General features: G+C 31.5%; 5 protein-coding genes across 5 annotated transcripts; all 5 read right to left on the bottom strand.

Moving 5' to 3' along the window:
- Positions 1-3,743: 3,743 nt before the first annotated feature.
- Positions 3,744-5,093, bottom strand: LOC110648265 (disease resistance protein RFL1-like). The gene has a single exon (XM_021802438.2). It carries the CDS (start codon positions 5,091-5,093, stop codon positions 3,744-3,746), a length of 1,350 nt encoding a protein of 449 aa, XP_021658130.2.
- Positions 5,094-20,950: 15,857 nt separating this feature from the next.
- On the bottom strand, positions 20,951-24,732 carry LOC110648271 (disease resistance protein SUMM2-like). Its single transcript, XM_058148538.1, has 2 exons — positions 21,887-24,732; positions 20,951-21,469 (listed from the first exon to the last, which is right to left on the bottom strand). The coding sequence occupies exon 1, from the start codon at positions 23,131-23,133 to the stop codon at positions 22,114-22,116; it is 1,020 nt and encodes a 339-aa protein (XP_058004521.1). The 5' UTR covers positions 23,134-24,732; the 3' UTR covers positions 20,951-21,469; positions 21,887-22,113.
- LOC131168969 (probable disease resistance protein At5g43730) lies at positions 23,279-24,347 on the bottom strand. Its single transcript, XM_058154244.1, has 2 exons — positions 24,166-24,347; positions 23,279-24,119 (listed from the first exon to the last, which is right to left on the bottom strand). The coding sequence occupies exons 1-2, from the start codon at positions 24,345-24,347 to the stop codon at positions 23,279-23,281; spliced, it is 1,023 nt and encodes a 340-aa protein (XP_058010227.1).
- Positions 24,733-28,333: 3,601 nt separating the features above from the next.
- On the bottom strand, positions 28,334-31,120 carry LOC110648267 (uncharacterized). The gene is made up of 3 exons (XM_021802439.2): positions 30,864-31,120; positions 28,954-29,012; positions 28,334-28,857 (listed from the first exon to the last, which is right to left on the bottom strand). Exons 1-3 carry the CDS (start codon positions 30,987-30,989, stop codon positions 28,512-28,514), a joined length of 531 nt encoding a protein of 176 aa, XP_021658131.2. The 5' UTR covers positions 30,990-31,120; the 3' UTR covers positions 28,334-28,511.
- A 6,783-nt stretch (positions 31,121-37,903) lies between these two features.
- LOC110648270 (uncharacterized) lies at positions 37,904-43,618 on the bottom strand. Its single transcript, XM_058148526.1, has 10 exons — positions 43,216-43,618; positions 42,845-42,910; positions 42,435-42,615; positions 42,049-42,245; positions 41,324-41,374; positions 41,138-41,227; positions 40,669-40,789; positions 40,051-40,145; positions 39,277-39,381; positions 37,904-38,419 (listed from the first exon to the last, which is right to left on the bottom strand). Exons 1-10 carry the CDS (start codon positions 43,546-43,548, stop codon positions 38,282-38,284), a joined length of 1,377 nt encoding a protein of 458 aa, XP_058004509.1. The 5' UTR covers positions 43,549-43,618; the 3' UTR covers positions 37,904-38,281.
- Between the last annotated feature and the right edge of the window lie 15,693 nt (positions 43,619-59,311).

Below are 59,311 nucleotides of genomic sequence, written 5' to 3'. Positions count from 1 at the left end.
TAAAATTTTTCTCACTGATTGATCAAAAATTGCTGCGGTGGCTGAGGAGAAAATGATGAATGACCTTGATCACCTAGATAACTATGTTATAAATTTATTAATGCTAACCCAAATCAAAATTTTAAAGAAATAAGGATACCCTAATTTATGCCGGAAATCCGGCAGAGCCTCCCCTATATCTAAGACCTACCCTACCTGCAAAATAGTTCAAATTACACTTCTAAAGCCACACATCATCTAAACAACAATATATGGCCCCTTCTGGGCCCTCCAACTCAAGCAAATCTCATATAATCTGAAAATTCAATTATAAAGCTTAAAACGTATATTTTGCAAAAGTCATTCTAGCTAGCTCTAAAAATTATAAAATTTTGTCCCGTGGTTCTTAACAATATTACAGAGCTAACGCAAAAGAAATTATAATTTTCTAGCTACCCATGAATATTTTATGAAATTTTATTCTAAACCCAGCAATATAAAATTGAAGAAACTCGGAGTTCAGATTTACCTATGCCAATTCTGACTCTTGGAATGCATCCGGGGCGTTTGAAAATGGTGGGGTAGCCTATAACTTTGACCCAGTTCCGAAGTGATTCCGGTAACTTATCTGCTTAGCCTGAAATTGTAGATCCGTGCGACGGTCGAATTGTCACGAAACGAAAGTATCTACGCAAAGCCCACAAAACTAGAGATTAGACTAAAATATTTATATTTATATATAAAATAATTATTTGAAAATTAGGGGTATTACGTGTTACATATGTTATCATTTTATAATGAAGAAAATGGCTATTAAAAAAAAAAATCTCTCAAGGGTAAAGAGGTGTTGCTTAAGGCTGTGGTCCAGTCCATTGCAACCTATACCATGAGCTGTTTTTTGTTGCCAATGGAGGTTTGTAATTAGACTAGTTCTATGATGGCTTGTTTCTTGTGGGGTCAGAAACAAGATGAGAGACTGTTACATTGGACTTCATGGCAGAATCTGTGCTGGTCGAAGAAGTTTGGAGGGATAGGATATTGCTATGTTGGCGAAACAAAGTTGGCGTTTAATGGAAGATATAGATTCCTTGTTGGCTCGTGCTCTTAAAGCTAGATATTTTCCAAAGTGTTCTTTTATGAATGCAAGAGTTGGTTATATATCAACCTAGTTTTGCCTGGCAAGCATTATTCAGTCTCGGTGGTTATTGGAAAAAGGTTGTAGATGGTTGATAGGTAATGGAAGTAATATTCGTATATGGAGGGATAATTTCTTACCGAAGCAGAATGGTTTTTGGATATGGTCTTCACCTTCAATCCTTGATGCGGAATCTACGGTAGATAAATTAATTAACCATGAGACTATGAGCTGGAATATCCCTCTTATTGACGCTATTTTTCTTCTGTCGTTTGAGGCTTCACAAATTGCAGAAATTTCACTCAGCTTACGAAGAGGTTTTGACCTTACACTATGGCATTTCTCAAAGAATGGATTATTTGCTGTGTGTTTTGCATATCATTTGGCGTTGCCGCAAGTATTGCTCTCGGATTCAACTGGTTCATCGACTTAGTAGGAGATGCTTCATGGGGTAAGTTGTGGAAACAAGCAGTACCACCGGAAGTTAAAACATTTTATCTATGGGGCATGTTGTGACTAGTTATAGCAAAGTCAGCTCTAATTAGTAGGGGTGTCTCCATTGATTCAATCTGTTAGAGATGTAAGGAAGAGAATGAAACCATTAATCATGCTTTACGTGATTGTCCTTTTCTTCTCGGGTACTGCTCCTATCTCCACTTCTGCTTATGTTGCATGGGAATGAGGGTTTGAATGGATTAAGAATCTTGCTTAAGGTTTTTATGATGATCATCTGATTTGTTGTTTATGGTTCTTTGGTCCATTTGGAGGGCTAGGAACGTCTTAACTTTTCAATATTCTATGAAAAATGAGCCTCTTAAAGTTCAGCCACATGTGAAGTAGAACTCATGGAAACCAATGTTTAACAAGCAAGGAATTCTTGCATGCCACAGTCGACGAATCTGGTTAATATTTTTAAAACTCAAATTCATCTCAAATTCAATTAAAATTTATTTACAATTATCCAATTCTGCACCAAACCCAATTATTATTATTTGGTAAATGTGTACCCATTTAATTTTATATATTTTAATTAATAATCTATATAAAAAATAATTTTTATTAATAATTTATATTTTAAAAATTTAATAATTTCAGAAAATATTTTAATTTTATTTTATATAAAATAAAATATATAAAAATTTATAAATATTATTATAAAAAATACATGTTTTAAATTTAATTAAATATAACAGGTTTAGGTAACGGATACTTAACATATAAAATCCGAATCAGACTCGAATCCACTATGGATATTAAATTTTAAATCTGAATCAATCTTAAACTCAATTATATACTATTCAAACCTATCTTATTAGAATTCGATCGAATTGGATATTCGCAAAACCCGACCTGTTGCTATCCCTAGTTAACAAACCTCAAGCCCATCATAGTCAAGATATAAGAAATCTCCATTAAAGTGAAATGTTATCACTTACTAAGTAGACAATTGCCCCTTCTAATCTCAAAACAAAAGACTCCATACTGCCTGCTCCCTGAAGTTTATCATCTTTTCAAAATCGAAGGCCTTCCCCTGCATTGATCAATGATAAATATCATTTAAATATTGAACCATATTCCAAAGCATTAAGATCAAATAATAAATTATTACATTGATAACAAAAATCAACTCAACTCAATTCAACTAAGCCTTTATCTCAAAAATTTAGGGTCGGTTATATGAATTCGCTTTCTTCACTCTAAACTAATTTTGGGTTAAATCCTCAGAAACGTGTAATGCTTCTAGATCATATTTTACTACTCTACTCCAAGTCAATTTAAGTCCACCTCTTTTTTTCTTTCTATCCTCTAGCCTAATATGCTTTACTTGTCTAACTGAAGTCTCCGTATATCTACGTAAGCTACATCAAAATGCCCAGATGAAAATTTAGTTTAATATTGATAAAAATTAAAGACCCAATTCTAATAATTGTATTCCTATATTTATCATTCTAAAATAACAAAACAATAAAATACAATTAAAGAACAGATTTTAGAAAGCACTAAAAAAATTCTCTAGCTTCGATTCTTAAACTCCGAAGTCTCCCAATATTCCCAGATAGCCTTCTCCTTGATCTTTCAAGACTGGCGGCTGCGATGAAGAAATTGGCCTCAGATAACCCTTGATGAAAATGCAGTTGGGCCTCAAAAGACGTCACATGGCTCGGATTAAAGTTAGTGGCCATAAGCTTTCCTCTCTGCATGAAGAGTGGTCCTCATGGCCCAGACAGGTGATATTTTCTATTAAAAGACAAAAAGAAGGCTAGAAGCCAAAACATGAGTCAAAGGGTCAAAATTCATTTTTAATCAAGACATGGCCGAATCATCCCATCTCCTGTAACATATAATCCTAACTTAAAATTTATATATTTCACCAAAATTCACTTTAGAACTAAAATAATAAAAATTAGACAATTCAAAATAAAATCAATAATAAACCAATAAAAATATGCATAAATCAGTAAAAATAGAAATAAAATGTCCTTAATATTTTCTACAAATTAACACTTCAACAAGAAGCCTCACATGTAGGGGGCATTAAGAAAAGCTCCATAACCTAGCTTTACTGATGATCTAGTGGAGAACTAATCAAATACTCTCCTACAAGCCTGCAATAATGAAAGACTAGAGATCACGCCCATTGGTATAGAAGCTGGAGCAGTGTGCCATCCAATATCAAAGACTGCAACTTCTTCAAATTCTGAACCTCCACTGGCAATATTTCTATGCAAGTCCCTGACAAATTAAGATACCGCAAGTTCCTCAAATTCCCAATGCCCACAGGTAGCTCAATTAAGCCTTTGTTATATGACAAGTCCAGAACTCTTAAAGCAGGCATAGATTGAAAGAATTCACTTGGCAGTATCTTCAAATTATTAGCCCTGAGAAGCAATGTTGTAAGATGATGGCAAGAAGGTGTCTTGGGGAGGAATTCGATGCTGGGACCCCACAATGATATCCTCTCTGCTTTAATGCATATTGAAAGCTGTAGTGTTTTTACCTGTACCAACACTTTGTCCTCTTCCTTTCCCTCCTCGCGAGCTAGCCACAAGGTCATTGCTTGAATCACGCCATGCTTTTTAACAAAATCTCCTGATTTACCACTCTCCAACAAACTCGCACTCTTTAGACTTTCTAAAGTGTCTTCTTCTTCTTCCCTGGCATCATACATGCTGTTAAATTTATGTTGAAACCCTTCTGCGATCCAGAGTTCAATTAGTTCCTTTTTCTTAATATTATCAACTCCTGGGAACAACGAAAAGTACAGAAAGCAATTCCTGGGGGCATCTGTGCTCAAGCTGTCATAGCTTATCTTGAGAACAGAAAAGACACTAACTTCAACATCTGGAAATGCTGATGGCTGAGTCTTCAATTTTTCAATTGCAAGCTTCCAATTGCCGAGTTTGGTCTTACTAGCCATGGCTCGACCAATAGTGGTGAGCGAAAGCGGCAAACCCTTGCACACATCAGCAACTTCCTCAGCCAGCATTGAGATCTCCCAATGAGCATTTAGAGTCTCCCCTCCCACTGAGAACTGAAACAATTGCAGAGCAAGTTCTGGTGGCAAACACTCTACTTCAATCTTATTGTAGATCTCTTTGAGGAGGGCGGTCTTAGCCGCACCTTCCATTCCATATGACCCAATAATTCCCACACTTGGATCTTCAATCCTTCTCCATATTTCTTCGAGTTTGGAATCCAACCCCAGAGTTTCAGGTACAGGCATCTGGATCACTAAATCACCAGGCTTTATCTTGACAACAGCATCAAATTCACCATCCTTTGTAAGTTCAGTCACTTCTTTGCGCTTTTCACTTACCCTCTTTCCAACCCCATTGTAGGAGCAGCAGTTCTTGGGACAGAACCGTCTGAGAGCTTTGTTACGAATTTCTTCTTCAGCTTCTTTAATTATCTCCTTTGCATCCTCCTGCAAGCAATCTACTCTGTTGAGCCAGTCGGTTACTTCGTAGAGCTGCTGCATCTGTGGGTTGTTTTTTTTTTCTGAACTCTCTCTACTGCATGAAGTCCGCCAATTTCATATTTTTGGGACTATGAGATTGGCTTCCAAATCATCAAAAGCGATCTGCAGAAATGCAGAAAAAAAAAAAGGAGCCTTTGATAGCTTCCCAGGCGGGGCTAATAGCTGCCGCCTCTTGCCTGACATGGCTATAACATGATCGCAGAAACAGAAGGAAGAGTCCAGCTAAATAATAGTAAGTGAGAGACTAAGCGGATATTGGCATGAAGATTCTTCAACCTTCAGAGTTAAATCATTTAAATTTTTGAAAAAAGAGAGTGTCTGCCCGACTTGCAGTGGAAGACAACAATGTGAGACGATATTTGTGGGAAATTTTTGTTTTCAGCATGCGGAGGAAAAGCTGTTATGTGATAAATTATTTTTTAGGAATTTCAAGGGATTTAAAAAATCAAAATTTAAAAATACTTTATAAAATTATATAAATATGATACATTTCATAAAAATATAATGTTTATTGTGTAGAAATATAAATTATATTGTAAAATATATCATTATATTTTAATTTTTTATTATTCATACTTTAAAACAATATATAAATTTAAAATACAAAAATATAAAATTTATATGTCTAGTAGGTACATTTCATTGTGCATAAGAAAATTCTTTGTTGAAAGAGTCAACGAGCCGTAGCCATTTGGTTAGCCAATTTTGGTGGCATTGTTTTGACAATGAAAATTTCCCAGCAATTGCCCAACTTCTACGTTCACACTACAAAAGAAATTCTTGTTTAGATTCATTTTGTTATTTAAGTTATATATATATATATATATATATATATATATATATATATATATATATATGAATATTATTTTTTTTATATTTACTATGTTAATATAATTAATAAAAAAATTATATAAAAATATATTTAATTTAATTTTATAATAATATAAAATATTATACATATATTTTATAAATAAAATTATTATCTATTGATAATTAATAAAATTATTTAGTTAATTCCATTAAAATAAAATTTTAATCATTCACTATATTGTATATTAGTTATATATAAATATAATTTAGTTTAAGACTAATTTAATATTAATAACATGATATTTATTATTCGATAAAGTTAAATTTGATAAAAAAAATATTTAATTGTTGAGTTTAATTTTTTTTTCCCAAACTTTTGAGCTTAGTTATAAAAGAAGATGTTAGTAATACTTATTAAAATAATAAATTAAATAACCCATCTAAAAAAAAAACCTAATATTATTCTCATGGTAATAGGTTTAGTATATAAAAAAAATATGCAAATAAATATTGTTTCTAAAATGTTTTTTAATTTTTAACAAATAAATTAAATATATTTAAAATTAAATGTAAGAGTAAATCAAATTTAATTATTTACTACTTATAAACTAAATTTACACATATGATAGACTAACAACTCTAAATAAATATTATGAAAAACTCTATATATATAGTTTTTAATATTTTTTTAGATGATGATGAAACAATAGTAATACTAATTAAATCTTACTATTTTAAGGTAGTGCTTATAGGAAAAAAAATGGTGCAAGAAATATTGTTAAAATAGATCAGTAATTTTTTGTTATTATATATATTTTTTAATAATGAGATGAGATTTTGATATCTTATTAATATAATATTAGTGTATAAAGTAAAATTCATTTTGTTGTAAGATAAAGCCATCTTAAAATAAATTTAATAAAGATAATAATGATTAATGTGAATTTAATAATTAAATAGTGAAATAATTAAAAAATAATAAAAATGACATAATGGGAAAATAAAATAGTAAAAAATAATTTGAATTCATATAGTTTAAAATTAAACAAAAAATAAATAAAAATTTTAAAATATAATTAATAAAATAAACACTTAAATAAAAATTTGAATTGGGTTCAAACATTCCTTTTAGACGGTTGAACTAATTAAAAAAAAAGTAAAGTAACATGTTAAAAGCTATAATATAAATTAAAAAACAAATAAATAATTTTTTATAATAAATTAAAGAATTTTAAAAATAAATAAAATGGATAAAAATAAAAATAAAAACTCTAATAGAATAAGTTATTTTAATGAAAATAAATAAAAATAATTGAAATTAAAATAAAAAATTGAAATGTACAAATTATATGTATATATAACAGATCCATAGCAAATACACCAACTATATACATATATTCATAGAACCGACTTGTAAGACCAATGGTTGAGGCCTTGGGGTGCAATTTCCGTCTTAGGACTTGCCCAAGTGAGTTGTTGTAGCTAGGGGGCTAGTCACAATAGAAAGAAAGAGTCGGTAAAATAGAAATTAAAAAAAATTAAGAATAAGAAAATAATTTTACTGTTCTTAAAAACAATAAAAAAAATTGTCTTGTATTAGTATATAGCAATAAAATTAGAAAGAATAAAATTGATATTTTAACCGTTCCTAAAAACAGTAAAAAAAATTGCCTTGTATTAGTATATAGTATTTTACCGTTCCTTAGGAACACTAAAATTATTGTGTTTTAGTGTGTGTATATATATATATATATATATATATATATATATATATATATATATATATATGTTACACATTTTCGTTATATATACTTATATTTTAATTTAAGAAAAAATAAGTTTGATTTATTAATATTATATTTTTTATTTTAAATAATATTAATTTGCAAAACGAAGTTATATAATTATATTAATGTAAAAAAATTATTTATAAAATAGAAAATAGGATAATTTTTAAAAGTTATTTTATAATTTATTGCATTATCATTGCAAATTTTCATTTTCATTATTTTGATATCTTGAAATTTTATATTGTCATATTATTTGATACCACTCTCTCAGAAAAAAATCAAGAAATCAAAAGACATTTCCAATGCGATAGCCAAAGGAAGAAATATTGAAATTCATATGGTTGTATGTTGGTTTTCGAAACAATACATAATATATTCATATAGTAATTATGATTGAATATTATTAAATTTCGTAGCTCATATAAAAACTACAAATTATCACGTGTAATTAATTTAATAAAAGCCAAGAGCATAAAATATTTACAATTCTGTTTGATTATGTATTTATTAATTATGATAATATTATGTGTTTATTAATAGTTGTTAGTTTTGTCAGACTAATTATATTCAGGCATATTGAGAGCATATTCATGAGTAGCAACATTATTACTATATTTATGATTATGGTAAACACTTTTATGATTATGAGCTCACCTATCATGGGACTAGTCATAAAATTATTTTGTTAGTTTGTTTGAAAATTTATTCCATAGATTTTAAGAGTTATTTGGATTATATTAATAGTGAATATACCCATCGGTATAACACTATTAATATAATATGTTATTATTGATTATAATATTATTTGTTGATTATCTTTAATATTTTTTAATACCTCATCGATATAAAAGTGTTAAAAATGTTGGTTTATATATATATATATATATGTTCAATGAGTTTTCTTGATTTTATTGTAGTCTGGGACCCTTAAGCGGGATTATAATAAACAATAGTTTTATACATAATTGCTTTCTTAGCTGGATTTGAAAGGAAACTTTAGTTTTGTGATTATGTTATATACATTCACATTTCCTCTATTGTTTTATTCAGCTATTATTTCTATGCAATTATCTGTTGTGAAAACTCTGAATGGCTCAAATTTTGATGATTGAAAAGAGCCTCTGAGCATATACCTAGCAATAGCCCAACTGGATTTAGCCTTATGGGTTGATGCACCTGCTGAACTTACTAATGATTCCACTATTGCTGAAAAGACTTATCATGAGAAGTGGCAAAATTCTAATAGGTTTGCTTAATGGTGATAAAGTATGCTATAGATAAGTCCATAAGATAGGGTATTCCTGATAAGGAGACTGCTAAGGAATTTATGTAGGCTATTGCTGAAAAGTTTAAAAAGTTCGACAAGGCTCAAAAGAGTCATTATCTTTCTTTGCTGGAGCACACCCAATATGATAGTGTTAGTGGTGTACAGGAACATATCATGACACTTATAAGTTATTTCAACAAGCTCAAGTCTTTTGATCTTGATTTGGGAGAGAGTTTTTTGGTTTGGTGCATTATTGAATATCTTCCATCTCAATTCAAAATTCTCAAGACTTCTTACAACTCCCAACAAGGGGAGTGGACAGTTAATCAATTGATAGCTATTGTGTGTCAAGAAGAGGAATCTATGAGGAAAGGGAATACTCCTTTTTTTAATTATGTTTTTCAAGGGTCTAGTAGCAAGACTAATGAGAAATTTCAGAAGGATAAGAAGTCTAAAGCTAAATTTGAGAACAAGAATGGTGGTAAGCATGGTCATAATTTAACAATTAAGAAGACGCCCTTCAAAGGCAAGTGCAACTATTGTAAGAAGCTTGGCCATAAGTTAGAGGACTATTTTAAGCTTAAGAAGAAGCATGAGAAGGAAGGTAATAGTCTAGAACTTACCTCTCTAGCTCTAGTATTGTAATGCCCTCACTGTAGGTAGTCCGTACGTTTTACTGTTTCGACGACTAATATCGACGACTGATATTTGTTCGGATAGCTAGAATGTCTGAAACTACACTTAAACTAGGGTGAGGAAACATAAATTGATGAAATAAAGACAAAAAAAATTAAGAGAAAATAAAAGAAATGAAATGTAACTAGGTTAAAGGAGCCGGAACCACAACGATAGGTACCGTACCGGGAAGTCACTGCGTAGACAGTTGATGACTCTAGACCCACAAGAAACCCTAGGAAATAATTTCCGGGACGTAATTAAAGGTCTACTGAGGTATGAATGGCATTGAAAATGTCAAAGAAAATTTAGTTAATTAGTACAGATAAAAATAAAAATGAAATAGATAATATAAAATTAAAGGAACTATCGGATCGGAGATTTACTCGGTATAACTGAAAAAGTTTGACTATAACCCGAAGAGGGGGATTTTGGTCATTTGGCACCTAGAGTCAACTTTTGACCTAAATGTCCATTAAAATGAGTGATATTTAAATTTTGAAAATCCCATAAAAATATGAAATTATATGCAATGTAATTAAAGGAAACATAAGGGGGACTTATTAGAATTATTAAAACTTTAGAGATTGAAATTAATAAACAAAACTTAGTGGAATATATATAGGCATAATGACAAAATCTAATCCACTAACTTCATCTTCTTCCTCATTTCTCTCAAGTGGCCGAATCCTTCTCCCATTGTTCCTCCATGAATATTCTTCATGCAAGCTCTAAATCCCTCCCATTCTCACCATAAACCTCACAAGTTTCTTCACAAAAATTAATCACCACACCTTGGAAAGACTATAGGCAGCCAAGAAAGAAAGGATTGGTGAAGTTTTAATAACTTGAAGAATTGTCCATTTAAGGTTTGTGCAAGTTTTCTTCTTCTTTCCTTGTTAAACCTTGAATTGAGGTTGAAATGAGTGAGTTTGACATGAAATTGGAAGAAAATGATTAGTAATTTAGAACCCTAGATTTCAACAGCTTTGAGATATATGGGAGTTTAATGTTTTCATGCATGTAAATGGTGTTTAGTGATGTTAATGGATATGTATATGAAGTTATATGTGTAAGAAAATGATTGCATGTGTATGTTGTGGTTGATAAATTGGAGTTAGGGTTTTGGTTTAGCTATTGGAGACTTTGTGTTGTTGCTAGAATTTAATAGTGTTGAGATGAATTGATGATATTAGAAGTGCCATAAATATTGAATTGTACTTTGGGAGTTGGAGGAAATGAAATTTGGAAGTGTAAATTTCTTTGCAGGTTGAGAATTGTTGAATCCAGTATGTGTTTTGAGCCATAACCAAAATTGTGTTACTCCAATTGCTATGAGGCTAATTGGAGATGAAACTAGACCTAAAATGTTTCATTTTTCATGGAGAGACCATGCTAAAATTTTGCCCAGAAATTGACCAAATTATTGTCCCAATCCGGATGACCAAATGATGAACCCAGAAAATTGACCAAATGAACAGTACACATTCATTTGGCTATAACTCCCACTAGATGGGTCCAAATGACCTAAATTTTATACCATTGGAAAGCTTAGATATAGGACTACAACTTTCATGAAGATCACAGAGACCAGAAATGCCTTAAACCAATTCAAATTGTTGGCCCAATTTAGGTAACAAAACTGTCCAGAACCACATTGCCCAAAAATTGCTAGAAATAGGCTTACTTGACCAGTTTTGGCAAAGAGGCCATAACATGGTCTACAGAAATCCAAGTGCAATGAAACCAGTGGCAAAATATCCACAAGACATCAATCTACAATATTGGTATTTTGACCAAAACCTAAAAATCAAGGAAACTAAGTCAATTGGTTAGATCAAGTTAGTATGCAAATTCTGGAAATTGTCTAAGTGACCATTTGACTCAAGAACAGTCTTTTGGTCATATCTCTTACTAGGAAACTCCAATTGGAATGAGCCATATTGTTCTAGAAACCTGAGAAATAGAGCTCCAACATTTTTTTTTATACACTTTCCTCAAATTATAAATGTAAGAATCACAAAAGTTGAGTCAAAGCTACTGACCTGAACTAGGATCCTGTTGGCATAGGGTACTTGAGTCCAGGCCAGTGATTTAGCTATAAGTAATTCTACAAAACTTAAAAAATTGGAATCCAAAATTCTAAATGACCGTAAGACATAGAGCAACAAACTCTATGAAGCACTAAGCCTAAAAGTGACTGCAACATGTTCAATTAAATTGGTAAAATGTAACTTCAAAATCTACCTAGTTAAGAATCCAGAATTAGGAAATGAACCAGTTATGGTTAATTGACCATAACTTGAGTTCTAGCAACCCAAATGACATGATTCAAAAAGGAAAAACAGATACAATACATAGAGAAACAACTTCCATGAAGGAAGTATGGCCAAACAGTGGCCCCAAATTGATTAAATTGATAGATAAAGTTAAGACATTAAAACTAAACCTAAAGAAAGGTTCACAAGACAAACTATTTTATGGTAGGGTTTTAACCCTAATATGTTGCTAAACACTGAATTACATGAAATAAATATGTGATACCCACTTTCCCACTACAAAGTGACATGAAATTTCTAATAAGTAATTAATAATGCTTAATTGCTCAAAGTAAACCTAGGCTTATGTATATAGTTTGGATCGATTGGTATACTAATTAGGGATTACAGATAACAGTACTGCCTACATGAATAATCATTGACCGATAAAATATGTCTGATATGATTGTTCTATAGGCTATATATCTGCACGTTGGCCATTGTGCTTAATTTTATTTCTGGCTTTGATATCCTGCCCACTGGCCTTGTGCCTGACATGACAGTTGTATACAAGGTAGACATATGGAGGTCTAACCAGTATGCTCCCATGTATCCAGCTTTATAGTCTGTTATAGGTTACTTGGGCACTGTTATAAATTAATTAAGACTGAAACCATAAGAAATGAACAGAAAATATACTGATAAATTTAATTATTTCCAAAGTGCAGAAAATTCATTATTGACTTAGAATTTATGAAATTAGCCTATAATTGTTATTTTTAATTACTTAGTTATTTTACTTTAAAGTTATGCACCATTAAGCAATTCGCTTAGCGTCAGATCGTGCTATTTATTTTGAGGATGAGATGGATAGTGGGAGTCAAATACCTCGTGTTTTCGATCTTAGAGATGAAACTGTTGTCTTTCCTATGCCTTTGTTGCCTTCCTCAGTAGATTTTAATCCTCCTAAGGACAATGATGAAGTTCAGAATCCTATTGATGTCAATTTAGAACCACCAATTGTAGATGCTGAGGGGCCTGATACAGTTGATGAAGTTGTAACTTTAAGGAGATCTCAAAGGATTCATAGACCTGCAATATCAAATGATTATATGGTCTATTTACAGGAACACAAGTTTGATAGTGCTGATATTTCTGATCCTATTTCTTATCAGGAGGCTATATGTAGTCCTAATTCTTCAGAATGGATGAGAGCCATGCAGGATGAACTATCTTCTATGTATCACAATCAAGTCTGGGATCTTGTTGAATTACCAAATGGTTGTAAAGCTGTGGGTTGTAAATGGGCCTTTAAGACTAAACATGGAGTCAAAGATGAAATAGAAAGGTATAAGACCAGACTAGTAGCAAAAGGTTATAATCAGAGGGAAGGTATAGATTATACAGAAACATTTTTCCCACTGTCCACTAAAGATGCCTTTCGTGTGGTTATGGCTTAAGTTGCTCATTATGACTTAGAAATCCACCAGATGGATGTTAAAATAGCTTTCTTAAATGGAGACTTATATGAAGATGTGTATATGGTTCAACCTAATGATTTCATAGAAGCTGGTAAAGAACACTTAGTGTGCAAGTTAAAAAGATCCATTTATGGGTTGAAATAGGCTTCTAGATAATGGCATCTGAAGTTTTATCAAGTTTTGACTTCTCTTGGTTTTGAGGAGAATGCTTCAGATCAATGCATCTTTCAAAAGGTTAGTGGGAGCCATTTCATTATTCTAGTGTTGTATGTTGATGACATTCTTCTTGCCAGTAATAGCATCAATCTCTTGAACGAAACAAAATATATGCTTTCTAGTCACTTTGACATGAAAGATCTTGGTCAGGCCACATATGTTCTAGGTATTCAGATTCACCATGACAAGTCTCGAGGCATAATGGGTTTGTCTCAAGGAACTTATATTGATCGAGTTCTTAGATTTAACATGCACACTTGCTCATCTTCTGTTGCACTTATTCTTTCAGGTGAGAAACTGTCTAAAGCTCAGTGTCCTCAGGATGACAAGGAAAGGATTGAAATGGAAAAGATTTCATATAGTTGTGCTGTTGGGAGCTTGATGTATGCTCAAGTATGCACTCGTCCTGATATAGCATTTGTTATTAGTGTCCTTGGTAGATACTTGAGTAAACCTGGATGGAGTCACTGGAATGCTGCAAAGAAAGTTATGAGATATTTATAGGGTACTAAAAATTATATGTTGACTTACAAAAAATCTGGCAATCCAGAAGTCATTGGGTACCTTGGTTCTGACTTTGTTGGCTGTGTAGATGATAGAAAATCTACTTCAGGTTACATCTTTATGATGTCTGGAGGAGCTGTTTCTTGGAAGAGTGCCAAACAGATACTTACCACTACCTCCACTATGGAAGCAGAGTATGTTGCTTGTTATGAGGCCACTTGTCAAGCTATTTAGTTAAAGAAATTGATTTCTGGTATGCTTGTTGTTGAGAGCATCTTAAGGCCCTTGATCATTTATTGTGACAATGCTCCTGTTGTTTGCTTCTCTCAAAATCATAGGATTTCTAGTCGAACTAAGCATTTTGATGTCAAATTCTTGTTAGTTCGAGAGAAGATTCGTGAATCAAAGACTCAAATTGAACATATTACTATGGACCGAATGATTGCGGATTCGTTAACCAAAGCTTTGCCCATTAGTGTTTTTCAGAAGCATGTTGCGCATATGGGTGTAGTGAAAACTTTTGATGATACTTTGGTCTAGTGGGAGTCTGTTTTATATTACATTTGTGTTAACATTTGTATAGAATGCTTAGACCATTGTTTTTGGACATATCTTGTCACATTTTCCATTTAAATTCAGTTTTTTTGCTTTTGAGATTTTATTGGCACATATATATAATATTATTTTTCCTATCGGATTCAATATTATTTTGTTTGTCGTTTCATTAACTGGATTTTATAAGTTAAATTGCTTACTTATTATTGGATATTATTTTGTATTTTATTAATCTGTTCTTTTAGTTTAATAAATTGATTACTGCTATCCAAGTGGGAGATTGTTCGATTATTTATTTGTATTAGGTTGTGAATTATCAATAATAAATTATTAGGCTTATTAACATATTAAATAATGATATCAAATAATAAGTTTAATAATTGACAATATCTAAATGGATTGAGTGATGTGATTGGATAAATATGTAATAAGTCAGGTTATCCAAGCTTACTAAGAAAAAAGTTCTAACACTAAGCTCTCTCTCTCTCTCTCTCTCTCTCTCTCTCTCTCTCTCTCTCTCTATATATAATAATATATATAATAATCCCATTTAATATTAAATAAAATTCAAAAACCGTGAATATTAAGAACCGTAAACTTACCTTTTCATTTTTTTTTTCTATTCTTTATTATTTATAAAAAGATTACAGATATAAATATATTTTTAAATATACATGATCTTTAATAATACAATCTATAACGATTTAATTTTAATATATAACATATTGGCGCGAAGATTCTTCAACGTTCAGAGTTAAATCATTTAACTTTTTGGAAAAAGGGAGAGAGAGAATTTAGAGGAAAAGCAACAGAATGAATCTGCAGAGAAATCTGCGTCTCTGCCCGACCTGCGGTGGAAGACAATAATGTGAGACGATATTTGTGGGAAATTTTTGTTTTCAGCATGCAGAGGAAAAGCTGTTATGTGATAAATTATTTTTTAGAGATTTCGAGGGATTTAAAAAATCAAAATTTAAAAATATTTTATAAAATTATATAAATATAATACATTTCATAAAATTATAATGTTTATTGTGTAGAAATATAAATTACATTGTAACATATACTATAATATTTAAATTTTTTATTATTCATATTTTAAAAAAAATTATAAATTTAAAGTATAAAAATATAAAATTTATATATAAATTCTATCATACATTTCAATGCATGCATAAGAAAATTCTTTGTTGAAAGAGTCAACGAGCGGTAGCCGTTTGGTTAGTCAATTTTGGTGGCATTGTTTTGACACTACAATTGCCCAACTTCTACGTTCACACTCAAAGGAAATTCTGGTTTAGATTCATTTTTTTATTTAAGTTATATATATATATATATATATATATATATATATATATATATATATATATATATATATGTTACACATTTTATATACTTGTATTTTAATTATTTTATACAATTTTTATATATATAATATAATATTATTATAGTATTATAATATTTAAATTTTATTATTTTACTTTTTTTTAAGAAAAAATAAGTTTGATTTATTAATATTATATTTTTTTATATTTTAAATAATATTAATTTACATAACGAAGTTATATAATTAGATTAATGTAAAAGAAATTATTTATAAAATAGAAAGTAGGATAATTTTTAAATGATATTTTATAATTTATTGCATTATCATTATAAATTTTCATTTTCATTTTCATTATTTTGATATTTTGAAATTTTATATTGTCATATTATTTGATACTGTTCTCCAAGAAAAAGTCAAGAAGTCAAAAGACATTTCTAACGTGAATAGTCAAAAGAAGAAATATTTTTAATGTGGCAAACCTAAGCAAAGACTTAACGAGCAAAATATAAAGAAAGACCGAACAATAGTTTAGTTCGTTCAAAACGGCAAACTAAACCCTTGCGAGCAAACACCGAGTATTGGATTCAGCCCAGATTCCATGGACAGAGCGATAATCTCACACATAATCCAATAAAAAGCATATATCACGGAGACCAATGAATATTCGACCAAAATCACCATCTTAAATAGAGTAACGACTATTTCCTTAAAAAAACCTCTAAATATCAGCCAAAAGAAAGACTCAGGTACGTTACTATATCCATTATTCTTTGTTATAAAAGAATTCTTTATCTCTCTCTAAAAAAATCAAGACTACTGACTTGAGTGTCAGAGTGATCCACCAAAAGACCATCCACTTTATCACTTTTTCTCAGTGCAGGTCTACATTGTCATCTAGGTCAAGATAAAAAAAAAAAAAAAAAAAAAAAAAACTACTAGCAACATCATTATTTAATATAAATAATTTTAAAACTTATTTAATATTTACGTGTTTTTATTTTTTAAAATTATAAATTATATTATATATTTTTTAAACACATTATATATATATATATATATATATATATATATATATATATATATATATATATATATATAATCATGCATTTTTAATTAATTCATATTAATTATATAATTAATACTCTCAAGTAATCAAATGACTTTTTTTCTTCTTTTTCTTTTCATATCTTTCTCTAGTTTTTATTATTTTAAAAAAATATCTAAAACATAACAACTTAAAAATAATATTGGGAGAAGCATAACTTTCACATAATTATATATGCAAAAATATAATTATGTTTTCTCATAACTTTATGATCAAAATCAACAATCTAACTAAGATTGACTAATAAATCTAAAATAATATATATATGTTTAAACACATAAAGATATTAACAAATTATAATTAATCTACATTTAAACTAAATAGACCTAAAAAATTTAAAATCTCATACAAATACATATAAAATGTATTTTTCTTATATAAAAATGATATTAATCATCCTAAATATTATAGGATGCATCAATATTAAACATAAAAAAAGAAAATCTATTTATCTTAGGCTATATAACTATTATTGAATTTGTAAGAATATTAGTTTTATTTGATATTAGCAATAATAATAAAATCCTACTGATCACATTAATGTGAAACTGCTCTTATAGGAATGATTCCTGTGATACATAGAAATTCAAAAAATTTAAAGATTTATAATTAGATTTTCCCTTCGGAGAAAAAAAGATACACAAAGAAAGAAAAATAAATCAAATTATAAATAAAAATTAATTAAACTTAAGTTTTAGCGCATGAAAATAGAGTATGTAAATATAAAAGTTACATGTTACTAATATTTAAAATAAAATAACCATAAATATATAACAAATCAAATATTTCTCATTGAATAGAAGATTATTTAAAATTTTATATTTATTGATATAATTACAAAATTTTTATTTAATTAAATAGTTCAATTTTAGCAATAATTTTATAATTTATTATTATAAGTTTGTAATTATTTAGAATAATTTAAAATTTTAATTATTATAAGTGAGATTCGGCATTTAATATTGTTTATTAATTTTATCTCTATTAAACTAAATAATTTTTAATCTTGGTATAAAAAACTAAATAATATTTAATGAATTAACGATACTTATAGAATTATGAATATAGATTATAATAAGATTTTTAGTATAAATACAATTACTATTAAAATAATATTACAAATAATTTATATCAATTATGATAATATTATAAATTAAAATTATTTATAAATTTAGTAACAGATAAATCATCACTAAAAGTTATTGGTGATAAATTTGCATTGAATAACTTCTCATTAAAAAAAAAATTAGCAATGGATAACTTGTCGCTAAAAATTATTAGCGACGAATTTGTATAAAATAATTTCTCTTTATTGACAGTACTATCGGTCACTAAAAGTTATTAGTGACAACATTATATAGAATAGCTTCTCCTTATTATTAGGGGTGTGCAAACTATTAGTTCAGTTTCAAACCGAACCAATAAAATCGAAAATCTAAAATATAATCGATTATTAAGAGAAAATCAAACTAAACTAAACCGATAAATATCGGTTCAATTCAGTTTTAAACTAATCAAATCGAATTTTGTAAAATTTCATATTTTCAATATTAAATCTCAATAATAAAAACATAAAAAAATTAAAAATTAAAACTAAAAAATCTTAGGTTTCCTCTCTCTCTCTCTCTCTCTCTCTCTCTCTCTCTCTCTCTCTCTCTCTCTCTATATATATATATATATATATATATATATATATATATATATATATATATATATATATATATATATAATTTTGATTCGGTTCGATTTTTTTTAATGAAAATAACTAAACTAAACCGATTGAATCTTAAAACAAAACGATTGAACAGAATTAACTTAGTTCGATTTGATTTTTTGATTTAAACCGAAATATGCTCTCCCCTACTTATTATCTCTAAAGGTAATTAGTGAAGGATTTTGGTCTCTAATTTATGTTATTAATAATAAATATATACAATTGTCATCCCAAATATATTTTTATTGGTATTTTTATAAATAATATAAATAATGACGGGCATTATTTACAAAATCAATGTCATCTTGTGTGTGTGTGTGTGTGTGTGTGTGTGTGTGTGTGTGTGTGTGTGTGTGTGTGTGGGAGAGAGAGACCTTAGATAATAGATATTATATCATTAGAAAGAATTATTACGGCCTTGGGCTTAGAACAAAGACTCAGTAAAAGTCCAAAGATCTCATAAATAACAAAAAAAGAGGAGGCCTAAGAGAAGCTATATACATTACAACTCTAGCCCAAGGCCCAAACCACAAACCCTAGAGCTACTGAAGGAGGAAGGTAAGAACAAGTGCAGCGCCGTTGCTCATCCCACACTCCACCTACTACTTGGAGAGGACCGGCCAATAGACACATGGAAACACCACCGAAAAGTCTTTCCCTCTAGATACAACTTTCAAAGGCAACAGAATAGGCCCCCAAAAGTCAAGATCCACCATTTTCGATGATCTACAAAAGAGTCGACAGCCGTAAGTCCTACAACTTTTGAGCTTTCAAGGGTCAAGTGGCCAAACAAAGTAGCCAAGTGCTCTTTAGGGATATTACTAAGAAAATATTAAATTATTTTTTGTGTCTGAATTATAATAAAATTAATACATTTATTTTTTAACTTTTAAAAATAATAATTTAATTCATGTATTTTGATTTTGTTAAATTGAAAGTTCATCCATCTACATTATAAGAACTAAATCGTTAATTAGAGGATATATGTGTTAATTTTTACATAATCTAAGGATTAAAATATAATTTATGTTTAGAGATATTTCAATCATTTCTTCAACAATTAATGACGAAAAATTGAACAAAAAGACCTTTAAATTGAGAAAATCAAAATACAGAATTAAACTATTAATTTATAAAAATCAAGGAATACATGTATTAATTTTAATATAACTCCAAGGCGAAAAAGTAAATTATTGAAAAAGGGGCTTATAATAAGATTTACAAGAACTAAAAATAATAAAATAGCTAATCAAGTCAACCGGTTGCTTTTCTTTTATACGCCAACCGGGTGGCCATTTACCCCTGCAATGTCATTTATTAATGCATTGTATAGTATAATATTATATCATATGGTATAATTTTTACTGTTAATATATTGAAAAAGATAGCATATTACATGATAATTTAATAGTATTTATAAAAATTACTAAATTAAATAGTATTTGTTATTATTTTAAATATATAAATGATTAAAAAATATTTATTTAAATAAAATATTAATTTATAAATAATATATCGTAATAATAATTAAAAAAATATTTATTTTTTTTAATTAATAGCTAAATATAGATTATAAATATACAACATTTTCATAAGAGAATAAATTTAGTGGTTTGAAAAACTATTGTAAAATGATGATTAACCCAAAATTATTATTTTTTAGTAATAATCTTTTTAAATATATAGAGTAATCATACTACAGAATATAATGTGAAATCATCTCAGACTATGATACAAACATGGTGTACAGTGGCAAGTATTTACGAGAAAAGGACTATTACTAGTTGAAAATTAGCATGCCCATACCATAGACTTACTAATGTGCTATTATCTTACTTGCTTTAACTCTATACACAAGTGACTGGTCTTGTTTGTGAATCTCAAGTCTCGACCAATGGGACTCATCTTCATATCTTTAAATGAGTCCACTCCCCTTCATCACCCACTCCACAAAATTAACATGGAGATCACAAACAATCCAGATGGAAAGGAAGAAAAAGGAAAAGAAAATGAAAAGGTAATTAAAAAATGCATCTTGCAATAATGAACCCATATTTGTAACTATAGAAGTATTAAAGACTATAAACCAAAATATGCTATAATCATAATGCCAATGATGGCCTAAAATTAAGAAGATTCAGAAAGTTCGAGAAAACAGATAAAGGTCACAACATTTTTTTTTCCTGAATTGCAAGAAAATGTATTACGAGGCCATGTGAGCATGAAAAATACAAATAGAAGACAGGGAATCAGGACAAACAAGAAGTCAATTACATGGAAGTTGATTAAGAAAACCAAGTTTTGCAAGATGATGAGTAGCTGCGTTAGCCTTTTAACATGAGAGAAGGTAACTTGGCTGAAGATGAGCAGCTGCACAATTGCCTGAATTTCCCAAACTATATGTACAGGAGGCTCTTTCAAAACTGATGAAGTAATTGCCTGCACAAGCACAACCCATTGTTTTTGCTAATTTAATAGCCGCAGAATCGCCTGAGCTTCACCCACAAAAAAGAGGAGATGAACACCGAACCTTCACATTCTAATATATATTTTCTTTGAGATCTAATAAGTACCGGAAAACACAAGCTTTCGGGTCTTCTTCCATATTATAGTAATAGTAATATGGAGTCACGTGAGGACTGTAAGCCTTGTAAGACTTTACAAGCTCCGCAACCTGTTACAAAAAGCCGCATATAAAAGGAAACGTTAAGAGAAGAATGATACTTCAATCAGAAAACCACATTGAGTTTGAACATATAAAAGAAAGTTTGGGAAAACTTGAGTTCACGTAATGAAAAACTTAATAAACATTAGATTAAATATTTATATTTAAATTTATATATTAATTATATATTTTTTAATTAATTTTATAGAAATTTTAATATAAATATTTGATCTAATTATTATTAAATTTATTATCATATAAGGTCCAATTTATGTTAGATACACAAAGCTTAATCTCAAATTTCAATATCATAATAAACTCGGCTCAAATCATAACACACAGATGAGACTCACATATTGAGTTCATAATAGATAAATTTAAATAAATTTTTCTCATAATATTAATAAAATAAAGAGTTGGACTTACATCATCTTTATCCCTGAATTTTCTGGAGAAAGCACGTTTAGTGCCTAGCGGTTCCCACAGCAAATCGTTCCACCAGCTTCCGCTTCCTTTAACTTGTCTTAATTATGTTGCGCTTTTGCAATCAAGTGGAAGGCTTCGTAGGTTTAAGCAATCAAACACAACTAGTTTCGCAAGGGAGGGAAATTGTAGGGGTCGGCAGTAGATGGACTTGAGCTTTGGTAAGCGTTTCAATGATAATTTCTCCAGATTTCTGTATACATCTTGCCCATGATCTTCACTTCAGCAATTTCATTGCAGCAACTTAATTTCAGAGATTGAAGGCTCCGGACATTTATGAGGCACGTTACGTTCTTTATTGGACAGTCGCAGATCCTCACAAGACAGAGGTTGGGAAAAGATTCCTGCATTTTTCTCCAGCTGTGGACTGGGAAAACATTGATCTCAGAACCCTGAGGCTCTTGCTGATTATTTTCTTTGACAATTTCAAGCTCTGTCAAGGACGAGCACTTCAATAATTCAAGTGTCTCCAAATGCTCCATTCCTCTTAGAGAGAGCTTTGGTAGACGATCTGTGCCCTGTACTAGTTGCAGCTGTTTTATGCGTCTTCGCAACTTGTGGGTGTCAATGTCCAATACTTTTTGCACGAAACTTGCATATGATAAAAATATACCAATCTCATCTATGTGTTCCAGGGATTCCAACTCCTTTAGAAGCTCTACTTCATCATCTAGTGGAGAATTAAGAAGCAAAATCTGATCAAATATCCTCCTAAAAGCCTGCAATGATGAAAGACTAGAGAACACGCCCATTGGGACAGTTAGCAGGAGCGGTGTCCCATCCAATATCAAAGACTGCAACTTCTTCAAATTCTGAAACTTCATTGGCAATATTTCTATACAAGTCCCTGACAGATTAAGATAACGCAAGGTCCTCAAATTTCCAATGCCCACAGGTAGCTGAATTAAGCCTTTATTATCTGACAAGTCCAAAACTTTTAAAGCAGGCATAGATTGAAAGAATTCACTTGGCAGTATCTTCAAATTAGTAACCCTGAGAAGCAATGTTGTAAGTTGATGGCAAGAAGGTGCCTCAGGGAGAGATTCGATGCTGGGACCCCACAATGATATCCTCTCTGCGTTAATCCATTTTGAAAGCTGTGGTGTTTTTTCCTGTACGAACACTTTGTCCTCTGCCTTCCCCTCCTCACGAGCTAGCCGCAAGGTCATTGCTTGAATCACATCATGCATTTTGACAAAATCTTCTGATTTACCACTCTCCAACAAACTCGCACTCTTTAGGCTTTCTAAAGTATCTTCTCCTTCCCTGGCATCATACGTTTTATATTTATCTAGAAACCCTTCTGCGATCCAGAGTCAGTTAGTTCCATTTTCTTTATATTATCAACTCCTGGGAACAACGAAAAGCACAGAAGCAATTCCTGAGGGAATCTGTATTCAAGCTGTCATAGCTTATCTTGAGAACAGAGAAGACACTAGCTTCAACATCTGGAAATGTTGATGGCTGAGTCCTCAATTTTTCAATTGCACGCTTCCAATTGCCGGGTTTCGTCTTACTAGCCATCGCTCGACCGATAGTGGTGAGCAGAAGCGGCAAACCATTGCACACATCAGCAAGTTCCTTAGCCAGCATTGGGATCTCCCAATTAGCATTTAGAGCGTCCTCTCCCACACAGAACTCAAACAATTGTAGAGCAGTTTCTGGTGGCAAACACTCTACTTCAATTGTTTTTGCTTTCATCCTGTCACATACCTCTTTTGACCGAGTGGTAAAAATGACTTTGGACCCATTCCCATTGCCGTTCAGATGAACTCCGATTTCTTCCAAGAGTAGATGTTGCCATTGCCCTCCTACACCATCCAACATCAAAGCAAATTTCTCCTTTCTCAAAGTGTTCCAAATCGCCTTATTGATTGCCTCACCTTTATTTATCCAGTCCTCTCTAGGGATTTCAATTTTTTTGCAAATCGCTTCTTTGGCTGCTTTCACTGGGTCTTGTTCAGACCTCTCAACAAAAATCACCACATAATCACTCTTTTCGCAGATCTTATTGTAGATCTTTCTGAGGAGGGTGGTTTTACCCACGCCTCCCATTCCATATAACCCAATAATTTCCACACTTGGGTCTTCAATCCATCTCCAGATATCTTCAAGTTTGGAATCCAACCCAAAAGTTTTCGGTACAGGCATCTGGATCACTAAATCAGCAGGCTTTCTCTCGACAACAGCATCAAATTCACCAATCTTTATAGTTCAGTCACCTCTTTGCGCTTTCACTTATCCTCTCTCCAACCCTGTTAGAGGAGCAGCATTTCTTGGGATAGAAACATCTGAGAGCTTTATTATGAATTTCTTCTTCAGCCTCTTTAATCATCTCCTTTGCATCCTCCTGCAAGCGATCTACTCTGTCGAGCCAGTCGGTTACTTTGTAGAGCTGCTGCATCTATGGTTTCATTTCTTTCCGAACCCTCTCCACTACATGCTTCTTCATTTTCTTCAGTCGGACAATTTCATCTCTTAAGACTGAGAGATTGGCTTCCAAATCATCAAAGTAAACTGCACGAGCGCAACCAAAACAGAAGGCGCTTTTGATAGTTTCCCAGAAGGTGCTAATAGCTCCCGCCCCCCATGCCTGCCATGGCTGATGGCTATAATATAATCCCAGAAATAGAAGGAAGAGTTCAGCTAAATAACAAGTGAGATGCTGATATTGACATGTAGACTCATCAATCTTTACAGCTGAAAGATTTCAGAAGGGCAGCGGGATTGAAGTTTTGAATAAAAGAGAGAATTTACCCTTTGTTTGTTTGGATGGAGGGAATGGAGAGAAAAGATTTTTTTTTTTAACCAATAAAAGAGAAATTTAATTTTTCAAAGAGAAATTTTTGTTTTTGCTCAAACAGAAAATAGATAAGAAATGGGGTAAAATTATATTTTTTTATTTTTTTTATTAAGTTAAAACATTTTCTTTCCAATTTTGGGCGAAACGAGGAGAATAAAAAATTAAATATCATTCATATTAAAATTAGATAAAATCACTTTTTAAGCCTTTCACAATAATTCTTAAAATTAAATAAAATTTTATTAATTTAATTGATTAATTTAAGTATTTAATAATTATTTTTATAGTTAAATAAATTTCTATCAAATTAATTAATTCATTCAAATATCTAGCAATTATAAAATAACAATTATAAAACGTTTAAAATTTAAGTTTAAAAAGTCTAATCTCTGTTATGTGATTTATGCTTGATAGACGACATAGTTAAATTGTCTACTGCTCTCTTACTTTCTATTTTTGTAACTTAATTCTATCGATAGAAGATAAATGATTAAAAATATGAATATTAAGTTCTAGAGTGGAGCATTCAATTCAAATCAAATCAAATTATTAAAATTAAATTAATCAGATTATTATATTTTAGAAATCAAACCGAATCAAAATGAATGAAAAATCAAATCGAACTGAACTGTCCTATTTCGATTTGATTCAATTCGAATAGATCAGTTTTAAATTTTGATAGATTTTTTAATTTAGACTTGATTTTCAAGTTATTTGATATGATTTTGATCTTGATTTGAACCTAATAACCATTAATTAATGAAATTAAATAATTTATATATATATAATTACATATAATTCATAAATTCTTTATAAAAATAAATTAATTTAAAAATTAATAAAAATAACTCGGTTTGGTTTGATTCAATTGATTTTTTTCTTTTCAAAACCAACTGAATTGAAATAATCGAAAATTTTAGAATGTAAAACTAAATCGAGCTAAATTATATTAAAAATTAGACCGAATTACCTAATTAAAGTAGTTTAATTCAATTTATTCAATTTAAATAAAACAGTACTAACCCCTGTTAAGCACTGTTATTACTATTCAATATCGATACTGAATTCAATATTTTTAAGGATTGCCCCTTGTTGAATGCAAAAAAGAAATTTTAGGCATTTTACGATCCACTGAGACTAGGTGTACCGGATTCACATTTAACAAAACACACATAATGTTAAATAAAGGCTTGTAAAAATGAATTTTCAATTCATTATTACTTAAATGGATCAATTCAATTGATAAGAATTTATTTAACTTTTAAGAGTAATTGTTAAGAGTTTAAAAGGATAAACTAGATTTATAAGAGCTTATTTAACTCTAAAAATAATTATTAAAAGTTTAAATTAATTAATTAAATTGATAAGAATTTGTTTAATTTTAAAAATAATTGTTAAAGGCTTAAAAAAAAATTACCTTAAAATTACTTATGTACCTTTAACAGAATAAAAATTACCACTCATGACAATTAAATAATTTTATAAAAAAATTATTTTTATCTAATTTAATAGAGTATTCAAATAATAGAAAAAATTTTAATTTCTTTTTTTTTAATTTTTCCTCTTTAATTTCCTCCACACAATTAAAGAGAAAAAAGCAACATGACAAAACTGCAGAGATTCTAGGGTTTAAAGTATCAAAATTTTATAAAATTATATAAATATAATATATTTTATAAAAAAATAATATTTACTTTAAGCAATTATAATTATAAATTATATTATAATATAAAACCTGAATTAAAAAATAAAGTCATACATACAATATATCTTATAGAAATAAAATATTAATTATGTACATCACAATATAAAATTATGAATTAAAAAGTTATAATGTAAAGGGGTGGTGGAGATGATTAATGGGTTAGTTAGCCCTCTGGCCAGCCGTTCTGCTGCGTTGGTAAATTCTACGAAGCACATGTTGCTTCAATTTTAGAGAGTTTGGTAGCCGTCCCGTTTGGTTGGTCAATTTTGGTGCCATTATTTTGACAGAAAATTCAGCAGCCAACTTCAATATTCATACATATGAATCGAACTTATATGAGAATGGGTGTATAATCGCTGAATTAAATTTTATATATAAATTTATATATTATATATATTATAATATAAATTTAATTTAATTATTATTAAATTTATTTTCATATGAAATCAAGTTTACAGCAAATGTATTTAATTATAATTTATAAAGAAAAAAAGAATTTTGATTTTATCGTCTGATTTAAAATAGTTTGTAATTCAATAATTCAAATGTTATAATTATGCTATGTTTGGATGGGTAGATTTAATCTAATAGATTGGATTTAAACTAAATATTTTGTTTAGGTATACTAAATAAATATAAATTTAAATTTGTGTGAAATTTTAAATACATATGAAAAATTTAAAATTTAAAATAATTAATCTTAATTTAATCGGTCTATTAAAAGTGAAGCGCTCTCAATAAATATTATCTCCTCACCTCACTCAAGAGATTCTTAAAACGCTATAACTTTGGATGCATAATAATTAAAACAAAGATTTTCAGATTGAATGGAAAGAGCAGAATGGTTTGGGCTATTGCCCATGAACAAAATCAATAATCTTTTTCATTTCATCTCCATCTTAAATAATTTAGCTTAGCTTAATCTTCTAATTTTAATCATTTCATTATTAGGCATAGGATGACTTAATTAATGGAAAAAAATAATTTTTTTGTTAAAAGTTTTAATTAATTAAAATCTCATGTTAATTTTAAAAAATATATAATTTAATTTTTTAAATTTCAGTAATTACATTAAATTTATCATAAATTCAAATACATTAACCATTCAAACAATAAATTTTAAATTTCAAGATTTGAAAAAAAATTTTATTAGCTAAAAAAGAGTTTTTTAAATTTATAAATTTCATGGACTGAGGGAATCACAAATTATAAAATTTTGAGAAATTTTACGAAATTTAAAATTATGAATTTTCATTCTGAGTTTTTATATTTTATAGTAAAAGAATGATTAAAAAAATTTTTGATTAAATGAATGTCCTCACCAAATCCAAGCTCTCAGTAAAAGATTATGATGGATGATAAATTTAAAAAAAAAAATAAAAATTTTGTATTAACCAAGTCTTCAAATTTAAATTTTATCATTTAAATGCAAAAAGATAAATTTAAATAAAACGGAAATGTTAAAAATAATAATTTACTAATTTTCTATTGATCGGGTGTATATATAACAGTGCGTACAAGGATTTTCCAGGGATAAGACCATTAAAAATTTGCCACAGCTTGTTCTGTTAAAGTTTAGCTAAATGTGAAGTAGCAGTTAGAACTCATAGAAACCGATGTTTAACAAGCAAGGAGTTCCTGTATGCAAGAGTTGACAAACCTCAACCCCATTAGAGTCAGGATACAAGAAATCTCCATTAAAGTGAAATGCTATCACTTACTACGTAGACAATTGGCCCCTTCTAATCTCAAAAGAAGGAAAGAAAGATTTCTAAGTCCATATTGCCTGCTCCACAGTAATATCATCAAAAGAATAAAATAAGAGACTCCATGTTGCCTGCTCCACGGTAATATCATCAAAAGAATAAAATAAGAGACCACATAACTAGAAAAAATTCAGGTAAATAAGATATCATGAGGGTTCACATTATCAAGAAGAAATAGTTTTTCAAGCTCTATGAAAACTAATGGTTTGAACCTTTTGACTCAGTCAATGAGATTCCTTCAATTCAATCCAGCTTAAAGAAGAAAAAGGGGGGAATAATGTTTTTCTTATTTCTTCATTTCTTCCTCTTAGAAGGTGGCTGGGTTTCTTCATCATCGTCGTTGTCATCATCACCATCATCATCTACATCTTCATCTTCATCTTCGTCGTCATCGTCGTCGTCGTCGTCGTCGTCATCATCATCATCGTCGTCATTGTCATTGTCATTGCTCTCTCCATCACCTTTAGCTTCACCTTCAGAATCCTCCTCTTCATCATCACTCCCTTCTTCTCCAGATGAATCATCACCATCATCATCCTGATCATCATCACCATTATCACTATCATCCTCCTCATTTTCACCAGCATCCTTGCATTCAGCAGAAGGCTTTTCCAATCTATTTAGTTCAGACAAAGGAAATCTGCAAAGCATTTCCACTATCAGATCACTTTTTCACTCCTTAGTAACAAATAATTAATGCTGAATTAAAAACAAAAAAGAATAAATTTTTATCTACCTCACATCTGCTGCAGCCAAATCTGTTACCATATCAACATCACCTGCTTGGGATCTCATCTAAAAATAAAAACATAAAATAAGCAGTGGCAGCAAATAAGGCACATAAGAGCAGCTAAAATACCAAATAAAGATTCTTGAAAACTTCAAAAAAAGCTAAGACTTTCAGAACATAAAAAAGAAATCTTAGCCTTTTCTATAAGAAAAAATGGTGTCCCAGTGCATGAGAATCCCACATTGCAGACCCTGAGAAAAGGTTAAAAGTCCAAAGTCCTTCCCTTGCCATTGCAAGAAGGTTGTTTCCATGGTTTTAGGCCCTTATTTCATAGAGCCAAAATCTAAGGTAACAAAGTAAAATAAAAGATAACCCACATATATCGAGCAAATGAAACACTAACAGATAACGGATAATCCCACAGTTAGTACACTTGTTAAAGTAAACAAGAAAGAACAAGGCTCAATCATTATCAAATAGATGATTCTGGCAGCAATAACGGAAATACTTAGCAACTGCAAACATATTTATAAAACCAGGTTGGGTGCCAAAAACCATATTGAATAAATCAAAAGTGGAAACCAAACTCATTAGATAGAAAAAGATGTTGCAAAAACAAAATGGCATGTATATACATGATCCAAAACATACCTTACAAAGTACAAAAGTGTTTTCATGCAAAATGAAAATAGATCCAACCTTGTACATGCCAAGAAAACTAGTAAAAACCTCTTAAATCATTCCTTAAGTTCGTCAAAGCTCACAGTTTTGTCAACTGTCTGGTTTTCATAAAAATAAGAAATTTGAAATGACTGCTATAAACGTAAAGAATAGCATTCCTTGATTTCAGAAAACTCTTACAGGAGAGTTTGAGCGATAAACCAATTAGTCAGAATTCAGAACATGTTCCAAAACCAAATGATAAATAAAAGTAATTACAAAACCACAATTAAAGATTGGCTTTAGTTTTTTGTTGTCCACAATAGAAAGAAATGCAAGGGAAAAGATTTTAGAAAAAATTACTATTTAGTTCCTATATTTCAACAAAACTAACTATTTGATCCTATATTTTGAAAAATATACTATTTAGTCTTTGCATTTTGCTTTCCTTAAACTATTTAATCCATCCGTTAAAATTTTTTGTTAGTCAATACCGGTTAAACTATTATTTGGTCCTTCGATTTTAGTAAAAATAACTAATTTGTCCTTGTATTTTGAACAATATTACTATTTAGTCTCCTATTTAGTAAAACTAATTAGTTAGTTCCTATATTTTGAAAAATATAATCATAGATGAAAAATAGAAATTTTGTTATATAGAAGGACTAAATAGTTAGTTTCTTTAAATTGCAGGGACTAATTCATAGTATAAACATGCCAAACCAACAGTGATCAAATAGAAACCACCCAAGAAGGCTAATTATAACCAAAATACAATCAAATCGAAACAGCTCACTCCAATTCATAACACCCAACGTAGAAAGAATAGTGCCCCCGTAATGGTTCATACACTGAAGGGAAAAAATAAAAAACAGAGAACATGGATCTCCTATCAAATCTAGCAGCATTTGACCAAAACGACATTATTAGAGAAGATGGTAACACCAAAAAGAAGGGGGAAAAAAAAGAGGCCCCTTTCTTGGAAGCGTCCCACTTCTTTAAAAAGATAACCTCACAATCTTCATAATCCTGTCTATGGAACTGTATTAACTAGCATGCGCATCTTATTAATCACAAAATCGCTTTCCATTAAGCAAAAGAGATCCTTATACAAAGTAACCTTTTCCAAGAAGAACTACTTATCAAAGAAAACATCCTTCAAAGTCAAAATAAGCATCATATCAATTCCTAATATTGTAACAAAAGATACAATATACACATATTAGAGAGCAGCATTTAGAGACAAAGCAATGTACCAAAAAGAGGAGACAAAGCAGAGACTTCTGAGCAAGCAGAGCAGTCTCCACCACCACAGATTGCACCATGAAGCAAAGGATCCTCTCCAAAGTCGAAACATTTCTGCTGTGTGAAAGAATATCCATATGTATTTGTCTGAATATGAATTTTGAGATTTTACCCAGAAGACAGAGAGACAGAGAAACTGAGAAATAGGAAGAGAGAGAGAGAATTGGCCCTTCTTCAGAGCTAAGAGGTTTTGCTGGTATATAAGTAGGGTTGAACGAGGTGCAGGTAAAATCATTAGGGTTTTGACCCTTTTGATGGTATCTTCTTTTGGTGGGTCCAGTGGCCACCACTGTGTTACTAATTAACACGTGGCTTCACCTAATTTTTTTATCTTTTAATTTTTAAATAATACTTATAAATATACATTCAATTTATAGAAATTTCATAAATTATAGTTTTAAATAGATTTTTTCATAATTTTTAGTAAAATTTATCATAATTTTGCATAATATGATTTTAATGGGTTGGTTCGGTGTATACACGTAAGTATAGATAAGAAAAATTGTTGTACCAGATAATATCTTCGCTGGCTATATCATAAGTATCTAAATGTATATTGATTACATATACAAAATATGATTTTAATGGGTCGATTGGATGTATACACGTAAGTATAGATAAGAAGAATTGCTGTGCCAGATAATATCTTCGCTGGCCATATCATAAGTATCTAAATGTATATTGATTACATAATATACATTCAATTTATAGAAATTTCATAAATTATAGTTTTAAATAGATTTTTTCATAATTTTTAGTAAAATTTATCATAATTTTGCATAATATGATTTTAATGGGTTGGTTCGGTGTATACACGTAAGTATAGATAAGAAAAATTGCTGTACCAGATAATATCTTCGCTGGCTATATCATAAGTATCTAAATGTATATTGATTACATATACAAAATATGATTTTAATGGGTCGATTGGATGTATACACGTAAGTATAGATAAGAAGAATTGCTGTGCCAGATAATATCTTCGCTGGCCATATCATAAGTATCTAAATGTATATTGATTACATATGGCAATACGTCATTAAATTTTGAATATCCAATTTGGTTAAACCCTAATGAGATAAGTTAGATATTTAGATTTATAGTTTAGATGAGGTACGACAACACGTAATAAAATTTTAAATATCCAATTCGATTAAATCCTAATAGAATAAGTTAGGTATCATGAAATTTTGAGTATTCAATTTAGTCAAACCCTAATAAAATAAGTATGGGTAGTATATAGAGATTATTTGGTTTAGCTAATTATTTTTTAACTTTTAACTTTTAACTTAAAACATATTTTTTAACCTATAATTTAATTTATCTGATAAAATTATTTAAAAATAATTTTTATGTAGTTTAAATATATAGTTAAAAAGTATCTAAAAGTAATTTAATTTATCAAAATGATAAAAAAAATATATATAATTGAGTATTATGATCGTTAAAATGGAGATAATATTGATGTTTTTAAAACTTATTAGAATAATATAATAGGATTTGAATTTGGATTTAAGAAATAATATCTATTTTGGGTTTGAGTTGAACACAGATTTTATATATTGATACCCATTACTCGAATTTCAAAAAATAATACTCATTACTTACGACTTATTTAAATGGTTTTTTTTTTAAACTTTTAAGTTAAATTAAATACTAATTTATTTATGATTTTTTACTTATGAGTTATTTTGAGTGACTTTTAAGCCAAACCAAATACCTTTATAATCAAGTTTGAAATGACTTTGAATTCGAGAAATAATACCCATTTTGAGTTTGAGTTGAACTCGGATTTTACATACTGATATTCATTACTAAATATGCAACACTATAAATTTTTAAATAATTATTTTATATATAAATTATAATATTTTACTTTATTAAATATTATGAAAATTAAATTTGAATTTTCTAGATTTTTAAAATCGGGTTTGATTTTCTTAAAATAATAAATTTAATCTATTTTTAAAAATTAATTTAAAAACTATGTGGCAAATTTAAAAATATATTTGTACTCCATAAATTTTTTTATTTTTTGATAATTTTTTTAGAATTTTTGGGCCTCGTTTTGGATTCTAAGGCAGAGTAAAAAATTTAATTTTGAATATCCTGAATCAAACCAACCGAATCGAATTAGATCAAATCGGACCGGTCTTCTTTTCCTCTCCTCCCTCTTCTTCCCGTGCTCAGACCCTCTCCCCTTTCCTCTTCGATTTCTCTCTCCTCTCTCTTTTCCACTGCTGACCATCGCCACCCCTTCTTCCCAAACTCGCAGGCGCACCACCAGGGTGCCTCTCTGCTGCCGGCCGACACCCCAGCTGGCCAGAAAAATTGCACCAAAATTCTTCTACACGTGCTCGACTTTCTATCTTCCCGGCCAAAATCCGGCCGATCCGGCTACCAATTGAACCGAGTCCAATCCCAAAAGTGTTATACTCCTCGAGAGCTTTCTAAAAACACCAAGAATATAAATTTTCATTAAGCGAATTGTCTGATTTAGGCTCAGGAAATTTTAGCTCATTTCAATTTTTGGGCTAAATTTCTCCCAAACTGGGAACCCGACGGAGAGTTCGAGAGTCCCGACATGTTCTACTCGACAAGAGCTTTGCGGCAATATAAATTTCAAAATTTTTTGATACCAAAATTTCGGTAGGTCCCATGGACTTCGTAGTGATTTTTCGAGCTTAAAATGAGCTTATTTAATTTCATAAAAATTTTATTCTAACTCCTAGTGTTATGGGCTTCGTGTAGGTACCTTCGTTTCACGAAAATTTTACCGATGCCTGGATTTGCATTTTCAAGCCGAGCAAATGAGCTACCATAGCCGCTTCGGAAATGGGTCAGAATTATAGTCCTCACCACCATTTTCAGATACCCTGAACGCGTTCCAAGCGTCAGAATCGACGTTGGTAAACCCAAACCCTAAGTTTTCTTATTTACCTAATACCCAGTTTAGAATAAAAATCTATAAAATATTCGTGGGTGCATAGAAAATTATAATTCCTTTTGCAATAGCCTTAAAGCATTGTTAAGGACCGCGGGAAAAAAATTTAGAATTTTTAGAATTAGTTTGATTGGTTTTGAAAAATGTTAGTTTTAAACCTTATAGCTAAATTTTCCGATTTGCTTGAGTTTGCCTAGTTTAGTAGGCCTAGAAGGGGTCATATGATGTTGTTGAGATGTGGATTTAAGATGTGTGATTTTAAAAGTATTATTTGAATCACTTTACAGATTAGGTAGGTCCTAAGTACAGAGAAAACTCTACCAGATTTTCGGCATAAATTGGGTGCGTTTGATTCTTTAAAGTCTTGTTTTGAGTTGATTATGATAAATTTGTAATATAATTGTTTAGATGAGCTGGGTCAGTCTTCCTCCTCCGCCCAACCACTACAATAGCTTCTGGTATACTGTGAGTAGATATTAATTTTATTTATAATTTCAATATTATTTTATGATTCAAGGCATACCCATGCTTTACTTATACATATATGTATATAGTTAAATATTAGGCACGTCTTGTGTTGTATTTTAATTGATAAAATTATTGTGAATATCGCCTTAGGGTAATTTGGAGTTTTGTGTGTGTGTCGGCCTACGTGTGATGTAATGGTATTGGATATGGGTAAACAGGCAGATCAGCTTGAGTTAGCGTTGCTTGGGGCTCGGTTCTTTTTGTGATAAGTTGGGGTGAGTACGACTTTGAGTTGATCTTGCAGACCCCTGCATTTGGATTATTAAGAGAAAGTTCGGCTCGAGTTGATATCACTAGAAGGCATTCGATTAAGAGAGTTATATAGGGGATCAGCTCCCATATGTATATATTCTGATGTGATATTCAGGTGTGTGAGTGCTCCAAATTATTATTTATGCGATTATTATTTGAGTTGGGTTGAATATGTTGATCTGTGTTGCATTTCATCCTTAGGAATGCATTAGCGCTAGATAGTTATAGAAATTGTATTTAAAATCAATATCTTACTCAATGAGCCGAACGCTCACTCCTATTCACTCCATTTTTTCAGGTTACAGGATGACTTTTTCCTTTGTGATTAACCTGCTTTCTTTCTCGCAAGTCTATAGTTGCAGTATCCACATTTTATGTTGTTAATTTGAAATCTAGAACTCCACATGTGTTAGGGTGGATTGTAAACTTATTAATTATGCATATGTAAATGTATGGGATGGATGTTTATTTTGGATGAGGAAGCCGAGCTCCCATTTGATTAAATTGATTGACTGAGGATTGTGAGGGTGAGCTGAGCTTCCCAAATAGATACATTTTGTGATTACAAGTAGGGTGAGTTAAGCACTCTCCGTTGGATGGCTCAGGTTATAGTCGGACTCTGTCCGGTTGTTTTCTTGAAAATGAGCTCAAAACATGGGCTTTATGGTTGGGTTAGAAAATAGTTAGCCTTACTACAGGCTTTAAGATCCTTATGCTGACCTAAATCTTAGTGCCAGTCCAGCCTATAGTTTGAGTTATGAAAAAATCTATTTATATAAATAATTAGTTATAAAATTATTAATAAAAATATTTTTTATATAAATTATTAATTAAAATATATAAAATTAAATAAATTTGAGTATTATTCGAATAATAATAATCGAGCTTTGAATGGATTTGGATAGTTAAGAATAATTGGACTTTGGACTAATTGAGATGTTAATAATATTAAAGGAAATTTACAATTTAATCTTTAAATTTTACCACTAATTATTATTTGATTCTTATATTTTAAAAATTAAATAATTTAGTCCTTCAATTTTGCTTTCGTTAAAATTGAGGTGCTTCCATCTATTTTAATTCAAGTTGTCGTTAATAAAATAAAGTGATAAAAATACCCTTTATTAAAATAATGTTACTAATTAATTTACTAAGTTAACCAAAAAAACAGGCACTACACAAACTACCTCTCCCAAATTTTGATCAAACACCAGACCCACGCTTCTTATAAATTTTCTCTCATCAAATTCCTAAATCCATTTTCCATTCTAATCTTACACCACCCAAAAACCCATCCCATTACCCATCACCATCGGTGACTAAGAAAGAAAGGACCATCAAAATTGATGGCAAGGGAGGAGAGGAAAGGCAGCGCACAATAGAAAAGAAGATTGATAGCAAGGAGGAGAAGGAAAGGAGAACGATTCTGGATGTTGTTTATACTGATGTTTTGATGGGTTCTGCAGTCTCTTTTCCTTCTTCACTGCAACCCACAAGAGTTCATTTCTTATAATCATTCTTGGTGGATTATAGTTTAGGTTTGTAGTTTTGGAAATCAATCTAGGGGATACAATTACATGGATTTTGTCGAGATTGCTTTTCTTTTTATAAATGGAGTGTATTTGGAACTTGAGATTTAAGCATATTTGATTGTTTCGAAGTAATTCCAATGATTTTTGTTGCGGATTTTAGTGATCTTAGTCACTTATTGTCTTCCTCTGCTTTCTTGGTTTGGACTTTGGATAAGGTCAAGAGTCACTGGGTAAGGGAATTAAGCTTCCCTGTTGGAGTAATCTTGCTAGAATTCAAAATTGTTGTTCTACCATTGATTATTATTTGTTTATCATGATTTTCTTTTGCATTTTAAATTAGTAAATAGTGAAATTGTAATTGTATAATTGATGAATTGGGTAATTGTGGTTATCGACATGGATTAGAGAAGTAGAAAATTATCAACAAAATAGGTTGTTTAATTGCTACAGGCTATAGTTATAGTAGTAGGAGTGGTGGAGATAGTGACAATTGGAGGGGAGGGGGACGGGGTGTAATATATGAGCGAGGTGAGAGTTTGAGTGTGTATGTGAATAAAGTGATGAATATTGTAGGTTTCAGGTGAAAGAAGCAATTTGCAATCCCAATTGCTTGAAGAGGATTTGAGAACAGTGAATTTTTATACTTACAAGTTTGATTTGATTCAATAAAAATGTTTTCATGGTCAAGTTCCGATAAGGAGAAATAGGAAAGAGGAGAGAGAAAAAAAAAAGAAAAAAAATATAATAAAACAGTATTATATAGTCATTTAAAATTTTTTTAGACTCGCGGTAGAATGAAATAAAAATTAAAATTAAAATATTTAATTTTTAAAATTTAAGGATCAAATTATTATTTGTGGTAAAATATTTAATTTTCAAAATTTAAGGGTCAAATTATTATTTGTGGTAAAAGTTAGAAATTAAGTAATAAATTCTCTTGGTATTAATAGGATTTGAATTGAATTACCATGATTTTCGCAAATATTTTATCCAGTAATACTATGTCAATTTGTGGGCCCACCAAATTGTGATCATATTTATAATTTACTTGTTGATAAACAAATTTAATTCCAGAATTTTGATATTATGGATGGTCTGATTGCATCTATGACGGCAATGAGATTTATAATGAGAATTGTTTCTCATAAATTTAATTATAACACCATCAAAATTATGTGAAACAATTATAAGAACTGAAATTAAGAATTTTATTTATTGATGTTAAGAGTATTTATAATTAATCTATTAGAGTGAAAGTCAGAATTTAAATTTCATCAATATAGTACTTTCAAAAAAATTGTCTCATCAATATAATTTTCATCTTAATACTAAAAAAATAATTAACCCGTTAATCTTTTGTAATTCAGAATATAAATTATATAATAAATTAACAAACATGCTAAACTTTTGGGGGTCTTTTTTTTTTTTTTTTTTTCATCTGATCAATAATCTGGCCAAATCTGAAAATACTCACCAGGGAAACAATAAAATTCTATGAACATCAGATCATGGATAATCCGTGTGGCTCATTTTCCACTCTCAAGCTAAAGAGAAACTTCCTGGAACACTGAAATAATCGACCCACCCCTTCATTTTTTTCCCCATCTTACTGTTGGGCTTTTATTCATTTTTTTCCATTCTCTAACCCTATGAACGATTTTTGCTTTCCACCAGCTAATCCATAATATCTTTTTAAGTATTTTCTTGAATTGGAGTTGCAGAAACCCATGAAGCCTCCTCTGCAACATTTCCATGTTCTTAATTATTACCATGCCTTCTTAAGTTTTAGAGGTGAAGGCAATCGCAATAACTTCACTGTTAACCTCTATACAACTTTGGTTCAACAAGGAATTCATACACTTAATTTCAAAAAAAAAAAAAAACAAAGGAATCCACACATTTCGAGACAACAATTAAATCCAGAGAGGAGAAAACCATTTGAATTCAATAGACAGCTAATAACTCATTTTATAATCTTAATATCTAAAGTATATCGTTCCTTGTGAAAACCATTTGCATATCCATGATCATTTGATTAGTTGTCATTTGTCAGACCCTCCATATGGTGAGCAATCGATGAAAGCTGAAACATAATGAAGCCTTTTGTAAGCAATCATAGCAAACAGGCTTTGAAGCCTTTTTCTAGTTCCTGTGCGTCCAAGTTCTTCCCTATGAACACAATCTTGTTGATTCTAGTTTCATCTGGGCCCCACAGCCTATCCGGTGAGCCTTGGAATATGTCATGAACACCCTGTTACCCAAAACACCAGAGTAAATGGAACTGGTATAACCTTAATATAAAATATAAGCCATAACGCTTGCAGCACTATTTTTATTCTTTCACTAAATAAATAAAGAAAATAATACCAGAATGGCTTTTATTGATTCTCAAATAAAAAAAAACCCAATGGATTTTGTTAACTCAAAGCAACCAACAACTTTGTTACTATTTTTTCTCCTTTTTTATCCTTCCCAAGAAGCATACATGGCTTTCGAATCAAATTGATCACTTCACATAAAATTTACACTGCAAATACGCTATAAGAATTGAATCCATAGCATAAAAGCTCTTTCTCAAAACAATAACGGAAATTCATTAATATTTCCCTCACCATTTGAAATCCTAAAATTTCCGAAATCCACACATCTGCATATTGATAATATATCCGGAGACTAGCCATCAGGCAAAACTAAAAGGCTGAAGGCATCACAGCAAAATTGGACTAAATCATTTAATAAAATGATGGCTTGTAGTTTAAAACATGACAAATTTTAAGGGGGTTGTTGTTATCTTCATGAAAATTTGTTACCCTAGGGTTGCTTCTGAAATTTTAAGAAGACTTACGGTGGCCCTGGCCCTTACAATTACAAAGCATAACAAGGTCTGCCCGTGGCCATCATGTTAAAGTGACTACAAGGCGAAAGCACAAGGCTCACACAACATGCATTTGGATATAAGGGCAACGAAAGGGTGAAATTTCATTGCTTTCGAGATTGAGAAGAAGCATTTAGACAAATCCTTTAACAGAATCAATTTAAGCAGCAAGGTTGAATACTTACCAACCAACTATTAGTCAAATGTAGGCACTTCTAGAATTTCTAGCTTACCTGAAACACAAATCTCTCATCCATGCCTTGAACAGATAAAAGACCTTTCATCCGGTATATGTCCTCACTATGCTCCAGCAACAAAGTACCAAGCCACATGTTAGCCTGAAGACATAGGGTGACAGCCATCATTCCAATATTGTCAGGTTTTTAACTTCCAGAGGAATAAATAAAATTAATGTTAGAAATCCCACATTGAAAAAATATGAAATGAAATAGCAATATATAAATGATTAGGTTACAATACTAAATTGACTAGTTATTTGATGTGTAAAGCAACTCAATCACTCATATAAATCCAAATTAAAATGAATTAATAGGTAATTTTTCTAACACTTACTCCAAATTTAACATGGTATCATAGCCCAGACTGGATTATGAATTTCAGTCACCTATAAGGTTGTATAATTGGGCCCGTATTGGATTAAATACTAATTAATTGTCAAGTAACAAACATGTGATTGCACGTAAGAGAGAGTATTAAGAATATCACATTAAAAAAATATGAAATGAAATAATAATATATAAATGATTAGATTGCAACATTAAATTGACTAGTTATTTTGATGCGTAAAGCAACTCAATCACTCATATAAATCTATATTAATTATCTAGCATTCTCTCTGAATTTAACAATTAAAAAGACCACGTCATACACACAACCATAGAAAACTAGAAATTCTCATGACATTTGGAAGGGTTAGCACAAATGTCTACAGTTTCACTAAGCATATTTGTATCATGAAATTCTAACAGAACACATGTAAAACCAACCTTCTCTAAATCTAAAATCCCTTCACAAACTATACTGACAGAAGAAACACCAGGATCATGAACGTGATCGTGGGAATGGTGATCATCATGATGTTCTGCACAACAGCATCCACAAGCACTATAGTTAGTTCATAAAATTACACAAAAAAAAAATAAAAAAAGTGACTGAGCTACTTCAAAATTTTCCAAAATTAGCAAGCATGCAACATCAATACAATCCAAATTATGAACAAGCTGATGCATCCAAATAACAACTCATAGATATAATTCATATTTGTACCCATAGATTTGTGAATCTATTTGAAATTTTCTAGACCAAAGAATATTGGTTCCTCATGACTTTGCACTTCAAACAAAAAGTGCAAGTTCTACTGTTAAGAGTTTAGCCACACAACCATAAACTTACAAAGGCAGGGAGGAAAAGTGCTAGATTAGATAATAGATATGTTCCCAAAGCTACAATTGCAGGTTGGCAGAAACAGATCATCGTGGATGTTATGTTATATAACTGGATGCATTCTCCATCCATTAGAAAACAGCCTTAATAGTTCTTCTCATGGTTTTAGTTAACCAGTGAATCAAGTACTATGCATAGCTGCTGAGCATTAAGAGAATTACCATGATGGTCATGTTCATCATGATGGTGGTGGTGGTTGTGTTCGTGGTGATGGTCATGATGATGGTCATGACTGGCATGATCTTCCTTTTCACCATCAGCATCGACAGCACTCTCAATCCTGAGAAGACATAAGCAAATGTTAAACATCTCCATCCATAGCAGTCTAACAGGCACACAGTGCTTCTAAGACATTAAACATCTGCTTTATAAAAATAATACAAATATGTGAAAGTAAAGAAAAGGCAGAATGGAATGTCAGGTCAACAGGAAGTTCATTAAATGACACTGCTATGTTGCAAGGGAGATCAACACAGCCTCAAGAATAGGGTGAAATCCATAATGATACCAATTCCCCCCAAAAAAAGGACGAAAGACAAAGGAAAACTGTAAACAGACATAGAAATCCAATGTCTTCTTCAAGAAAAATTTTTAGTTGCAGATACAAGGTAATGGCGTAGAAAATAAACTCTCCAAATCAAAGCCTCCAATACCAAGGACATAATCCAGGTCAACTTTTCCAAACTGTGTCCGCTTCAAATGAGCCATGTTGTTGATGTTCTGCATTAGGGGATACATGTAAACTTCAATAGAGAAACAAAAAATATGGAAATAAAGAAAAGAAGGCAGCTTAATGAAAAATTGAAGTATACCCACCCTTATCCGCTGCACCAAAGAAGAAACTTCTTTATCACCGACAAGATCAGTCTGGTAAAGAAAATATAATTATATCAGACAAATAGATCAACATGTTTAATAAATGAATTAGAAGATTTTCAGTAACAAAGTTACCATGAGCAGTGGCTATAAGATGCAATAGGGCTACACAATTCATTTTTATGGCATTGAGCTCCTTGACAAGAGGCAAAATGTCCCTAAAGTGTTAATGGTCTGAGACGTTTCGTATTATTGGGGCGGTTATGTCAATCCTATTTGTATTAGAAATCCTGTGTGTATAAGGATTAGGTCAATATAAATAGGGCTGTAATATTCTCATTCTCAATAATGGAAATAGCAGGTGACAGTCTGTAGATATAGGCGCACCTGTCGAACCACATAAAATTCTTGTGTTCATTTTTTCTCTCTCTATCTTCTCATATGCTTATGCATGTGTTCAAGGAAGATTTCAGCTAACAACATGAACTTACTAGCATGTGGACTTTGAAGAGATGGGGTCAACATGGCACATTACCATCCTAGCTGAGCTAGTACCAACAAGCACTCTAAAAAATCCAAAAATAATGGCCAAACATTTTTCACAAGGCCAGTGATTTTAACAGAGTGAAATCTACTAATGCTAAAAATTGTGCAATTTTTACTGTCTCAAGTCTAACTAATTCCATTGAAAACCAGGATTGTAAAAATTGTAGACTCATAGTTACTTTATTCACTATGATCCGGTCAGCATAAGCAATTTGCTCCACAGCCTCATTGACAACTCCCTTGGGCTTAACCTCATCCAGATGAAAAGCAACATGTTTAGCATCAACCAAAGTGACAACACCATCCAACTTGACATCATTAAAAACAGTATCCTCAGCATAAAAAGTCTGAATGATTGGTGCCGGATTTGCAAGCCCTGCAAAGTTGCACATAAAATTTGCATTAAACAAATGTTACCAGCAAGTCATCATATTCAGCAAACAAAAGCGAAAAAGAAATCCACATACCACATGACCTACAGATCTCACAACATAAACATTCATATAGCAGGCTACACTACATATATATGTTACTTTGCTAGTGTACAATTTGACTGGTTTCCAACCTGTAGTCTCTATTACAATATGATCAAATTTCCCTTTCTTCTTAGCAACTAGTTCTGAGATCATCCTTACAAGATCACCCCTCACTGTACAGCACAAACAACCATTATTCAACATAATAATGTCCTCAGCTCCAGTAGTTTTTGCTGCAACTAGAGAACCATCAATGTCGACTTCACCATACTGCAATTCAACATTAGCAAAGAAAATTAGTTGTCAACACATAATAAACTTCAATATATCTCAAAAGCTGAGTGGCAAATAATAACGTACCTTAAAACAACAATAGTTGTCCAAACGTACTATAGCTATGATTACAATTTAAAAAAAAAAAATCCTTTAACAGTACAATAATTACAAGAAAGACGCTACTCTAATTTATTAACAAACAGCGAAAAATGAAACTCCATACCTCATTCTCAATAACTGCAATGCGCTTCCCATGGTCCGCAGTCAATATATGGTTAAGTAATGTTGTCTGCTTATCACCACAAACAAGTATATCAATCCAAATAACTAACCTAACACCAAATCCCAATCAAATGCTAAAAAATGGGAATTTTTATCGCAAGCCACTAAGATTGAGTATCACCAAATAAAAAGCTGAGGCCTTTTCACTTGCAATTCTAAGTAGCACATCTAGTAATTTGAGGTTGTGACAGAAATAGGTTATACAAAAGGCATTCGAAAAACTACCTTAGAAATGCCACAATTTCTGTATACAAATAAAATTTGCAAAATGTCTAATATCGATATGGGATTAATTGTAGACAGATTATATACCTTCCCAGACCCCAAAAACCCGGTTATAATGGTAGCCGGAATCCGATTATCAGCTGGAATCTTGGTGGTCAAATCGGAATCCTCACTCTGAGGGGCAGCAGTGGTGGAGTAGGAGGCAGAGACGGTGAACCTGCGACGGTAATTGAAAGTGGGTTTGGAGAAACCGAGAGCAACGATTCTGGAGTGAAACGAGCGTGTGGATTTGAGGGATAAGGATTGGTTGTCCTTTAAGAAAAGAGGAAGGACAGTGGTCCGAATTCTGGAGAGAGGGATTTGATTGCGAGAAGTGAAGGAGAGGAAAGTGGAGGCTATGTCCAGTGATATGGAAGCCATTAGCGTGTGGAGGTGCGCTGCGCTTTGGATTGAGATAGAGGCCAAGAGGATGGGGCTTTTGAGGGGTTTATATATTTTTGACGAAGTGATGAATATACAATGACAATATTCGCTAGCACTTTGATTTTGACTTTGATCCCTATTATTACCACCAATATAATGTTTACTAATTTTTTTTTAATTATTGTTACTAATTAAGTTATTAACGATTCAATAAGATTTTTCTTTTTTTTAGAAAAATGAAAAAGAAAATATTATAACCAGTAAAATTCAAAATAATGTTCAATCCTAATATATATATATAAAAGGTTGAAAAATTAGCTTGTGTGTTTAAAATAAATTTATTAAAATTAAAAAAATAATGTAATTAATTTTTGTATTTTTTAATCTACATAACGTGTTATTGAAGTGTGACGATTTGGCTATCGCAAAGAAACAAAAGAAGTGAAGATTTGGCTCTCTAGATTGGGTTAATTGGAGTGAGCATTCAGTTTAAATCGAATTAAATTGAATTAAATTATAAAAATTAAATTAAAAATTTTAAAAATTAAATTAAATTAAAATTAATAAAAAATCAAATCAAATCAAATCACTTTATTTCAATTTGATTCGGTTCAAATCAATTAGTTTTTATTTTTTATTTATTTTTTAATTTATATTTGATTTTTAAGTTATTTAATTTGATTTTGATCTTGATTTAAACCTAATAACTATTAATTAATAAAATTAAATAATTTATATATATATAATTATATATAATTCATAAATTTTTTATAAAAATAAATTAAATAAAAAATTAATAAAATTATTTAATTTGATTCCTTTTAATTAATTTTTTTTCTCTTTAAAATCGAATCGAATGAAAATAATCAAATTTTTTATAATATAAAATTAAATTAAATTAAATTAAATTATTTTAAAAATTAAATTAAATTATTAAATTAAAATAATTTATTTTATTTTATTTTATTTAAATTGAATAATATCCACACTAAAATTAATACCCACTTTAACCGAGGGTTTCTTGTTTGGGTTTTTGGACTTATTGTAATTATGCTAGTTTAGTCGTTCTATAAGGAACCTTTTTGATGAATCACGGCATGAAAGTGTTGTTTCACGTATTTAGCCCAATTGCTCTATGGGCCTTTACAAGCAAAAGCTTGCAATTAAAAAAAACATTGCTCGAAGAGGGGTGCAGACCCCTGCCTCTCCCAGCCCCCTTGTTTCTCCCCTAATTATTTAAATTTTAGTCAATTCATTTAAATTTTTATAATTCAAAACAATATATAAAAAATCTAAACTTAAAAATGTTAACTCCCTATTAATGAAATACAAAATACGCAATAAGATATTTTTAAGAAAATATCATATAATATTTTTTTTATAGTATTATTATTATAACACCCCAAGATTTTAAATTTTATTATTTTATGAGCATTATTGGTATTTTAATTTTATTTAAATTTTAGAAAATTTTTTTTGAGATTTTTCAGATTTTGAAAATCAGGTTCGATTTTCCGAAAATATAAACTTTGATGATTTTTAAAAATTAATTTAAAGACTACGTGGTAAAACTAAAAATATATTTGGAATCTACGAATTTTTCTGAGTTTTCTGAAATTTTTTCAGAATTTTTGAACCTCGTTTTTGGTTCCGAGGCAGAGTAAAGATTCAAAATTTTATATCCTGAATTGAACCGGTCGAATCAAACTGGACCGAATCGGACCGGTCGAATCGGATAGGCCTTTTTTTTTTCTTCCTCCCTTCCCCGCGCGCGTCCAACCTCCTCCCATTCTCTCTCTCTTTTCTCTCTCCTCCCTCCTCCCCTTGCCGCACCCCACCTCCCCTGCCTCCCCACCTTGCCGGCACGCCACCTCAGCCCTCCCCCACGGCCGGCCGCCGCCTGGAACGCAGGAAAACGGCTCCACAAACAATACGCAGCGCGCACGCGACTCCTCGACTTCCCGGCCGATCCGGCCACCAATCGGACCGGGTCTTGTGTCTAAACTCATCTACTTGTCGAGAGCTTTTCATAGACACCAAGAACACCGAAATCCATCGAGCAGTTTGTCCAATTTTTGCCCGGGAAGTTTTAGCCCATTTTAACTTTCGGGCTAGATTTCTCGCAAACCGTGAATCCCACGAGAAAACCGAGAGTATCAGAGCGCTCCACTGGTCGAGAGCTTCCCGGCGACATAAATTTCGAATTTTTCAGACACCATTTTTCGGTAGGTTCCACGGAACTTCGCAGTGTCTTTCCGAGCATTAAATGAGCTTAGAAAATTCTGAAAAATTTATGCACTAACCCCCGTGTTGTGGGCTTCGTGTAGGTATCCTCAATTCGCGGAAATTCGACAGTTGACCGGGTCTGTGAATTTCCGGCCAGACAAACCCGTTACCGGAAAAGTCTCCGAATTGGATCGAAGTTTTGGCTACCCCCCCATTGTCAGATGTTCCGAGCGCGTTCCCGAAGTCGGAATCGACAAAGGTAAACCCGAACTTTGTTTTTTCGTAATTTTCTAGTGCTTAAATAGGATTAAAAATTCATAAAATATTCGTGGTAGCTCAGAAAATTACGATTCTTTTTGCAATAGCCTAGTAATATTGCTAAGGACCGCGGGGCAAAGTTTTAGAATTTTTAGAGCTTATTTGGGCAGTTTTTGAAAAAATGATCAATTATGAGGACTAAATTGAAATTTTACATATTGTGATGGATGATTGATTTGATGGGCCCAGGAGGGGCTGTGTGATGTGATTGAGTGGTGAATATATGGATTGTGAATATAAAAGTGTGTTGAGCCATTTTGCAGGTTGGGTAGGTCCTAGATATAGGGGAGACTCTGCCGGATTTTCGGCACGACTTAAGACGTATTTGGTCTTTTCTTGATTGTATTGAGTCATTTGTATTAAATAATTATAATGTAATTGTCGTGAGTCGACCTTCTTCCTCCGCCTACCGCCACAAAGTGACCGTTGTCAAGTCTGTGAGTAAAATATTAATTTTAATTGTAATTTCGATATTATTATATGTTCAAGCATGCCCATGCATCACTTATATGCATATATTTATGTAGTTAAACTCTAGGCACGATTTATGTTGCATTCATAAGTGTTAATGTGCCATGGATGTTGTTATGGTAATTTGGAGCAGTGTGCGTGCGTTGGCATGCGTGTGATGTGGTGTAGACTATGGATAGGACGGGTAGTCACGGATTGAGTTCTTCGCTGGGACCCGATCTTTGGGGGGTAGTCACGGCTTGAGTTCTTCGCTGGGACCCCCGATTTGGTTTATTAAGCGAAAGTCCGGCTTGAGTTCTTCGCTGGCACCAGGTTGGATTTAAGAGAGCTGTATAGGGGATCATCTCCCATATATTATGATTGATATTACAGGGTGTGTGAGTGCTCCAAATTACCTTTTTGATGTTATGATGTAAATTTATTGCTGATGCTGCATTTCACTCTACAAGGTGCACTAGTTCTAGATAGTTATATAGATTATGGTTAAAATTGATATTTTACTTTCTGAGTCGAACGCTCACTCCTGTTCAATATTTTTCCAGGCCACAGGAGGATATTTTTGAGGCTAACCTGCTTTCTCCCTCGCAGGTCGATTATTAATATTTGTATAAACTTGTTAAATCTTAGAATTTTCGCATGTGTTAGAAATGTTTATTTGATTTGGGTCTGTAAACTAAATTATTATTGTGGACCTGTAAACTTAATATTCTATGCATGTTTGATGGATTGGATGAGGGAGCTGAGCTTCCATTTATTTTTATGCTGATGAGTATGTGAATGGTGAGCTGAGCTCCCCAATTGAGTATTTACTGTGTTTACAGGTCGGGTGAGTCATAAACTCCCCATTGGTAGGTCCATTTTATGGCCGGACTCTGTCTGGTTGATTTCTTGAAATTGAGCCAAAATGGGCCTTAGAGTTGGGTTAAGTGAATAGTTAGGCTTACTACGTGTTGACCCCGTGTAGCTCAAAATGAGCATTGATTTTGATGATAACAAAACTCAAAGAGAATCTATCTAACCTAACCTTAAAGTGATGTGTAGATTCTTTGTCTTATGCATAAAGAACCTTTGAAGTTGCATATAAGAAGAAAAGATACTCAAAGGCATTCCAAGACAAATCCAAAATGAGAAAAAGGCTATGGAAATCAAGACTCGAAGCAAAGGTATGAAAAGCATAGTGTTAGAGTCTTAGGTCTTTTTGTGAAAAAGAATAGATGAGAATTTAGTCATATGGAGCTCAAAAATGAAAATTTATTTTCTGATTACTTTTTCTCATCATGACCTTGAACACCACTATTGAAACATTTTTTGAAGGTCTAAATCATTTTGCATTGCAAGTTGAGACATGCAGCTGTTGACTTAGTTTGCTAACTGGTTTGCTAAATTTTTTAGTTTGCTAATAAGTTTGCTAAAAACGTTAGTTTACTAACCAGTTTACTGACTGCTCCTAAAATTTTATTAGTTTGCTAATTTATCGTTCAACTTCGCACAAAAGGACAAAATAATGGCTATTTTGTTTTGGGCAGTGTGTATAACGTTCCAAAAGGGTTTCAAACGGTCTAAAATGATTTGGGACTATAAATACACATTCCTCACTTCATTTACACTTAATGAAAGCCTACATTTGAACTCCAACATTGATTTTTCATTTATTGCTTTCATTCAAGAGCATTTAAGATTTTGAGCTTCCATTGGCAAATCGACTCATCTCTTCTTTATAGTTTGATTTGTATTGAGTAAGAGTGAGTGTTGAAATATTGAATTGCATTCAAGAGAGGTTGTACAAGCACCTATTGAAGCTTGAGAGTGTAAGTGCTTGTGATAGCACTTGTGAAGGTTTCAAGCTACCTTGGTGTAAAAGCTTGGTGTTGAGAAATTGTAAAGGGCTTTTGGTCTCTTGCCTTCAAAAGAGCAAATAGTGGAAAGAAGACTCAAAGAAGGTTCTTTGAGAGAGTGGATGTAGGCTAGTTAAGCCGAACCACTATAAAATCCTTGTGTTTGATTTCTCTAACCTTTACCTCTTTACTTTTATGCAATTTAAATTTCTTTTCTCATATACATGATATTGAATATTGATTATCTAGATTGAGTTGATAAATTTGTAGACATATTGAGTGACTTGAGAAAATTAGTTGATGAATGCTTTGTTAGATATTGCCATATACATTGATTGAAAATTGAATTACAACTTAGGAATACATTGTTGAAGCACATATTACTTTCTTTTTATATAGAGAAGCACATAGTTGAACAAAGCCACAATTTTTCATTAGACCACAAGCAAGGGCCGAAAAATTGTTAAAGTCCAATTCACCCCCCCTCTTGGACTATTTTGGGACAACAAATTGGTATCAGAGCCTGACTCTCTTGCTTAGGGTATTACAACCTTAGAGTGATCCATAATGGCTAGTTCATCTAGTAATACTGCTGGTATACCTGCACCTTTAGTTGAAGGCTACTCAATCACTAGACCACCACTTTTCAATGGCACTAATTATTCATTTTGGAAAGTAAGAATGAGAAATTTCATACAATCTGTAGATATTGATGCATGGAGAATTATTAAAAATGGTCCACATATTCCTCAAAAGAATGGTACTGGAACTACAAAAATTCCAAAACATGAAGATGAATATGATGACAATGATTGGAAGAAAATCTCCATAAATGCTAAAGCTATTAATATTTTGCATTGCTCACTTGACCTTAATGAATACAATCGTGTTTCAGGATGTCAATCTGCTAAGGAAATTTGGGATAAGCTTGAAGTGACTTATGAAGGAACTGATGTTGTTAAAGAGTCTAAAGCAAACCTTCTGATTCGAGATTATGAGTTGTTTGAAATGAGGCCAGGAGAATCAATTGCGAATATGAGTACAAGATTTACTGATCTTGTAAATCTTCTCAAAGCACTTGGTAAAAAATTTGAGGAAGCTGAACTTGTGAAGAAAATTCTTAGATCACTTCCAAAGTCTTGGGAAGCAAAGACAACAGTTATCCAAGATACCAAAGATTTCAAAACGTTCACCTATGATGAACTCATTGGTTCTCTCATTGCACATGAAATGGTATACAAGAAGGATGAAGTTGAAAATGAGCAAAAAAGAAGAAAAGCATTGCTCTCAAATCAAACAAGGATGAAGATAAGAAGAAAGGAGTTGCATTCAAAGTTGACTCAAGTGACAACTCAAGTGTTTCAAGTGATGATGAAGATGAAATGGCTGTGCTTGCAAGAAAATTTAAAAGAGCTTTCAAGAAAGGAGGAAGCAAATACAAGAAATTCTTGAAAAAGTATACTCCCAAGGATAAGTACTTCAGAGATTCAAAAGAAGAAATTGTATGTTATGAGTGTCACAAACCTGGACATATCAAGCCCAAATGTCCATTGCTCAAAAAGAAGAAAGGAAAAGAAGATAGGAGCAAGAAAGCTATGAAAGTAGTATGGAGAAACAGTGAAGAGTCTTCAAATGATGAATCAAGTGACAAAGAGGCTGCTCTTCTTTGTTTGATGGCATGTGAGGAGAAAGTTGAGAGCTCACAAAAAGAAGAAGAAAGCGACAATGAGGTAAATTCTTATGAATCTCCTAATGTAGAAGAACTTGAACTTGCATTTGCTAGAGTATATGATGAGTATAGAAATTACAAGAGAAAGTGCACTAAAATGAAGTTAGAAATCGAATCATTGAGATCACAAAATATTGCCATGTCCAATGTGTATAAAGAAAATGAATTTTATAAAGGACAAATTGCCATGTTTAAAGAACTAGATTTAGAGTTGAAAATCTCAAAAGATACTTGTGAAATGCTCATTGAGAAAAATAAAGTTCTTGAAACTAAAGTAGAGTCTTTGACAAATGATTTGGCAAAATTTACAAAAGGAAAAGAAACTCTAGATGTACTTCTTGGAAACCAAAGAACTTCAAATGAGAAATATGGAATTGGTTTTGATGGTTTCATGAACTATGACAAGTACAAGAATCATTTCATTAAAGCATCTACATCTTCCTTGCCTAATGTTACATGTTATTATTGCAATAAAAGAGGTCATATGATTAGCTCTTGTGCATTTAGGAAAGGTCATCTTAAGGTAAAGAAGGTATGGGTACCAAAGGGAACCTTACCTAAGGTCACTAACCCCCAAGGACCCAAAGTTGCTTGGGTACCTAAAGCTAAATGATTAAATTTCAGGTTTGTTGCAAAGGGATGAAGGAAAGTGATAAATGGTATATAGATAGTGGCTGTTCAAAGCACATGACTGGTGAAAAAGACAAGTTTTCAAAAATTGCAATGAAAGATGGATGATATGTAAAATTTGGAGACAAAGGGAAAGGAAAAATAATTGGAAATGGCACAATTGGCACCAAACCTTGTATTGAAGATGTATCACTTGTTGAAGGTTTGAAATACAACTTGCTAAGTGTAAGCCAACTGTGTGATAAAGGCTTTGAGGTAAAGTTTACTTCGTCTCTATGTACAATCAATAGTTTAGATAATGACACATTGTTCATTGCCAATAGATCAAATAATGTTTACTTGCTTGACATGAATAATTTTGAAACTAATCATGGTACATGTCTAGTATCTCTTGATAATTCTAGTTATTTATGGCATAAAAGACTGGGTCATGCAAGCATGCATACACTCTCAAAACTGTATAAGAAAGAACTTGTTAATGGTCTTCCTAAGATTAAGTATGAAAATGAATTTCAATGTAGAGCATGTGCACTAGGAAAGCATACTAGAGCATCTTTTAAATCTAAGAATATTGTGTCTACCACTAGGCCATTAGAATTGCTTCATCTTGATTTATTTGGACCCGTAACTCCTACTAGTCTTGGTGGAAAGTCATATGCTTTAGTTATTATTGATGACTATTCAAGATATACATGGACATTTTTCCTTGCTCACAAAGATGAAACTTTTGAAAAATTCACCTCGTTTAGTAAAATGGTTCAAAATGAAAAAGGCTTTTGCATATCATCTATAAGAAGTGACCATGGAACTGAATTTGAAAACCATTTGTTTGAGAAATATTGTGACAAATGTGGAATCAATCATAATTTTTCAGCTCCTAGAACTCCACAACAAAATGGGGTAGTAGAAAGGAAAAATAGAACTTTGCAAGAAATGACTAGAACTATGTTGAGTGAAAATAATTTGCCAAAGTACTTTTGGGCTGAAGCTGTTAATACATCTTGTTATGTGTTGAATAGAGTTTTGATTAGACCAATTTTGAAAAAGACCCCTTATGAGCTTTGGAAAGGAAGAAAACCAAATATCTCTTATTTTAAAGCATTTGGTTGTAAGTGCTATGTGTTAAATAACAAGAAGGATAACCTAAAGAAATTTGATGCTAAATCCGATGAAGGAATCTTTCTTGGTTATTCAACAAAGAGTAAAGCCTATAGAGTGTTCAATAGAAGAACTTTGGTTATTGAGGAAACTATTCATGTTCTGTTTGATGAGACTAACCCTTATATTAGAAGGAAAAATGCTTGTGATGATAATAATGAGTAGGTTTTTGGAAAAGAAAATATAATATCAAGTCAAGAAATGGAACAAGTTGATGACAAAGATGAGGAAACTCAAGGAGAAACTACAATAGATGTCCATAATGCCAATGAAGATCAAATTAATGAAGAAATGCCAAATCTGGAAGAATTACAAGTAAATGAGCCCCAGCATGAAGATTTACCTAAAGATTGGAGATTCCATAGAAACCATCCTCAAGAAGACATTATTGATGATCCATCTCAGAGGATGATGACTAGAGCACAATTGAGAAGATATTTTGGTAATGTTGCTTTTGTTTCACAAATTGAACCTAAATGTTTTGAAGATGCTCAAAATGATGAAAGTTGGATTCTTGCCATGCAAGAAGAACTAAATCAATTTGAGAGAAATAAAGTTTGGAATTTAGTACCTAGACCAAAAGATCATTCAATTATTGGTACTAAATGGGTCTTTAGAAACAAAATGGACGAAAAAGGCAATGTTGTTAGGAACAAAGCTAGACTAGTGGCTCAAGGCTACAACCAAGAGGAAGGGATTGATTTTGATGAAACCTTTGCTCCGGTTGCTAGAATTGAAGCTATTAGAATGTTGTGTGCCTTTGCATGTTTCAAGAATTTTATGCTTTATCAAATGGATGTCAAGAGTGCATTTTTAAATGGTTATATTGATGAGGAAGTGTATGTTGCACAACCTCCAGGCTTTGAAAATCATGAGCATCCAAATCATGTTTATAAACTTACTAAAGCCTTATATGGTTTAAAGCAAGCTCCTAGAGCATGGTATGAAAGGCTTAGTAAATTTCTTTTACAAAATGATTTTCAAAGAGGCAAAGTGGATACAACACTTTTTGTTAAGAAGCATCATAATGATATGCTCATTGTGCAAATTTATGTTGATGATATAATTTTTGGTGCTACTAACGAATCTCTTTGCAAGAAATTTTCTAAAATTATGCAGAATGAATTTGAGATGAGTATGATGGGTGAGCTCACATTCTTCCTTGGACTTCAAATTAAACAAATGAAAGATGGCATCTTCATAAATCAATCAAAGTACATCAAGGATATGCTAAAGAAATTTAAGATGGAAAATTTGAAGAGCATGGGCACTCCTATGAGTTCAACAATTAAAATGGACAGTGATGAAAAAGGTAAAGAAGTAGATACCAAGCTTTATAGAGGTATGATTGGCTCTCTTTTGTATCTTACTGCATCTAGGCCAGATATACACTTTAGTGTTTGCTTGTGTGCAAGATTTCAATCATGTCCAAAAGAATCCCATCTAAGTGCAGTCAAAAGGATTTTTAGATATCTCATAGGCTCACAATCAATTGGTTTATGGTATCCAAAATGCGAATCATTTAATCTTGTTGGCTATAGTGACTCTGATTTTGCTGGAAGTAGACTGGACAGAAAAAGTACCTCAGGTACTTGTCAATTTCTCGGTCATGCACTAGTTTCTTGGCACAGTAAGAAACAAACTTGAGCTTTATCTACAAATGAGGCGTAATATATAGTCTGGTAGTTGTGTTGCTCAAATTTTATGGATGAAACAACAATTGGAAGATTTTGGTTTAAAATATAATCTTGTTCCAATTAAGTGTGACAACACAAGTGCCATAAACTTGGTCAAAAATCCAGTCCAACATTCAAGAACTAAACATTTTGAGATTAGACATCATTTTATTAGAGATCATGTTCAAAATGGAAATATCAAAATAGAGTTTGTTGCCTCTGAAAATCAACTTGCTGACATTTTTACAAAGCCTCTTAATGAAGAAACCTTTTGTAGAATTAGAAGGGAAATTGGTATGTGTGAATCACTTGCTTGAAATCAAAGTCATAATAACTTCATGTATCTACATTTTATTAAATGTGTAATTGATTTGCTGTGATATTAGTTTGCTGAAAAATCCTTAAAGCATATTAGCTAACTTGTTTGTGTACTCGCGAAATTAGTTTACTAGGTTGTATGCTAATATTGCGTGACGAAAATTAGTTTGCTATATCTTGTACTATTCAAATTTCAAACAGAAAGGTGATTGTTCTTGAAATTTTTCTGCATGTTCAGCAATGCATTTAACTTTTTTTTGGTATTGCATTCTCAGTGCTGTGTCAGTCATATAAAAATGTTTATATGTGCATATAGGGACAGATAAACTTATTTGAAATATATAATAAAATAAAGAGTAAGAAACCTGGTTCAGTTGACAGTACAGTGACACTGAAAAGCGCGGGACTCAAGAGGACTTAAATCCTCTGCCACACGAAACCTCACGCGTTCTCTCTCTCCTCTGTATCGATTGCCGTCACCTCCTAAAAACCATACCCGATACCTCTTTCAGGCGAAGCATACCCTAACTCACCGAAAATCTCAATTTCTTTTTCTCTTCCGCTCTTCACTCACCGAAATACCATTACCCGATTTCATTTTGTCTCAATGGCTCGCACAAAACGAAAATCCCCTGTTGTTGCCGCTGCTTCATCTTCCTCGTCAGCCTCCGACAATGCTCCTGTCGCGGCATTGCGGAAGAAAATGAAAGGTAAGCAAAATGTGCCGAAATCAAAATCAGTTAGTGAGCCTTCTCACTCGTCCAAAGGTGTCGAATCTCCTAAATCCACACCAGAAAAGCAAAAGGCGGTACAGAAGCAAGGGACGGATGCTAAAAAGAAAATGGGTATCGCAAAGCTTTCGGGTTCAGTGGATAAAGCACTGTTAGATTGCAAATTCATCAAATGGGAGAACTTTGATCAGGTAAACTTTCACTTTAAAGAACTTTTTGAGTTTCAAGGTTGGTTGGGTGTCTGTGAATGCGCAAATGAATACTACCCTAGGCTTGTACAAGAATTTTATAGAACCTTGCGAACTGTTGATGATGAGGATCGATTTGAAGTCATTCTGAATACAACTACATATAGTGTCTCTGTTGAACTGATAGCCATGGCTTTAAATTTGCCCAATGGTGGAAATAGAATTTCCACACATAAGGATGTTGCTAGAGTAGCAGGATTTAATCTGGTTGAGTTTGAGAATGAGGTATTTCCTGCTAGCACTGCCAAAAATGAGAAATCCACTAGTACCAAAGCCCTCCGGCCAAAGATATCAAAATTATTCACGATATGGTAAACTATGTGTTCTATCCAAATCCGCGATTATGGCTATCTGAGTCACTTGGACATGTGTATTATGTGGCACATTGTAAGTAAAGTTAGGTTGAATTTAGCCTACTTAATTTTCAAAAACATGTGCAAAGCCTATGGAATTGGCAAACTGCCATATGCACATTTGTTAACTGCTGTGTTTAAAGAGCTAGAAGTGAATGTCACTAAGGAAAGCTCTAGGGCTGACTTGATAGTGCTTAGAGAAATACATTCAGACACTGATGGGAGAAAGACCAGATTTGAAAAGGGTGGTTCCTCCTCTGCTAAAGTTGATTCTGGTTCTGCTAGTGAAGTTTTGACTGAAATTCAAGGGCTAAGAGCTACTGTTAATGAACATTTTAGTTCAACAACTCAGTCTCTTGACATTCTCAGAAAATTTGTGGATGTTGTTGACTATAAAGTGAGTCACCTGCTCACTCAAAATGAGGAGTTAAAGAAGGATTACGCTCTTGGCCAAGGAACTTGGAGTTCCAACTAAAGTTGAGGTTGGCACTCAGGTTTCTGCTGATAAGGAAGAAAGCAACAAAGTTGAAGAATCTCCTGCTGATATGGCATGTGAAAGTGGTAAACTTGTTTGACGAATTTGAACCTGTAGTGGATGCCCCTGATGAGCAAGCTAGTGACCAGGTTCTTGAACCTGAGATTGGTCCTACAACTGATGTACCTCCTGACCTTGATGGTAAAAAAGTTGTAGCAACTGAAAGTGAGTTGCCAAAGGAAAGTGAAACGGTTCTAGAATCTGAACAAGCTGTTGAACCTCCACCTGCACCACCAGTTGAGCCAGCTGCTGTTCCTACACAGCACCAGGAACCTTCTCTCAAAGAACACCAAGCTAGTGCTCAAACTCAGCTATCTGCAGCTGCTGCCCCTGCAGCAAAGAAAGGTAAGAAAAGGTACAAGTCAACCATGTCAAATCCGTACCAGACCCTCGCTGCTGCTCTTCAACCCCCTTCTGAAGATGATGAGGCCGAGAAAAATGATCAAGTGGCTGACCAAGTACCTCCGGCCCCTGTTATTAAACTGCCTAGGAAGAAAATGGTGCCTTCAAAATCCACTCGCAGGAGTAACAGACTTAAATATTATCTCATCTGGATTTTTAGTTTACTGATTGCATTTTTAGTTTACTAGTCTGTGTGCTACTTTTGGTTTTTAGTTTGCTACTGTCTACCTTACTGCATTTCCATTTTGGCTAACATGATTCTTTTTGGGTATTTTCTCCTGTTTCCTTTTTGATTGATGACAAAAAGGGGGAGAATGGTTATGGATATGTGAATATGTGTTGATGAACATGAGACTATGGAAATGTGTTGATATACTTGTGAAGTGTGATGATATGTGAATGTGTGTTGATGTTTGTGAGATATATATATGTGATGATACTTGTGTTCTTTGGATATATGCTTATACTTGTGATTGATACTTGTGAAGTGTGAATATGTTTGATAGCATAATTTCGGGGAGCTTATGTAAATGGATTTCTTGGATATTGTGTGCATATATTTAGGGAGCTTTTTCGTATACTATACTTGGATTTACATACTCACATAAATTTTCACACACTTTTATTTTTTCTTGTTGATTCATTGAGTTTTGTCATCATCAAAAGGGAGATTGTTGACCCCATGTAGCTCAAAATGAGCATTGATTTTGATGATAACAAAACTCAAAGAGAATCTATCTAACCTAACCTTAAAGTGATGTGTAGATTCTTTGTCTTATGCATAAAGAACCTTTGAAGTTGCATATAAGAAGAAAAGATACTCAAAGGCATTCCAAGACAAATCCAAAATGAGAAAAAGGCTATGGAAATCAAGACTCGAAGCAAAGGTATGAAAAGCATAGTGTTAGAGTCTTAGGTCTTTTTGTGAAAAAGAATAGATGATAATTTAGTCATATGGAGCTCAAAAATGAAAATTTATTTTCTGATTACTTTTTCTCATCATGACCTTGAACACCACTATTGAAACATTTTTTGAAGGTCTAAATCATTTTGCATTGCAAGTTGAGACATGCAGCTGTTGACTTAGTTTGCTAACTGGTTTGCTAAATTTTTTAGTTTGCTAATAAGTTTGCTAAAACCGTTAGTTTACTAACCAGTTTACTGACTGCTCCTAAAATTTTATTAGTTTGCTAATTTATCAGAGCTGCTCAACTTCGCACAAAATGACAAAATAACGGCTATTTTGTTTTGGGCAGTGTGTATAACGTTCCAAAAGGGTTTCAAACGGTCTAAAATGATTTGGGACTATAAATACACATTCCTCACTTCATTTACACTTAATGAAAGCCTACATTTGAACTCCAACATTGATTTTTCATTTATTGCTTTCATTCAAGAGCATTTAAGATTTTGAGCTTCCATTGGCAAATCGACTCATCTCTTCTTTATAGTTTGATTTGTATTGAGTAAGAGTGAGTGTTGAAATATTGAATTGCATTCAAGAGAGGTTGTACAAGCACCTATTGAAGCTTGAGAGTGTAAGTGCTTGTGATAGCACTTGTGAAGGTTTCAAGCTACCTTGGTGTTGAGAAATTGTAAAGGGCTTTTGGTCTCTTGCCTTCAAAAGAGCAAATAGTGGAAAGAAGACTCAAAGAAGGTTCTTTGAGAGAGTGGATGTAGGCTAGTTAAGCCGAACCACTATAAAATCCTTGTGTTTGATTTCTCTAACCTTTACCTCTTTACTTTTATGCAATTTAAATTTCTTTTCTCATATACATGATATTGAATATTGATTATCTAGATTGAGTTGATAAATTTGTAGACATATTGAGTGACTTGAGAAAATTAGTTGATGAATGCTTTGTTAGATATTGCCATATACATTGATTGAAAATTGAATTACAACTTAGGAACACATTGTTGAAGCACATATTACTTTCTTTTTATATAGAGAAGCACATAGTTGAACAAAGCCACAATTTTTCATTAGACCACAAGCAAGGGCCGAAAAATTATTAAAGTCCAATTCACCCCCCCTCTTGGACTATTTTGGGACAACACTACGGGCCTCGGGGGCTTTAGGCTGACCCAGGTCCTAGTGCCGGTCCGGCCCATGGGTTGGGTCGTGACAATTATGTGATTAATATATAATATTTTGTATTGTGATGTAACATTTTTTATTATATAAGTTATAAATTATTTAATAATTATTATATTAATATTATAATAAATAATTATTATAAAATAACTTATAATATATTAACTATATTAATTACATATATTTATATCTATATTATATATAGATAGATTTTAATTATTTTTATTATAAAATATTTATTAAAAAATTTTAGAGGTAAAAGTATTAAAAATAAATTTTCAAATAATTAATAACAAATTTAAAATATTATATTATTTTTATATATTAAAATTAAAAAAATATATAAAAATTAAAATTATTAATAATTACGTGCATTAATACAGATAATTCTTGTTTGACACGTAATATTTTTTTATAGTATTATTACGTGACTAATATATAATATCATCTTTCATAGTATTATCAGATAATATTCTCTATTATTACTATTATATGTAAATTATAAATTATTTAATAAATATCTTATTATAAATTATAATAAATAGTCATTATTATAAGATAGCTTATAATATATTAACATATATTACATGTATTTATATTTATATTATATATAAATAAATTTTAATTATTTTTATTAAGAAAATTTTATTAAAAAATTTAAGAAATTAAAGTAAAAAAAATAAAATTTAAATTAATTAATAAAAAAATCTATAAAATTATAAAATTTTTATATATTAAAAAAATATATATATAAATTAAAATTATTAATAACCATATACATGAGTACAAAAAAATTCCCTAATTACCTACTAAAAACAAAATTACCACCTACGAATCTTTAATCAAAACGCTAAACCAATTTCATTTGACATCTTTCACATTTGCAGCAAATAAATAAAAAACAGTATTAAGTAATCAGAGATAAAATCTCATAACCCAATATTCAAATCCCCCAAAGTAATAAGTGAATTAAATCATGTAAGAAATACTAAATAATATAGAATAAAAATATTTTAATAATACTACCTAACA

The sequence above is a fragment of the Hevea brasiliensis genome, chromosome 1, assembly GCF_030052815.1.
Source record: "Hevea brasiliensis isolate MT/VB/25A 57/8 chromosome 1, ASM3005281v1, whole genome shotgun sequence".
NCBI classification, from domain to species: Eukaryota; Viridiplantae; Streptophyta; class Magnoliopsida; order Malpighiales; family Euphorbiaceae; genus Hevea; species Hevea brasiliensis.
The sequence above is the reverse complement of the archived record's forward strand: the minus strand, read 5'-3'. Positions and strand labels throughout refer to the sequence as shown.

Excerpts from the sequence above, each read along its gene's own strand:
- LOC110648265 (XM_021802438.2), bottom strand. The coding sequence starts at position 5,093 with ATGCAGCAGCTCTACGAAGTAACCGACTGGCTCAACAGAGTAGATTGC.
- LOC110648267 (XM_021802439.2), bottom strand. The coding sequence starts at position 30,989 with ATGGATATTCTTTCACACAGCAGAAATGTTTCGACTTTGGAGAGGATC. Across the intron at positions 29,013-30,863 it reads TGCTTTGTCTCCTCTTTTTG|ATGAGATCCCAAGCAGGTGA; the intron begins GTACATTGCTTT and ends TTTTATTTTTAG. Across the intron at positions 28,858-28,953 it reads TTGGCTGCAGCAGATGTGAG|ATTTCCTTTGTCTGAACTAA; the intron begins GTAGATAAAAAT and ends AATGCTTTGCAG.
- LOC110648271 (XM_058148538.1), bottom strand. The coding sequence starts at position 23,133 with ATGCATGATGTGATTCAAGCAATGACCTTGCGGCTAGCTCGTGAGGAG.
- LOC131168969 (XM_058154244.1), bottom strand. The coding sequence starts at position 24,347 with ATGCAGCAGCTCTACAAAGTAACCGACTGGCTCGACAGAGTAGATCGC. Across the intron at positions 24,120-24,165 it reads ATAAGTGAAAGCGCAAAGAG|AAAGCCTGCTGATTTAGTGA; the intron begins GTGACTGAACTA and ends TGTTGTCGAGAG.
- LOC110648270 (XM_058148526.1), bottom strand. The coding sequence starts at position 43,548 with ATGGCTTCCATATCACTGGACATAGCCTCCACTTTCCTCTCCTTCACT. Across the intron at positions 42,911-43,215 it reads GGTTTTTGGGGTCTGGGAAG|ACAACATTACTTAACCATAT; the intron begins GTATATAATCTG and ends GGTGATAAGCAG. Across the intron at positions 38,420-39,276 it reads ATGAGAGATTTGTGTTTCAG|GGTGTTCATGACATATTCCA; the intron begins GTAAGCTAGAAA and ends TTTGGGTAACAG.